Below are 70,609 nucleotides of genomic sequence, written 5' to 3'. Positions count from 1 at the left end.
TGAGGACCTGTATACTGCACGAGTCAAAAAGAGGGCGGGGAAAATATTGCATCAGCGGAATCCCGCCTGGCCGCTCTGTTTACGGTAACCTGCTCCCTTCTTAATCATGGGGGAAGTTGGGGAGCCCTTGCAGGGTAGTGCCAAGGATTTTAATATGTTTTTCACTGATAAAATCGCTCATATTCAGACGGACCTTGACTCCAATTGGACAGCAGAGTTGACTGACAATGAGTCATTGTCCACCTGTCTGGGGGGAGTTTGATCTGGTGACACCTGATGAAGTGGACAAGGCCATTGGAGCTGTAAATTCCGCCACCTGTTTACTGGATCCGTGTCTGGTAGGAAGTAGCATTAATGCCTAGCTGTGTTTTGCGCTTCCTCCTCTGCCTCCTTCTCTTCTTCAGCGGCGGTGCTCCCTCCCCCAGCAGCAGTGATGCTGTTGCTGCTGCTTCTGGCTTGCGGCTCCCGGCTGGAGGTGGGTGGGCACGGGGAGGAGAGCCGGGAGTGGCGGGGGAGACAAAGGGGCCTTGGATGCCGGGAGGTGGGAGTGGGGCAGGTTGCGAGGGGGGCAAGGCGGGGGGCTCAGCCTGCACTGGATGGAAGGGCGGGAGGTGGCAGCAGCGGCTCGGCAGGGCTTTGAGCTACCGGGCCGAGGAGTGTCGAGCACTGGGCTGTGGGGAAGGGGGTTCCCTAGGCATCCTGCAGACAATACAGCAGGGTTCCGCCTCTAATTTTTTAGAGGGAAAGAATGAGAAAGAGAGGGGGAGGGAAGAGAAAAACAGAAGTGAAAGGGAGAGAGTGAGAGAGAAATGAGAGAAAGATTGAAAGTGAGAATGAGAGAGGGAGAAGAGGGAAACAAATGAGAGAAGGAGAGAGAAGGAAAAAGAGAGGGGGAGGGAAGAGAAAAACAGAAATGAGAGGGAGAGAGGGAGAAAAGAGGGAAGAGCGAGAGAGAAGTGGAGAGAAAGAAAAAAAAGGGGAAAAGAGGGAGGGAAAGAGAGAAGTGGAGAGGAAGGAAGGAGAGAGGGAAGGAAGGAGAAATGGAGAGAACAAGGAAGGAAGGAGGAAGAATGAAATGAATGGAGGGATAGAGGAAGGAAAGATTGGGGGGGGTAATTTTTTTTAAATTTTCCTCTCAACATACATTCAAACAACAGTGCACCATCTAATTTTCCATGAATAAAATGCAATGTTTTGTTAGTAACTAATATCAATCATCAAAAAAGTTGCAATTCTTTTTCTAATCTTGTCATTTCTTTTAATTAAATTCCCTCCTTAATGTTCCTTCAAAAAGTACAATACCAATTATATTTCTAACTTATTAACCATTATGCCAAAGTGCTTCCTTCTTTCTTTATACATTTTTCTATAAACCAAGAAAACCTTGTACAGCCAATCAGATGTTAACAAAAGAATATTTTAAAAAAACATAAACATATACGAATTTTAGACTTCTTTCCCCCCTCTAAATAGTACACTTACCAGCCCATCTAACATTTAGCCAATTAATACTTATCTACATTTCTTACTTAATTATTAATCTTAAATTTCAGTCAATTTGAGAAAAGAAAAAAAGGGAAAAAATTCTAAATAACTATTTTCAATCAATTAAAAATCATTAACATCATCAATCTCCCAACAATTCTAAATTCAATTTACGCATTAATCCAAATCAGTATCACCTACTACATATCTTATTATAAGCAATACTTCTAACTTTATTAAAACAGATCAGCAATTCTTAAATTCATGTATCTAAATAGAAAAAATAATTAAAGTTAAAAAAAGAGCAAACAAAACAATATTCCAAGGTTAATCAACTCTTTTCAAACTCCAATTTCTTTAACCTGAGCGGAACTCCTCGATCCACAGCTCACATTAGAGAAACATCTTTCAGCTGTGGCGAGGGGGGGCGTTTGCCCAGGTTCGCCAGGTGAACCAGTTGCGGCCCTATTTGGACCGGGAGTCACTGCTCAATCACTCATCCACTCATCACCTTGAGGTTCGACTACTGTAACGCTCTGTACGTGGGGCTACCTTTGAAGAGTGTTTGGAAACTTCAGATCGTGCAGAATGCAGCTGCGAGAGCAATCTGCATTGGTTGCCGATCAGTTTCCGGTCACAATTCAAAGTGTTGGTTATGACCTATAAAGCCCTTCATACCACCGGACCGGAATATCTCTGGGACCGCCTTCTGCCGCATGAATCCCAGCAGCTGGTTAGGTCCCACAGAGTTGGCCTTCTCCGAGTCCCATCGACTAAACAATGTCGGCTGGCGGGACCCAGGGGAAGAGCCTTCTCTGTGGCGGCCCCGACCCTCTGGAACCAGCCCCCCCCCAGAGATTAGGATTGCCCCCACTCTCCTTGCCTTTCGTAAACTTCTTAAAACCCACCTCTGCCGTCAGGTATGGGGGGCCTGAGACATCCCCCTTTGCCTATGTAGTTTTATGGATGGTATGTTTGTGTGTATGTTTTTTAAATAATGGGGCTTTTAAAAATTTGTAATGTTAAATTGTTATTTTAGACTTTTGATATTAGATTTATTATTGTATATTGTTTTATCACTGCTGTGAGCCACCCCGAATCTGCGGAGAGGGGCGGCATACAAATCTAATTACGGTAATAATAATAATAATAATAATAATAATAATAATAATAATAATAATAATAGTATCTCGGTCACTTTGCTGGCTAAGCATCCGAAATCTCAGTACCATAAAAGGACTCCAAGTTGGGGGAGGATCTTTAATTGGAATGTTTGGGGAGGGCTGGAATTGTTTATTGGCCAAGTGTGATTGGACACACAAGGAATTTGTCTTTGGTGCATAAGCTCTCATACATATAGCATAAACTAGAATAGAATAGAATAGAATTTTATTGGCCAAGTGTGATTGGACACACAAGGAATTTGTCTTGGTGCATATGCTCTCAGCGTACCTAAAAGAATATAAGGATAAATCCTGATCATAGTCATAAAAAATACATTCATCATAAATCTTAAGGTACAACACTTAATAATAGTCATAGGCTACTAAATAAGCAACCAACATAAAACATATTAGGAAGCTAAATAAAACAGTATAAACCATAAAGCTACAAGCAACAAAGTTATAATCATGTAGGAAAGCTGAGAAGAATAATAGAAATACAGAAATTGAAAGAGATAGAACAGGCATCCGTTTTAATAGCTTCCAAAGTGAAAACTAATAAAGTGGGAGCAGACCAGATCAATAGCTGCCATCACAATAGGCTCACCCACTCGTGCTTTTTTTAAAGGTATTCCTGAAACTTGGCGACTTTATGGACTTTATCTCCCAGAATTCCCCAGCCAACATGAGGAATTCTCGGAGATGGAAGTCCACGTGTCTTAAAGTCAAGTCTGAGAAATGCTGATCTCCGGAAGGGGAGGCATACAAACAAACAAGCATCAGCTACTAGCTGGAAATTATAATAGCTTGTTTGACCACTGCGGATGACTTGGGATAGCAGCGAGACTGGACACGTGATCCTTCGCCCCTTCCAGCCAGTAAACCCTCCCCGCCGCCGCCGCCGCTCTTCTGTTGAAAGCGCAGAATTAATCAAAATAATGCAATTATGTGGTGACTTGCAAAGCGCACCATCTCTTCCGCCCCCTTCTCGACTAATCGAGATTATTATTGCAGAACTCTGACCGCCCGATTCTCACCCAGCGATCGCAAGCAGCACGTCTTCTCCGAGGCCTGTGCAGGAAGCGGAAAGGGCTGAGATTCTCCCGATGCCAGCGTCGCCCTTTCCTTGCTGAGGGGCGGCATAGCGCCGTCTCGCGGCTGGCAGCGCTTCGACGGGGCAGGGTGAAAATTTAATGTAAGGAGCCCGTCCTCGCATCCGCTTCCTGGCAGAGCCGCTGTAGCTGCACACGTCTGGCTCTGGTCTATGTAGAGCAGGGGTCCCCAAACTTTTTACATAGGGGGGGGGCAGTTCACTGTCCCTCAGACTGTTGGAGGGCCGGACTATAAAAAAAACCTATGAACAAATTCCTATGCACATTGCACATACTTTATTTAAAGTAAAAAACAAAATGGGAACAAATACAATATTTAAAATAAAGAAGTAATAAGTAATTAAGTAATTAATTAATAATTAAATAATAAAGTAATTTATACTTTTTTATTAACAAGTAAATTTAAACTTAAATCAACAGACTCCATTTCTCCTTCCTTGCTTCCCTCCTTCTTCTCCACTTCTGTCTTCCCTCTTCCTTTTCTCTCATTTGTTTCATTTTCCTCTCCCTCGTTCTTTCCCTCCATCATTTTCTCATTTTTTTTCTCTCTCTCTCTTTCCATCTCTCCCTCTTTCTTTTTCTCTCCCTCTCTATCTCTCCCTCTTTCTCTTTCTTTTTTTCTCTCTGTCCCTCTCTCTGTCTCTTTCTTTCTCTCTCTCTTCTCTCTTTCTCTCACTCACTCTCTTTTTAACTCTCCCTCTTTGAATCTCTCACTCTCTCTCTCCTCCTCTCTCTATTTCTCCCTTTCTCTCTCTCCCTTTCTCTCTCTCCTCTTCATTTCTCTCTCCCTCTCTATTTCTCCCTCTTTCTCTCTCTTATTATATCGATCGGTAAAATCTCATGTGCTGCCGCGGGCCGGTTAAAGGACCTCAGCTGGCCGCATCCGGCCCACGGGCCGTAGTTTGGGGACCGCTGATGTAGAGGAATAATTTGGCAACTTTTATCCTCTGAAGAAGTGAAAGACAAGCCAGAGTTCTTGTTAGAAAAGGTGGTTGAGAACACAGAGGACAGGCAGAAGATCAAACAGATTACCAGAGATGAAGTCTTGTTAGAGTAGAATAGAATAGAATAGAATTCTTTATTGGCCAAGTGTGAAGGAATTTTGTCTTGGGTACATATGCTCTCAGTGTACATAAAAGAAAAGATACATTTGTCAAGATAGTCTGCGTACAAAAACTATTGTGGTCTGAACTTTGATATAGACTCAAAGCTGTAAACATGCCTAGGAAGTTTTTTTTAAAAAAATTACAAAAAGAACAGGTAAACCATCTAGTCGGGAAGAGTTTTGCTCAAGTTGTTGGAGGCTTTCCTTTTGGTAATTTTAAATGAACCTCTTGTTTCAAGCTGGGTTATTCTGCAATATATATATTGTAACTTGGATATATGATTCCATGATTGATGCTATCCAGTAATTAATATTTAAAAATAATTATAATATGACTTTATCCTTATGCCATCCGTCTCTTAGTTTTGGTTTTTGTATAGTTTTTAACATTTTAATCTGCATCATTTTAATGTTTTAATATATTTTAACTATTTTTTAATTTTTTTATATTGCGTGAGCTGCTCAGAGTTATCTTATACAGAAGATAAGTAGCATAAAAATTTAAAATAAAAAATAAATACTGAAGATATTCTGGGTATAGCAAACAAGATCTGGTTTTCTCACCATAGTTTGGTGCATTCAAAAGAAACTTGAAGCTGATGAAAGAGAAAGAAATTACACCAGCCCAAGGGAGTGAGAGGGGGAGGGAATGTCTGAGAGAGAAAAAGAGAAAGGGAAAAATGAGAAAATGATGGAGGGAAAACAACAACAACACAGGAGCACATAATAGATACAAACTGAATGTAAATACTTCTGGGAATTCTTTAACGAAATCTGCGTCCTCGATATAGTCAATCTTTTGGATCCCTGTTACTTCGATGTTCAAAGGTTCTCTGCCCAGCAATGTATGTTTTGCTCTGTCTACTACAATTAGTGGCAGTTTGTGCCCCTTGTTCTTGAAGGCTATTGGCACTACCACTCTGCTGAGAATCGGAATGCCGTTCCCTTGAAAGTCCCGTACAATTGTTGGCAGTGGGTCTAGGCTGCTCTTTTCAAGTGATGGCATGTACAGTTTAATTTTATGCCAAGGTATAATGGTATATTTTGACCCCATGTCTAACTCCATCTCACAAGGGTGGCCATTTAGTTCGAGTGAGACAGAGATTTTGGTGGCCCTGTTTGGCCAGGTGTAATTTACTGTGGGGCATTGGTTACCTTGGTTTGTGTCCCCTGTGGTTCCGTCCTGTCGGCAGGAAAAATTTCTTGGCCTGTTTGGTGTTGGGTGGTTCGGCTGGTACCTGGTGGCAAAGGTTGAGCATTGGCCCTTGGGCTGTGGTGTGAAGTCGTCCCGTAGGGCGGCTCGGCAAGCTATGGCGATGTGTCCCCGTTTATTGCAGCGGCGGCAGATGGAGTCTCTGTATGGGCACCTTGCTCTTGGATGGGGCTCTCTGCAACCTTGGCACTGGATGGCTGTTCGGATGTCTTGGTTGCCGGTGGATGAAATTTGTAGGCAGGCCGAATTTGTCTGCTCTGGATCTGGAATCTCCGGGTCCAATGGTGCCGATGCCTCTGGCGTCTTGATTTTGAGGAAGTTCATTGCCGTAGAGGTTCAGTTGACCTTGCTTGTCACCTGTTTGGAGATTTCCATGACTTGGGCTTGTTTTAGGACATCCTGTAGAGTGACGTCCTCATCTGTGATCAGCTTTTCCCATACTGCTTCATTTCTCATACCCAAGATTAGGCGGTCAACTAACCTGTCTTCTGGGTTTTTATATTTGCAATTCATGAGGAGCGTTCTCAGGTGCGTGGAGAATTGGTTTATTGATTCGCCTTCAGCCTGTTTTGAGCACTCAAATTTGTGGCGGTATACAATCTGCGGCTTCGTAGGTTTGAAGTGGTTTGCCAGCTTTTCGGTGATTGTGGTCCATAGGGCTGTCCGCACCAGTACTGGATCCATGAGAGTTTTCGTTAGCTCGTACACGAGTTTGCCACAACGGTTGAGGAAGATTGCTCTCTTGACTTTGTCACTAGCATCTTTGTAGCTGGACGTCTCCAAGAAATTCTCGAATTTCTCCATATAGGTGTCCCAGGATTCTTGCTCTGGTTTGAAGAATTCTGGCCCTTGGGCTACTAATTTGGGTTCCATGACTTTGTCTTGGGTTCTTTACTTCCTCATCGCCACTTTTAAGTCGTGAGAGAACACGCAGTGGTCTGGTTAGACTCGTTTATTAGGATTCTACAGCTTGCAACAAAGAAAGCATTTTGTAAGCTCGCTGCTTACCCAATTACTTTTAACTATCTACAAATAGGTAATTTGAATAATGATTGACACCCCCCATAACCATGGATACAGAACAGTTTTAAAATATGAAACTGTAAAAAAAATTGCGCTCTTCAGAATAATTATTTCCAGAATAGGGAACTGCAGCAGTTCCAAAGCTAATTAGATAATTTGCAAATAAAGATGTTTAGTCGCTTCTAGGTCATCTAACTATTATTGTTCCAAAATAATAAGTGGATAAACTTTAGATCTTTGCATTAATAGTTGGGAGAAACCATAGAAATGCCATAATAATAATAATAATAATAATAATAATAATAATAATAATAATAATAATATTTGTATGCTGTCGCTCTCTGTGGCCATAATATAGTAAAGAGGCAATGGCCCTAAATAAATATTTCTTCCCAGAGTATTATGAAAAATTGTGATATAAATAATGCTGAGCTCAGTTCAAAATGACCATTTTTAAACCTACAATAGTTACAAAGATTAAAAAATAATGCATTATTAGTTTCAGATGTAGATAGTTCTCAGCATATAGCTGTTTGTTTTAACAAATGTTTGAAGTTAAAGCAGCACTGCCAAAAGTGACTTATAACCAGTCCTAAGACTTATGACATCACATCATCCCCATGGTGAAATGATTAAAATTTGGGTGCTTGGCAATTATGGCAGTTGCAGTATCCCAGGGTCATGTGACCCTCATTTGTGGCCTTTCCTTAAGAAACACTGACTTTGACCTAGGGAACGTAATTACCTTCTTGACTTTTTTAACTCTCTTGTGGTTACCTCCAGACTTTATTGCACCTGGATGGAAGACACCAAAACCACCAAGGTTTTATTCTAAGCTGGAAAGTCGAAAAACACCCTGCTGGTATGCAGTGGTAAACCATTTCTATATTACTGCACTGAAAGATTATTATATGAAAAAGAAGGAAATTAAATGGGCATGCCCCCATGAAGTTTCCAGAGACTAAGCTCAATGCGAAGGAGACTTTATTTTTAGAAACCATGTAAACATGAAACATTAATTGGCATGTTGTCATAAGCTTAACTCATTATACAGTGATACCTTGTCTTATGAACCCCTCGTCATACGAACTTTTTGAGATACAAACCCGGGGTTTAAGATTTCTTTGCCTCATCTTAAAAACTCTTTCCGTCTTACGAACCTGAGCCCGGGTTCGTGGGCTCTCTTCCTGCGCGTGCACTCTTACTGACAGAGGGAAGAGCGATCTTATATTGAAACGAGAGAGAACTAGGGGTGGGGATTTCCCCCCCTCCCCCTCCCACCCACTGCCCACTTGAAGTTGCTGGCCAGGATCCTGAAGTGCTGGAGGAGGGGTGACAGGCTCCATCAAGCGGGCGATGGCAGGAAGCCACCGAAAATCCCCCCCCCTAGTTCTCTTTTGTTTCGGTATAAGATCGCTCTTCCCCCTCTTTCACTTCCTCTCCCGTTGGCATCCTTCCTCCCCAGGATCCTCCTCCTACTTTGTGCCCTGGACCTTTGCGCAGTTTGTGAGTGCACAGGGCAGGGAGATACAACCACCCCTTCAGTCTTCCCGAGGCGGCTTCTTAAAGAGCCTTCCCTGCCTCCCCCTCCTGCCCACCGCCCGCTTGAAGCTGCCAGCCAGGATCCTGGATAATTGGCCAGCGGAACCTGCCTCCCGAGTCCTCTTGCCTGGTGGGAGGTGAAGCACTGGGGTAGGGGGGGGGAGTCATTCGCTTTTACATTGATTCCTATGGGAAACATTGTTTCATCTTACGAACTTTTCACATTTTCACCAACTTTTCGTAAGGAACCTCGTCCCGGAACCAATTAAGTTTGTAAGACAAGGTATCACTGTGCCTGGTCTTTCTCTAGAAGAAAATCATGCCACGTTACTTGGCAGTGCCATCCTGGGAATTTCTGGGAGACGTAGAAATCAGTGGTATTCAATAGTGTTCCCTCTAATTCTTTGGGGGGGGGGCGGGCGGAAAAGTATAGTGTCTGAGCAGCAGTCCCTTCGGGACTGGGTGGCACAGAAATAATAAATAAATAAATAAATAAATAAATAAATAAATAAATAAATAAATAAATAAATAAATAAATAAATAAACAAACAAACAAACAAACAAACAAACAAACAAACAAACAAAGAACCCACCCTGTTTTGCCTCAGAGAATTTCAAAATAAAATACTGTACTATGTGTCTATAACAGTGAGCTCATAATAGGGCAACTCTATCAATATCAAAATGCCACTTAAATAGTTGAGCTAGTTTCAAACTAGATTTTGATTTTCTTTCTCTCTTCCTTACTCCCATTCTTTTTCTTTCTCTTTTCCTTCCTCTCTTTTTTCTATCTGTTTCTCTCTCTTCCTCTCTCTCTCTCCTTCCCTCTCACTCTTTCCCTCTCGGTTTCTGGGCAGGTTTGGAAAACTCTGAGTTGATGATGATTTTTAAGTGAGCGATTGCTCATTGCTCAGCTTAGAGGGAACTATGGTATTCAATACTGACATTTGGTAAAGATGTGAATTGCCCAGCTGAAATGAACCTATTATTCACTCCCACAATAAAAAAATTAAAAAGCAGATATGAAACCAGCATGAGGTGTGCACTGAATGACTATTTAGAAGTGAGAGAGAGAAAAAAGAGAGAAATGATCCTTCTAATTTGGGGAAATATTTAATTCATTTATTTCAACATTGAAATGTCATGCTCCAGATGGCTTACAAATGTTTCTTTACAATAAAATGCAGTGTAACAAACAGGTAAAAGCAGCATTTCTTTAAAAAAAAAAATTACATCTTTTCCTTTCGCCCCTCTCTTAAACTTCAGCAGGATGAAGTTTGTCCTGTACTACAGTGCAAATTACTTCATAGTTTAGGATATGCCAAAGGAAAAGTGAAAAAGTAATGTGCAGAATACAAATATTTTCAGCAGCCATTACAAAAAATATCTGTTGAAGATTTAAAAGCCCAGATAGGATTTCACTGAAATGGGCTTGATCACGTAAGCTGCACCAAAGTTAGGTATTATTTACCCTGTACAAAAATCTAAAATTGTCCATCGGCATGCAGCCAAAGAAATGAGGAAAATTTTCATTTAACTTTGCTCTTCAGATGCTTACAGAACTGTGTATATAAAAACCTGGAAATTTTATTTTAGATCATATGATAAACCTCTGTGCGTGGCTACAGATGTTCAGTTTCTGCCTTAGCCAGGAAATATTTAACAAAGAACGTTGTGCTACATTTTTATCCAAAAGTACTTTTTTTCCCATTCAGCATGGTGGATTTAGAAGATATAGGACAGGAGAAAGCTCAATAAGAGGTACTTGAGATACATTTCTTCAATCCTTAAAAACAGAAAAAACATGAAGTTTTATTAAAGTGAAATTAAGGTGAAAAACAGCAGCATTACCTATAAAAGATAAGAATTGGACTGTGTAGAATTCATTTTCCCAATTTGAAATTCTGCTCTACTAGTTCCAAATCACAAGTTGTCACTTTAGACCCCATAAATGTATCCTCATCTTTCATTGCAGTTTATTTCAATCATGAAATTTCTTGTCTTGTTTTATTCTACCATTTTATGCATTATAATATCTTTTGCATCCCTGTATATTTTAAGTTCGGAACAAAGCAAAGCCTGTTTTTCATTTCTACTGAAATGTAATTATACAGAAATTATCTTTAGCACAGATGCAACTTCACTTTTTAGCTCATTTAAAACAGCACCAAACATTAGTACAGAATCCATTTCTGCTGTTACAATATGTTGAGTTCACAATAAGAACCATTTAGCTGTGGTGAAAGGAATTATAGGTACAACTTATGTCATTTATTTATATAACTAACATACCCTATTGTAATACATTTTAAAATTAAAACTAATAATATTAAATATGTACCCATTTACCTGCAACCCCAAACTGTGTTATCGCTATTTCTGCCTCTGTCTTTGTCTCTCTTTCCACCACTTTTCCACTATCTATCATCTACCTACCTACCCCTCTTTCACATCTCTTCTATTTAATTTTAAGAAAAGAAAGATTACTGCAGTGAAGAAATGCTTTTACACTGCTCAAAAAATAAAGGGAACATGCAAAGAACACATCCTAGATCTAAATGAATAAAATATTCTCATTGAATACTTTGTTCTGTACAAAGTTGAATGTGCTGACAACATGTGAAATTTATTATCAATCAATGTTGCTTCCTAAGTTTTACAGATTTTACTTGGAGTTAATATTGCATTGTTTAAGTGTTCCCTTTATTTTGGGGGGAAGTATATTTTAATTTGGGAATGTTTGCTTGATCTTAGCACCTTAAAATTAATGCATATTATATTAGCTAATCTGAAAAAATGATTTAATTAGTGAAAAAAATGGAAATAATTTTTTAAAAATTTGCTCAAATATTTCCACACTTACTCTCATCTTACACAGGACTTACACAGATATAGGTCCTATTTAAATTCAGTAGGATCTTTTTTCCATGTAAGTGAGGTAGTCTGAAGTTAATGTAATATTACTGAAAATAAGAAATTAAAAGTAGGATTTTTGTACTAGGGCACACTCATCTCAATATTTAATTGAAATCATTTGAAATATAATTTCCAAATAATTTGAAATATAATTTCAAGTTCCGTATAATTTGTTGGAGGTTGAAGCAGTAAAAATTTGCTATGGATATTTAAGAACTGGAACTTAGCAGAGCATTTCAGACAAAATGAACAGTTGTAGTTTCTTCCCCAGTTTAATATTCTCAACATTCTAAAGAGTCATTGTGGAAAATAAACCGTCCAGACTTCCTAATGAGAAAGACACTCATAATGAAATTAATTATGATAATAAAGAGGAAGTTGATGTTATATTAAAGCACTATTATCAAAAGGTATATTCATTTCAATATATATTCATTATATCATATATCCAAAATTTTAAGGATCAATTTTTTCTATTTGTCACAGGAAAAAAAATACATGCTCAGAAGTCAGTGTCAATGTATGATACAAAATCTTGAAAAATATTATCAGACATGGAACTTATAATTTTATGACACATAATATTATTGTTAAAATGTTTTTCTGTATGTATTCGAATAGGCTTGCTATTGATATTTTCTAATACTAATTACACAATTACACCATTTGTAAAAATCATGTACATATTGCACATACACCTTAGGAAACTATTAAGTACATTTCTACGGTAGGTAAATTTCTAGGTGGTGTTATTGATAGATATCCTATCTCTTCCATAAACCATATTCTCTGAATTCATTTTAGAAATTATTATTATTATTGTTGTTGTTGTTGTTGTTATTTATTAGATTTATATATGCTGCCCCTCTCCGAAGACTCAATTGGCATTATTTCATTTAATTGTATTACAGAAGGAAGAATTTTTAAAATAAAACTTGTAGCATCTTTGTGTGGCAAACTGTAAGTTTCATTATGATCCATTTTTCAATTAAAAGATCCTATTAATTATTTTACAATCTCTGGTCTACTTGTGGGCCTGAAAAAGAAGAAACCCCATTTAGGAATTAAATGGTTTTAAATTGAACTGGGCATGGTTTTTTAAATATATGGACAGGGTGCAAATGCTACAGTTGAATACCAATTAATTAGCCACCCTGTTTTTATTGTGAAATTGACTCTTATTTCCCATAACCTGATTTCTTACCACCGCAAGGGCCTTTTCAGCATGATTTTGATGGAACTGGACTAGTTTAGTTGGAATGGATCTCCACAATGGAGGCAGAGGAGAAATTTACTAAGCAGCACTGATGAAAAGAGACATTCCAGTTACCTTTTACTCAGCAGGAATTATTTCCCTCAGGGAGAAAAAAGCCCCCACTGTTCATTTGGAGAGTTAATTTGCCTTTCGTAAACTCCTTAACACCCACCTCTGCCTTCAGGCATGGGAGAACTGAGACATCTCCTCCTGCCTATGTAGTTTTATGTATGGTATGTTTGTGTGTATGCTTTCAAAATAATGGGGCTTTTAAACTTTTAATGTTAGATTTGTTATTTTAGACTTTTAATATTAGATTTGTTACTGCATATTGTTTTATCACTGCTGTGAGCCGCCCCGAGTCTGCGGAGAGGGGTGCCATACAAATCTAAATAATAATAATAATAATAATAATAATAATAATAATAATAATAATAATAATAATAAAGAGTGGCTGGAATAAGGGGAAAACAATATGCCAATTGTTAATGGTGCAATTAATATGGTTTCTCCATTCTGCACATTACAAAGAGGAGCCGGGGTGGCGCAGCAGGTAGAGTGCTGTACTGCAGGCCACTGAAGCTGACTGTAGATCTGAAGGTCAGCGGTTCAAATCTCATCACCGGCTCAAGGTTGACTCAGCCTTCCATCCTTCCGAGGTGGGTAAAATGAGGACCCGGATTGTGGGGGCAATAGGCTGGCTCTGTTAAAAAGTGCTATTGCTAACATGTTGTAAGCCGACCTGAGTCTAAGGAGAAGGGCGGCATAAAAATTGAATAAATAAATAAATAAATAAATAAATAAATAAATAAAAGAATTGGTAGCAACCCTGTTCTAATCCACTTGAGAATGAGCATTTCTATTGATCACTCCTAATGCATGACCTGATCCATACCTTCCAGTTGCATCATATAGATGACATCTGGAAAATTATCCTAGCAATTATAAATCATGATCCTGTGAGCTCATACCAGCTATGAGCAAGATTCGTCTTGACATCCTTCCTTGCTTACCTGTATCTCAGGTGCCTGCGACCCTTCCCTCTGAGACCCATTTCTGCTTTGGAGGCATGGCAGAAAACCCCAGGAAGCCCCTCGCTGGTGACTACGTAGGTATTCACGGTAGTTGCGTGTGAGCAGGGTATAGAGGAAAGGGTTGATGCAGCTGTTCCCGTAGGTCAAGCAGGTCACTAGATGATTGACAGAGATCTCCGTGTGGATGGGCAGGTGGGCTGCCGATGGGCAATAAAGGGGAAGGAGTTGCCAGATCCAAAAGGGCAAATAACAGGCCCAAAATGCCAAGACGATCACAAGTATGAGGAGGAAGACCCGGTTCTTAGGGGACCGTCCCAAGCCTCCACGAGTCTGCGACAGCCAGTAGCTTCTTGCCAGGCGCCAGTACAGTGACCCGATGACTATCCCAGGGGCCACTATGCTAGTTCCAAAAAGGATGCTCAGGTATACCTTGTATTGCTCCTCACTCCAGGTGGGGGAGCAGAGGCGACGCACTCCAGCTCCATTCCCCATTGTACGTTCCTCCTGGTGGATCATGACCATCATAGGGAGGGCCAGAGCAAAGGACACGAGCCAAACAGCCGTGGCCAGAGGTCGGCTGCATCGGCGCGCACGGCTGGCGGCCTGGAACGGGTGCACCACGGCAGTGTAGCGCTCACAGCTCATCAGGGTCAGCAAGAAGATGCTGGCGTGCATAGTGAGGAGGTCCAGGCTGAGCAGAATCCGGCAGCCGGCCTCCCCAAAGGGCCAGTCCTTCACCAGCCCATTGTGGACAATGAAGGGAGCCGTCAAGAGATACAGGAGGTCGGCCAACGCTAGGTTAATTAGGTGCACCCGCAGAGAAGAGGCTGAGGCTGAGGCCCGCACGACCGCCAAAGCATAGAGGTTGCCAGCCACTCCGGTAACACACATCAGGCTCAAGACAGCTCCCAGGACTGCCGCCGATTCCTCTCCTTCGGACGAGGAGCCATTGCCTAGCAGTAACCAGGAAGAAAAGTTTGTGGACGACATCATCACGAGGAAATAGTCCGAGGCAAGCTGCTGAGAAGAATGCTTTAATATTCTAGTCCTCAGGAGAGAAATCAAGGAAAGACTACCCCCAATCTCTATTTCTACTTATCGACTAAGCTAAATGCCAAAGTTAATATCATACCACCTCTTTGTCTCCCTATGTTTTGGTCTACTACTGCATCTATAAGTCTATCTGTTGTCCTTTTGATCCTTCCCATTCCTTTCTTTGCTCCATCCTGTGGCTGTGTTTAAAAGATTGGTTTGAGATTGTAAAGGGGAGAGTGACTCCCCCCCCCATCTCTCTTGTATCTGATGCATGTGGCCACTGCTTTGGATCTAGTCAATGAAGAAGCTTTTTCTTCCGATCCTCGTTCCCTTCTTTCTTTGCTTTACATTCTCAATGCCGGTGATGGCGCAAGGTCTCTCGTATGTGAAGAGGATTTGTGCGCATCGGTCTGGGTTTGCAAATTCTCTCCTCTCACATTCTTCGCACCCTGCTAATATTGGTATGTTGGGGTCGAACCTTGGTGCAGCTCCTGTCTATTCTGAGGAGCCTGTTTATTTCAACCCCGAGGTGGGATTTTTGACAGCACGTCAGCAATAGGGGCTGAGGGGCGGGTGCTGGGATGACATTCAGGGCTCTGATTGGTCTGGAGATGGTAACAGACAGAACTTTCCCCACCTCCTCCACCCCAAACAGACGTACACTCAGGGTCCAACTCCCTGCTGGCATAACTATACAACTTTCCATGGAATGATGCCAACCAGGAGAAAGAAAAAATAACCAAGAGATAGAAAGACAGAAGGGGACTGTACTGATCAATGGACAAAAGGAATTCACAAATGCAGACATAGAAAGACAGACCTTAGATGAAAAGGAGTGAAATGAAAATCAACCATGACTTTTCATCCATCCATCTGTTTCCTACACTAGAATAAAGTGTCAGACAGCACTTCACTATTCTTGCTGTTGATTTTGCTTTCATGTCTATTCCCTTTCATCGCTTTCCTGTCCTTAAGTCATTAAACACATCAGACTTAATATTCGTCAAAGTATCCTACTTTTAATCAAATTGTCTGAAACAAATCAACCATATTTAATTACAAACTGCCCAGTCCATCTAAACTTAATGTAGTGTGTAAATCCCACCACACTTGGTAACATCCACAACAGTAAAGAGTTTTTGTGATATGGTAGCAATAGTACATAATTTTTGTGATATTGGGTTGCACACTCACTGTTCAATAAGTTAAATAATGAACAGAGGATTTGTACACAGCGCTAAGCATATTGTATATTACTTTTTCTGATTGTCCTAAAATGCAACCCTCAAGGAACAAGATAATGCATTAAACATTTTTTATTACTTCAACATTTTCATTAATGGTTTGGATCAGGTTGGTGAAAGGTATTTTATCAGATTTGCACATTTACAAAATGAGGTGGCACAATTAATGTTCTCAAAGATGAGCACCTATATTTAAAGGGATTTTGATTGAAAATAGCAAATGAAATTTAATTGCAAAGGAAATTCTTCATTAGTAAAAAAGAAATAAAATACAGATATAACATATGATACATCTGACTTGGAAACTATATATATATATATATATATATATATATATATATATATATATATATATATATATATATATATATATATATATAAAAATAATTGAGAAATATAACTGTTCAAAGTTTGAATATAAGTTAACATGATAGAGTTCCAGAAAGGAAAATGGATTTTAGGCAGTATTGATCAAAGTATAGTTGTAAACTGCCATGCATGGCCCATAAAAAGAAAGAAGATATTAACTCAAAACAAATAAATAAATACTTTATATATATCGCTACATTTCCAAATTTCGGAATGAAAGTAATAAATTCTTTATTGGTTAGTGTTATGTCCTGAAGAAGTTGGGAAGTTTGCACTCCAGTCCAACAGGGAAGTAAAGTAGGAAAATTCTGATTGGCTCCCTATTTAAACCCCCTGCCTTTTGTATACTGCTGCTGGAAGTTTATTTATTTATTATTTATTATTTAGATTTGTATGCCGCCCCTCTCCGTGAACTCGAATTGAACTCCCTGTAACCTAATAAAGACCTGAAGTCACTCCACCAGTCTCCTGTCTCTTCAGTACCGAAACTCAACGAAGCGATGAAGATGGGCTACTGAAGAGTTTTTAAAACCAAGACAAAGGAATCCAGCCCAGCCGGAAGGAAGTGGGGAACACGAGGTGGCAGATTTATTTATTTGTTTGTTTGTTTGTTTGTTTATTTAGTCCAATACACAATAATACACAATGAATGTTATAGAGCAGTGTTTCCCAACCTTGGCAACTTGAAGATATTTGGACTTCAATTCCCAGAATTCCCCAGCTAGCAAATGCGATGAGGATGGGATACTGAAGAGCATTTCTTCCGAACAACCATCCCCAGCTTGAAGGCGCATGGCGCCAAATTCAAATCCGAATAAAAACTGCAACAGGAAGCCGCCATGTTGTCCTTCCACCCACCGACTCCATTCGACCCAAATGATGAAACTTGTGACAACTACATGACTAGATTCCACTACTTCCTGAGGGCCAATGATCTACAAAGCCTCTCAGACAATAGAAAGATGTATTTCTGAGCCATTGTGGGCACAAAATCTTTGATACGGCTATAGCATTAACAGAGCCATTGGCTGTAGATTTGACCACATCGTCAACACTACAAGAATTACTCAAGAAGTACTACAATCCAGCATCTTCCAAGGTGGTGAGTCGGTAGTGTTGAATATTCATTACCATGATGTAAATAGTTGAGTCATAAAGTGTTGAATGGTGATTGGTTTAAAATGCTCGGGAAATTCAAATAAGCGTCAGTTACTTTGAGCGGGAAGAAACAATGTATAAAAGCGGAAGAGCCAATACTGTTTCAATTCGCGCCTGGGTTAGAGCTCGCATAGTTGTTTCTACTATGCTGAGAATAAAAGCTATTTGAAACTGACTACAGACTCAGTATTTTTCATTGGCGACGAAGGAGGTCTTACCTACGTACTTCCAGAATGGATAACCTGCCTGTGGGAAAAGCACTCGACCATTTCAACCCCAAGAAGTCTTCCTGGGACAAATACATGGGGAAATTTGAGGTCTTCCTTGAAGCGGCAGGTATGAAAAACGCCGACAGTGGTCGGAAGAGAGCCGTCTTCTTAAACTACTGCGGCTCAGAAATCTATGATTTAGCTCAGACCTTAACCGACCCGCTACCGGCCAACTCAGTTTCATGGGACACTTTAACTGCTAAATTGTTTTTCAGGTAGGAATTCTACGAACAAGTGCAGCAAGAAGGGGAAAGCCTCAATGACTACGTAACAGCTTTAAGAAAAGCAGAAACCTATTACCAGTTCCAAGATTTAGATGATGCACTATTAGTACAGCTCGTTCGAGGGGTTTGAGACCTCAGCCTACTAAAGAAACTCCTAGCTGAAGCTGATCTGACCCTGAAAACTGTGCTAAAGGAGGCCAGGACATCCGAGACTTCTAATAAGGCTGCCAAAATGCTGCACTGGAGAAGTGCACTGACTCCTCAGAAGGTGATTTGCTTCTGCGCATGAGCAGGAAGCAAAAACACGCTGAAATCTTGCAAAGGGATCTGTGCACATGTGGGATTTCAGCGGTTTTTTTGCTTGTGTGCATGCGCAGGAGCAAAAAAATCCCTCAAATCCCACATGTGCTCATCCCGCTATGAGATTTTGCTTCTGTTCATGGACATGAAACAACCCCCCCCCCAATGAAGAAAAAATATGGTGTCCATAGGACTGCCACCAGAACGGTTGTGCGCAAATTGCGCAATCTGGCCATTGCTAACGGTGCGCAGTCCCCTATCACACTGGTAGCAACCCAGTACCAGATTTACTTAATCACTACAATCATTCACTTAACAACTGTGGCAAAAACATTCATAAAAATGGGGCAAACTCACTGAACCAATTGCCTTTCTCAGTAACCAAAATTTTTGACTCCCTTGTGATTGTAAATTGGGGGCTGCCGTACTATAATTTGGATTCCTGCACTGAGCAGAGAATGGCTCTTAAATTGTTCCTTCCATTTCTGGGACTCGGGTATGTTGTGCGGCTCTGCAGAAGCTGAAATTACATTTACTTTATGCTTATAGCAAATACATGATCTGACAAAGCAGCTCTTGTAAGGGAGAGAGAAATTTCTTGGCTGTGAGAGAAGCGCTGAGCAGATGTTAAATGTTTGTGGCAGTCTGTTTTCAGTTAGCTGTGTCTCCCAGAATTTCACGCACACATTATTCCTGTTGGGTGTTTGTACTTTACTACTAGTGTGTTTTGTTGGCGTGGGTGGGTGTGAACCTGCGATTCAGAGGAAAGCATCTAGGAACCAAATAAACAAATAAAACTTTTATTTATAACTAAAGTATATAGTTACAAGGGCATACTCCAAGCAAAAATTTGCAAAGTTGTGAGAGTAAGAACCAAACAGCAGTTAAAAACCATGCAAAGGGAACAAAATCAAATGGAATATACAGTGGTACCTCTGCCTACAAATGCCTCTACTTATGAACTTTTCTAGATAAGAACCGGGTATTCAATTTTTTTTTACCTCTTCTCAGAAACCATTTTCCACTTACAAACTGGAGCCTCCGAAACTGTAACTGGAAAAGGCAGTGAGAAGCCTCCATGGGCCCTCTCTAGGAATCTCCTAGGAGGAAAGAGGGCCAGAAAATGTGGGGAGAAACCTCTGTGGGACCTCTCTAGGAATCTCCTAGGAGGAAACAGGGCTGGAAAAGGCAGAGAGAAGCCTCCGTGGGGCCTCTCTAAGAATTTCCTGGGAGGAAACAGGGCCTCCACCCTCCCTGTGGTTTCCCCAATCATACGCATTATTTGCTTTTACATTGATTCCTATGGGAAAAATGGTTTGTTCTTACAAACCTTTCTACTTAAAAAACCTGGTCACAGAATGAATTAAGTTTGTAAGTAGAGGTACCACTGTATTGACAACTGGAGTGAAAATAATGTACAATAATGTAAAATAATGTACAATAAACCGACCTTCCACTGGGCTTTTGTTGTAAGATTTACAACCAAACAGACCAATCACTATTCTTAGGCTTCTGTTCATAGTCATTTTCATCACTTTATTGAATACACAGATTTTCAGACCCTTCTGGAAATCCCAGGGAATGGTAATTGGAATCTCATCCAATGCATTAAGCTCCTCTCTCATCGTGTATTGCTGTATCGTGAAGCTGTATAGCTAGAGGTATAACAAGCAGGAAGAGGGAGATTATGATCCCGCTATATAGAATGCTGGTGAGACCACATTTGGAATACTGTGTTCAGTTCTGGAGACCTCACCTACAAAAAGATATTGACAAAATTGAACGGGTCCAAAGACGGGCTACAAGAATGGTGGAAGGTCTTAAGCATAAAACGTATCAGGAAAGACTTAATGAACTCAATCTGTATAGTCTGGAGGACAGAAGGAAAAGGGGGGACATGATCGAAACATTTAAATATATTAAAGGGTTAAATAAGGTCCAGGAGGGAAGTGTTTTTAATAGGAAAGTGAACACAAGAACAAGGGGACACAATCTGAAGTTAGTTGGGGGAAAGATCAAAAGCAACATGAGAAAATATTATTTTACTGAAAGAGTAGTAGATCCTTGGAACAAACTTCCAGCAGACGTGGTAGATAAATCCACAGTAACTGAATTTAAACATGCCTGGGATAAACATATATCCATCCTAAGATAAAATACAGAAAATAGTATAATGGCAGACTAGGTGGACCATGAGGTCTTTTTCTGCCGTCAGACTTCTATGTTTCTATGTTTCTATGTGAAATGGCTCTTTGCTAAGGTTGCTCCTTTTTTGGTCATTTCAGGGATGACGACCCTTCTGATTTTAGATCTCCCTCCTTCTCTCTCATCTCATTCTCTTCCACCATTTCATTAATCCCTGGCTTGGATTGATAAGTGGGTCTTGATGACCTGAGCTGAGTCAATCTGGTGAGCCAGGAGGCAGAGCCTGTGAAGGGCGAATCTCTGCCAGCAAACCAGGGCTTGTCCAAAGCAAATTTATGTGGTGGCTGCTGGGTTTGTCTAACCTCGTGACCCTCCACAGCAGAAGCTTTTCTTGGAGAGGGAAAGAACTCTAAGCATTCAGCAAAGCAAGATCCCAGAAACAGAGCTTGGGCTTCAGGCAAGAAGATCTCAGCTTACAAAAGTTGAATAAGGACCATTGTATCTGAACACATGAAAAGTGTTTTTCCTCACATGCAGTCAGCTTCCTGAAAATGGGGAGATTTATTTATTTATTTTATTTTGTCAATTACATATTGGCAGTATGCATAGATATAATACTGTTTATATTCACAAGATGGGTACTAATAGGAGTGAAACATTAGGACAGGGACGGTAGGCATGCTGGTGCACCTATGCACGCTGTTGGTATGTCTCGGTATAGCTAGGCTATGAGACCTTTGACATACACTGAGCAGAGAATTTTAACAGAGTGTGGATGTGTAGTAAAGCCAAAGAATAGGACACAGACTTAGTTATGCTTAATAAGTACTATTTACATACATACAAAATAGAAACAATCCATAACAAGTACTAAGCCATCCAATATAATAAGCGCTAAGCAAATACACTCCCCCCTCAAGGCAAAGCAAAAGCGAATGAGCGTTAAAGCATCATTGAGGGGAGGAGTACTGGCGCCCTCTTATGGCGAACCAGCCCATAATATTTAAAGTGATAGTACAAGAGACTACAATAGGTAATTTACAATGGCAAACACTAACAACCATGTACCTTGTACTAACACACGCCCCTTACTGATCTCTTAGGAATCGGGTGAGGTCAAAAGTGGATAGTCTAAGGCAGTGATGGCAAATCTATGGCACGGGTGCCACAGGTGGCACATGGAGCCATATCTGCTGGCACGCTTGCCCTAGCTCAGCTCCAACGTACATATGTGTGCTGGTCAGCTGATTTTTGGCTTGCACAGAGGCTCTGGGAGGGCGTTTTTGGTTTCCAAAGAGTGCTTGGGGGGGCTGAGGAGGGCAATTTTACCCTCCCTTGGCTCCAGGGAAACCTTTGGAGACTGGGGATGGCGAAACACGGGCCTACTGGGCCCACCAGAAGTTGGGAAACAAGCCAATTCCAACTGCTACAGGGCCTCCGGGGAGCAGGGGAACCTGTTTTTGCCCTCCCCAGGATTTGAATTACGGGTGTGGGCACTTGCACATGCGTGATAGTGCACACGCATGCTCTTTCAGCACTCAAGGAAGAAAAAGTTCGCCATCACTGGTCTAAGTCAATAATGAGCTGCTTGTTACGCAGAGCTTCAGTTAGAAAAATGGGAGCTGCGTGCAGGGCTGCACATCCCACAATGCGCATCTGTGCACCCCATGCAAGATTTGGCTTTTGCGCATGCACAGCAAGCAAAATCTTGTGTGAGAATGTTCACGCGAGTGAGATTTTGGCGATTTTCACCAATTTTTTGCTTCCGCACATGCGCAAGAGCAAAAATTGGCAAAATCTCGCTTTTATACATGTCCTTACATGATATTTCACTTGTTGCACATGTGCAGAAGCCAAATATCATGCTGAGAGGCACCTGCCCATCCGCGACGGCCTCAGAGGGCGCACTGTTAGCGCCAAAGACATGCAGTCCTTCTCTGGTCTAAGGGTTAAGTCTAAGGGTTTGGTGACAAAAACTACAGTCAGGTAGTGAGTTCCAGGCATTAACTACTCAGTTGTTGAAGTTGTTGAAGAAATTGAAGTCTTTGATAAAAACCGTGGGCTTGCTATTGTCCATGAGGAGGTGCTGCGTGGAACCTAGCACTAGATACTCTGCTGTGGAAACTGGCAGTAGCTGTGGCCTAGAGGTGGAACTCTTGACTTGCAATCAGTAGGTTGTGAGTTCTATCCTAGGTAGATATAGGGTCTCCTGCTAGTCCATTCACATGTAGTCCTCAAATTGGAATCATTCATCTAGCCGCCCCGAGTCTATGGAGAGGGGTGGCATACAAATCAAATAAATAAATAAGTAAGTAAGTATGTAAGTAATAAGTAAGTAATAAGTAATAAGTAAGTAAATAAGTAAGTAAATAAGTAAGTAAATAATAAGTAAATAATAAGTAAGTAAATAATAAATAATAAATAATAAATAATAAATAATAAATAATAAATAATAAATAATAAATAATAAATAATAAATAATAAATAATAAATAATAAATAATAAATAATAAATAATAAATAATAAATAATAAATAATAAATAATAAATAATAAATAATAAATAATAAATAATAAATAATAAATAATAAATAATAAATAATAAATAATAAATAATAAATAATAAATAATAAATAATAAATAATAAATTAGATAGATAGACAGACAGACAGACAGACAGACAGACAGACAAATAAATAAATAAATAAAACAAAGAGCATTTTATTGGTGAATTCTCCTAGCTAATCCTTAACAACATCTTATTGATACAACCTAGATGGGATCACATACCAGCCACGGATATTGCCCTACATCATCCTGGCGATGTGAACTGGATGAGATTGTGTAGGTATTCAAGCGTGCTTGCGGTGGGCAGTTTTTGCTGCACATGACCTCTATGTGACCTCTATCTCTACACTGGGGTGTTTATTTTATTTTATTTTATATTTATTTATTTAATTTATTTATTTAATTTATTTATTTAATTTATTTGTTTTGTCCAATACACAATAATACACAATGGGGGTTAGAGAAGATACAATCAGGTAGAATGTATTAAAGGGGGAATAGAGGAGAAAATAAAGGAGTGAAATATAACTATGAGAGAATAGCAGAAAAATAGCTGGGCACAGAGGGTGAGGTCATTGGAGGTGATTCACACAGTGCAAAAATGGCTTTGTGATCAGAACAAGGAGTGGTACCGGTACCAACAGAGCATACACGCCCTTGTGTTTTGCTGGAGGAAGGCCATATAACGGGATGGACATTATGTGGAAAAATAGGGAGTGTAGAAGAAACATCATTCTTTCTTGTGTGTAAGTTTCATTGTGTTCAGTAAATAATTGTTGAAGAAAAAAAATGGGGTGCATTACTTTCTGGACAACCCAAATTGAAGACTACCTGTAACCCTGAACATTTTTTCTGGGCACGACAGACCTCAGTCTGGAAGAGGTGATTTCTTTCCTTTCCCCTGTAGAAAGCTGACAGAGGAGACAAAACGGCTGGTGAAGAAACTATATACAAAAACATCTTGCCAGCCTCTCCCCCCCTCCCACGCAAGGCTTGGCCTCTCACACTCACCTGTGGACATGAGAGTGTTCTTCGTTTACGCACAGAGTTAGTTTTGCCACCCTTGTGTGAGAAGCAGTTTGAGGTGAGGCATGTAGGTCTGGAAAGAGGCTTTTGATTCTACTTTGGGGGAAAGAGGACAAAACAGTGCTTGAAAATCTTGATTCTTGCTATCCCAGAACCCAGACTTACTTCTAACAGTCAATTTCCAGAAAGATCATGCATAGTTAACTCAGAAGTGAGAAAGTAAATCCTCTTAAATTTACCACGCCTCCTCAATAAGGGGCTTTAGGATTTAAATCTAAAGTTCATGTCACTTAGGAACAGTGGATTAATTAAATCATAAATTATGTAATAAATGTGCAACCCCAATCTTATTTGTATTTTTAATTGTGATCTTAGGTCCTTCTTGTTTATTGTCTTTTCCACTATAAGAAATAAGAGCTGTCTAGTATTTTTATTTCAATTATAGCAGTTACATTATTATTATTATTTCTGTAAATATAGCAATAATATGGCCAAACATTGAAAGGAATCTGAAAGATTGAACTTTTAATGTTTTTTTTAATCAGAAAAGGTGCTACCGTTAAATTGTATTATTATTTTTTTGCTACTATAACCCAATGTGTCTCTCTCTGTATATAACATGTGTTCAGCAGACGTCATCTATATAAAAAAGAAAAGTTTTACGTTTTATATTTATTAAGAATGTTCATATAATAGGGAGGGGGGAAGGAGGGAGGGAGGGAGGAGTAAAAAGCAAAAGAAAACTAAAACTAAATGATCTCAGATTTTTTTTCAACAGTTATTGCCTTCCTCCTTCTTAAATATTTTGCGAATCCGTTCTCCATCCTTTTAATCAACATCTTTCTTAATGTTTAAATGCACCATTCATTCATTCATTTTTAGCAAAAAGTCCATATAAGGGATCCATTTTTTTTAATTACTCAGTTTTTCCATTTCTTGAAATTCTAACATTTTTCATAATCTATTTCTCCATCATGGGAATTTCATTATTTTTTCCATCGTTGAGCATACAATATAATTTTCTAATTTAAAAAAAGAAGGAAGTTAGGGAAGTTTAGAAGGAAAGAAGTTTAAATGTACAAAGAATACATACAATATTATTATTATTATTATTATTATTATTATTATTATTATTATTATTTAGATTTGTATGCCGCCCCTCTCCGAAGACTCGAAGCGGCTCACAATAACAAAACACAGTACAAATACAATGATTAAAAACAATTTAAAACCCTTAATATAAAAACAATCATACATCCCAGACAAGCCATACATAAAACGGAAACTGCCCTGGGGAATCAATTTCCCCATCCCTAATGGCAGAGGTGGGTTTTAAGGAGTTTGCGAAAGGCAAGGAGGGTGGGGGCAATCCTAATCTCCAGGGGGAGTTGATTCCAGAGGGTCGGGGCTGCCACAGAGAAGGCTCTTCCCCTGGGTCCCGACAGACGACATTGTTTCATCGACGGGACCCATAGAAGGCCAACTCTGTGGGACCTAACCGGTCACTGGGATTCATGCGGAAGGCGGTCCCGGATATATTGTTGTAAAAGCTATTGATCAGTATTAAGATCCAAATACTGTAAATGTAAATATCAACAGTAATAGCAGATACCATACACATCATAACATAACATGGGACATGCAGTGACAGTGCAAAGACTTTATGTTAGATGAAACCCAAAGGGCTGATGGTTATTTATTTTATTTTTTATTTATTCTTTGTCCAATATACAATACATATGGAATGAAATAGACATTAAGTAGTATATATAGGGATAGTAAGTAAAAAAGAAGAGGAGTGGATGAGAGGGAGAGAATATATAGGATATATGAGAAAAGGAAAGGTAATTGGACAGGGGACGTTAGGCACATCAGTGTACTTATGTACGCCCCTTACTGGCCTCTTAGGAACCTGGAGAGGTCAATCGTGGAGAGTCTAAGGGAGAAATGTTGGGGGTTGGGAGTAGACACTATAGAGTCCGGTAATGAGTTCCACGCGTCGACGACTCGATTGTTAAAGTCATATTTTATGCAGTCAAGTTTGGAGCGGTTAATATTAAGTTTGAATCTGTTGCATGTTCTTGTGTTGTTGCGGTTGAAGGTGAAGTAGTCGTTGACTGGAAGGACATTGCAGCATATGATCTTGTGGGCAATACTTAAATCGTGTTTTAGGCGCTGCAATTCTAAGCTTTCAAGACCTAGGATAGTCTGTTTTCGTAAGTTATTCTGTTTCGAGTGGAGGAGTGAAGGGCTCTTCTGGTGAAATATCTTTGGACGTTTTCGATAGTGTTGATGTCTGAAATGTGGTGTGGGTTCCAGACAGATGAGCTGTATTCGAGGATGGGTCTGGCATAAGTTTTGTAGGCTCTAGTCAGTAGTGTGAGATTGCCAGAGCAGAAACTACGTAGGATCAGGTTAACAACTCTGGAAGCCTTTTTGGCGATATAATTGCAGTGGGCTTTAGCACTTAGGTCATTTGATATTAGTATTCCAAGGTTTTTTACTTTTACTTTTACTTATTTAGTTTCGTCTTATCCGGTTTTCCCAATTAATGCTCTCTTTCCCAAGCTATCAACTGCCAGAAAGAGGAATATCGAGATAAGATTATTACCATATTTCTTTTTCCCCTGGTAGTGTTTTGTTTCTGTTTTGCTTTTATGATGTCTTTCCTTTCGGCCTTCCACCACCATCACTGTCCCTGACAGTTTTCTCCCTCATATAACAGTCTTGACATTAAATGTTTCCCCTTTTTCTAATTATTCTGCATTGTGATCCAAGCAGGTGACTTAGCCCTTCATGTAGCTGGTCAAACAGCTGATAATGTGCAAGAAGATTGTTGAACAAAGGAAGTTGGAAAAGAGATGGCAATAGTGGTTAAACCTTTGCATTGACTCAACAATTATTTCTCATTCTAGCCTCCCATTTCTCTTTCTGGAAGCAGAGGGCCTGCGTTTAATGGCAATTGCGACGAGCAATTACTTTATAATTGCCTTTATAATGCAGGACCTTTGTCCAGGGTGCTAAGGTGAAGGAAGAAGGCCAACAAGGATGTTGCTTTCTTTTGTGCTAACAAATTCTCTTCTGTGGCTAGTATCTCCATGGTGCTTTGAATGCTCAGTGGCTATTGAAGATGAGGGCATCTGAAATAAGAGCAAGTAGCAATATCCCAGCGAGAAATATGTGCTAATGAGGAAGCTTCTTCTGGAAGTTTCAATCTGAGAGACTACAAAATATCAGCAGAGAATTAGTGAGAAACAGGGGAGAGTGGAAATGAAAGCAACAGTAATTGGCCAGTATTGCAGAAAATAATTACCTGTAGATTTAAGCTATGCCTCCAAAAAGAGTTTGCAAGCCTTGTGGGGACGAAGATGCATGAAATAATAATAATTAAGAGGGGTGGATATAAAAGCATAGAACAAGCAACAGGCAGACGTGATTTACAGCTGCTAACTTTTTTCCACCCGGTACCTGGAAAACCACTTTCAGTCAGCACCTTGAAGGAAGAAATTAACAAAGTTATGTTTTCATCGCCACTTATTTTTGCCAGAAAAGAAGAGAAGCCGGCATCATTAGGAGTGCAGTGAGGGAACGGAATCAAAAGTGATTTTATACCACAATTCTACATGGGCCTGGGTAAAAGCAAGCCCATTAAATTGAAGGAGGCTTGTGTGGATAGAGGACCTTAGTTCTGTAAATGTTTTAGATAAGATCTGGAAGGGGAAGAAGAATATCAAGATTTCTCTCTAAGTCATCACCTCGAGAAGCTGAGATGGGGATGGAGATTCCTGTGACCCTACCAGAAGCTCTAAGCTATCTTAGCAAAGTCCTTGTCTCTTGAGTTACAAAAGCTTTTAAGATATCATATTGCAATAGTAATTATTGAAGTTAAATTAGGACTACCTTTCCGGCATTACAGCCAGCACCACCTACTGAGTAAAAGGTCCTATTATTCCCCCCTGTTCAGCTAACAACCAAATCACACGGTAAAGTTTGTCAGTTTTTTTAAAGGAGCATTGGTGTGCTTCAGAGGGGGAAGAAAGGAGTGGGATTCATAAGCTTCATTATCCCTTTATTCTGTGCTTGGTACCAGTTTCAGGCAAGGAGTAGACAACATTGTGGGAAAGGACTGGTAGGAGCAGCACACGATAAGGAAAAATGAATGGAATGGAAAAACGAGCAGACACAAAAACGACAGGCTGAAGATCAGCATATATTGGTGCCTTTCCTGGGAATCTGCCTTCTTATCTTAACTCTTCAAAGAACAGGTAGGTGGGATTGAAAGTATGCTTTCTTTTACATCTAGACAACCTTTTAAAAATGTAACATACCAGCAAAAAAAAAAATAAAAATGGAAGACTCATTACTTCCATAGCATTTGATCCTATCACCCATCTGATCAAAACATCAGTAGATTTCTTTTGTATGTCTAATATCTTTTTCCATGCCATTCATAAAAAGCTTGTTGTTTGTAAATTTACTTTCAATACAGTCTATCTACAGAAGCAGAAATTGCTATTGACATTGTTTATATTAATTTCTGACTTCATTTCTCAGAAGCATTTTAATGTTTCCAGTGTTAGAAATATTTATGTCACTCTGAACTGTTAGTCAAGTTTATGTATTTTCTCCTTTAATTTAAATCTTTAGCTCCCTCTAGTATCCAATTTTTAAAATCTTATTTTTTTAAAAAAAAATTAAAACAAAAGTATTTTCCCAAAGGAAGGATTCCCCCCCCCCCAATTGGATTCTAAATTTATCTAGACTTTTGTAACATTCTAAAATTAAAGTTTTGATCCATCTTTTGATGGTTATTTAATTTTTTTAAAAAAAACAAGGTTGTAATTTTTAAACTTGCAATAAAATTTTATTTCATTCAAGATTGAACACAAAATGACCCAGTGCTTTCAAACATGTTCATCTAAAGATTTGTAATGGCTAAAAAGTAGTTAACAAGCTACTGTATTTCCAAAAATGATTAGAAAAGGAAGTATGCAAAGTTAGTGTCTTTTCAAAGGTACTAACTGCATTTTGCGCAAGATAGCTATTCTCTCAATTTACACAGAAGACTTTTGACTGAGTCTTCTTTCAAGGAGCAAATATATGGAGCACTTGTTGGCGAACTCTAGTACTCTAGAGGGCTGTGAAAATATTTACTGACACCACACATCCTGGACATAAACTGTTTCAACTCCTACCCTCAAAATGTCACTACAGGGCACTGCACACCAAGACAACTAGACAACAGTTTTTCCCCAAAAGCCATCACTCTGCTAACCAAATAATTCCCTCAACACTTTCAAAGTATTTACTAAGTCTACACAACGATTACTCACTAGTTTTTTTCATCATTCCTATCACCCATTTCCTCCCACTTATGACTATACGACTATAACTTGTTGCTTATATCCTTAAGATTTTTATTAATATTGTTTCTTTATTTCTTATCTGACTCCTATGACAATCATTAAGTAATTGTACCTCATGATCCTTGACAAATGTATATTTTCTTTTATGTACACTGAGAGCATATGCACCAAAACAAAATTCCTTGTGTATTCAATCACACTTGGCCAATAAAGAATTCTATTCTATTCTGTTCTATTCCATTCCATTCCATTCCATTCTATTCTCTCCTTTGTCCAGAAAAGTTCGAAGAGACAGTCTACTCATCGGCTCTTGGTTCTTCTCTGTGGTTGTCAGCTCAGCTTTTTTTCTTGGAATTGTCTTCAATTCCTCATTCTTTTTCCGGAAGTCTCCATATTTTAAAGAGACTATTGTAACAAATCACTGGCTCCTGATGGCGAACTCTTAAAGAGTTTTTAGCTCAAGTGTGAAATTGCTCACCACCTAACAAGAGATTATCACCCACTGTACGAATCAGGCTTAGTGCAGGAAATGAGAAGGGTTACTGATGTGACGCCAATTTTTAAAAAGGGATCCAGGCAGGGGGCGGACTACTAGCCAGAACGCTAAATTAGGCTCGCCACCGTGGCTCGTGTGTACTTGCGGGGCCAATGTGATTTTGCTTTTGCACCTGTGGAAGTAGCAAAATGGCGCACGGCGCTGCAGTTGCACCCATGTTTCGGTGAGGGTTTTTTGCTTCTGTGCATGCCAAAACACGGGCACACCTGCGGCTCCATGCACGATTTTGCTATCTCCACAGGTGCAGAAGCAAAATTGCACTGGCCGCGCAAGCACTCATGAGCCACGGTGAGGAGGCCAATTTAGCACTCTGGCTAGTAGCCCACTGCTGGATCCAGGGCTGATCACAGAAACAACAGGTCTGTCACCTTGGTGTATAATTGGCCATGACGTCTTTGCATTGCAGCTGGAATTGAATCTCACTCCTGCGGAGACAGAGAATGCTTCACCACCACAACTACCCAATTTTGGCACCTCCACCTCCACCGCAGCCCCTGGCTCCTGCTGAAGGCGGGGGCGACCTGTGCACCTTTGTGTCAGCAGCAACATCCCATGTGATACGTGCTCTGCAGAAGCCATGCAAGAGCCGACCTGCTAAGCGGAAAGTGAACCTACGGCGGTTCCTCCAAAACCAGATATGCAGGTACTGTTGGAATGGTTTCAACCTCACTACTACCCCTGGAGTAACCACACCTGTTCTAAGCCACCATCCTAAAAATGAACATGGACCTTCTATTTATTAGTTATTGGATTAATATACTGTCCCTCTCCGAGGACTCGGGGTGGTTTATCTATCTATCTATCTATCTATCTATCTATCTATCTATCTATCTATCTATCTATCTTTCTTTCTTTCTTTCTTTCTATCTTTCTTTCTTTCTATCTATCTATCTATCATCTATCTATCTATCTTTCTATCTATCTATCTATCTTTCTTTCTTTCTATCTATCTATCATATATCTATCTATCTATCTTTCTTTCTATCTATCTATCTATCTATCTTTCTATCTATCATCTATCTATCTATCTATCTATCTATCTATCTATCATCTATCTATCTATCTATCATCTATCTATCTATCTATCATCTATCTATCTATCATCTATCTATCTATCATCTATCTATCTATCATCTATCTATCTATCTATCTATCTATCTATCATCTATCTATCTTTCTATTATGTATCTATCTATCTATCTATCTATCATGTATCTATCTATCTATCTATCTTTCTATCTATCTATCTATCTATCTATCCATCTATCATCTATCTATCTATCTATCTATCTATCGGATGTATATGCTGCCCCTCTTCAAGGACTCAGGATGGCTTGTCTATCTGTCTGTCTGTCTGTCTGTCTGTCTGTCTGTCTGTCTGTCAATCATCTATCTATCTATCTATCTATCTATCTATCTATCTATCTATCTATCTATCTATCTATCTATCTGATGTATATGCTGCCCCTCACCAAGGACTCAGAATGGCTTATTTATTTATTTACAGTATTTTTCAGAGTATAAGACGCACCAGAATATAAGACGCGCCTTAGTTTCTGGGGAGGAAAATAGGGAAAAGAAACTACTTACCAGATATTCATCTGGCTAGCATCCTCAGTCTGGTCAGCTTCAGCACATAATTTTATCCCCTGGTTAGGGCTTTAAGAAAAATTATTCTGAGAGAGTAGCAATGAAAGAGCTTGCATGCCAGGAAGAACTGGGAACATCATTAGCACCTGGAAAGAAACAGTCTGAGCAAGTAGAGCAATGGAAAAAACCCTGCAAAGACTTAGGGCTTGGAAAACATTCTTCACAGAGAGAAACAATGAAAGAGCCTGCAAGGGAAGAGCTGGGAAGATTGTTATCAGCTAGTTAGGGCTGGAAAAAAAGGGCTGCATAAAGAGTATAAGACACACCCAAATTATCAGCCTCTTTTAGGGAGGAAAAAGGTGTGTCTTATTCGCCAAAAAATAAGGTACAGTGGTACCTCATCATACGAACTTAATTGGTTCCAGCAGGAGGTTCGTAAGGTGAAAAGTTCGTAAGATGAAACAATGTTTCCCATAGGAATCAATGTAAAAGCAAATAATGGGTGCAAATCCTTCAGGAAAATCCCAAACTTTAGAAGGGAGGTGAACAGAGGGCAGGGAGGAGCAGCTAAAGGGGGCGGGTGGAAGAAGCAAGGCTAGGCTAAAGGGTGAGTGGGAAGGAAGAAAGGCAAGGGGGCGCCCCTCCCTTTTCCTTCTTAAAAAGACACCCTTTCAGTGCCTTTGCAAGCATGTTGTTCTCTGCAAAATCTTTCCTCCCCCAAACTGCCCCTCCCTTTTCTTTCTTAAAAAGACACCCTTTCAATGCCTTTGCAAGCATGTTGTTCTCTGCAAAATCTTTCCTCCCCCAAACTGCCCCTCCCTTTTCTTTCTTAAAAAGACACCCTTTCAGTGCCTTTGCAAGCACGTTGTTCTCTGCAAAATCTTTCCTCCCCCAAACTGCCCCTCCCTTTTCTTTCTTAAAAAGACACCCTTTCAGTGCCTTTGCAAGCATGCAAAATCTTTACTCCTCCAAGCTGCCCCTCCCTTTTCTTTCTTCAAAAAAGGGGGGGAAAAGAAACCCCTTCATCCCAGCAGCAGCTGCTTGGGTTCGTAAGGTGAAAATAGTTCGGAAGAAGAGGCAAAAAAATCTTAAAAAGTATCTTCAAAAGTTCGTTAGAAGAGGCGTTCGTAAGATGAGGTACCACTGTGTTTATTTATTGGATTTATATGCCTACAACATATCAGCTTCCCCCGGAGATTCATACTGACCCTACCCTCCTCGCCTTTCATAAGAGTCTGAAGACTCATCTATGTCGCCAGGCTTGCGGTAATTAGACACTGCCCCCTGGAAGATGAATGTATGGTGACTTTGTTGACTGAATGGATAGGAGTGCATTTTAATTGGTTTTCAGATTTTTAACTTAGTTAATTGGATTTTGATGCACATTGTTTTTTTATATGTTATAAGTCGCCCCGAGTCCTCGGAGAGGGGCGGCATATTAATCCAACAAGCAAACAAACAAACAAACAAATATAGAAACAATATGAAATATCCGAAATCCAATTAAATTTAAAAGTAGCTTATCTAACAAAACCCAAGTTCCTTAAAAATTAATCATTCCCATTCAAACAAGCAAATATACATTTCATTTATCGCCCAGGGGGCTGAGATCTAATGGCCACAAGCCTGGCAACATAAATAAGTCAAGGAGTGTGGGAGCGGTGCGAATCTCCGGGGGGAGCTGATTCCAGAGGGTCGGAGCCCCCACAGAGAAGGCTCTTCCCCTAGGCCCCGCCAAGCGACATTGTCTAGGGACCTGGAGAAGGCCAACTCTGTGGGACCTGACCAGTCGCTGGGACTCCTGCGGCTTGTCAAGTAATCTGGTCCTATACCATGTAGGGCTTTATAGGTCATAATCAACACTTTGAATTGTGTCCGGAAACCAATCGGCAGCCAATGCAGTCCGCAGAGTGCTGGAGAGATATGGGCATACCTAGGAAGGCCCATGGCTGCATTTTGCACAATCTGTAGTTTCTGAACATTCTAGGTAGCCCCATGTAGAGAGCATTGCAATAGTCGAACCTCCAGCTGATAAGGGCATGAGTGACTGTGAGTAGAGACTCCCTGTCTAGGTAGGGCCTCAACTGGTACACCAGGCAAACCTGCGCAATCACCCACCCTCCAGGTCTGTGTTTTTCCCAGCTTGTTGCCGGAAGGATGTCCCCTGTTTATTCATTTATTTATTAGAGTTGAAAGGGACCTTGCAGGTCATCAAGCCCAACCCCCTGCTCAAGCAGGAAACCCTACACCTCCCCAGCCAGGTGGCAGTCCAGTCTGTGTGATTTAAGGACGTAACATTACAGCATTTCTCAGCCAATGCATTCAGATTGGTTGGGTCCTTAACGCCAAGAATTCCTAACCAAATAGACCTCTGGAAGTTCCAGCCATCCATTTAGCCTCAACACCTCTGGGAGGCTTCAGGTTGGAAAGGAGGCAGCAGCAGCAGTAGCAATTGTCTTTATTCCAGGTTTTGTTTTTTTTAATTGGGTTTTGGAGGGGAGGCCCACAAGGACCTTTTTTTTTTTTTTTTTTTGCTTTGCAGCAAATTTTATTTTTTAAAAAATGCAGTAAAGGTAAATTCTTATCTCGACACAAAGAAAAAAAGAGGGTGAATGGTCCTGTATTTGTTCTTATCTTATTAAAAATGGCCATGAATTGCAGGAATGAAAGTGGGTGTGTGAGAAGATATATGAATTTGAATGGTTTAATCTTAGCTTTGGGAACAGCAGTAAAATGGGGCTTGAGAATGTCACATAATCGGCACTTGATCACTCTTACTTTTACAAGTACAGTGGTACTTCTACCTAAGAACGCTTCTACTTACGAACTTTTCTAGATAACCGGGTGTTCAAGATTTTTTTGCCTCTTCTCAAGAACAATTTTCCACTTACAAACCCAAGTCTCTGAAACTGTAACTGGAAAAGGCAGGGAGAAGCCTCCACGGGGCCTCTCTAGGAATCTCCTGGAAGGAAACAAGGCCAGAAAAGGCAGGGAGAAGCCTCCATGGGGCCTCTCTAGGAATCTCCTGGGAGGAAACGGACCTCCAGCATGGTTTCCCCAATCACACGCATTACTTGCTTTTACATTGATTCCTATGGGAAAAATTGCTTCTTCTTACAATACAGTGATCCCTCGAGTTTCGCGATCTCGATCTTCGCGAAACGCTATATTGCGATTTTTAAAAAAATATTAATTAAAAAAAACCCCACTTCCGCGTTTGGCTTTGGGAGTCAGCTGGGAAGCGGCGCGGCTGTTTTAAAAGGTCGCAGCCGGCCTGGGGGGCTTCCCAGCACCCCCCTGAACCCCCAACCCGGGTTTGGGGGGGTGCTGGGAAGCCCCCCAGGCCGGCTGCGACCTTTTAAAACAGCCGCGCCGCTTCCCAGCTGAGTCCTGAAGCCAAACGCCAAAGGCGAACTTCCGCGTTTGGCTTCAGGACTCAGCTAGGAAGCGGCGCGGCTGTTTTAAAAGGTCGCAGCCAGCCTGGGGGGCTTCCCAGCACCCCCCCGAACCCGGGTGGCCGGGCGAGCAGCGAGCAAACGGCGGGTGGCCGGGCGAAGGGCGGGCGAAGGGCGGGCGAGCGGGTGCTGCAATCTGTCAGCTTCCACAATTTCGTCGCTCCCCACCTCCACCATCTGCGCATGCGTGGCCATAAAAAAAGGGTGCGCATGCGCAGATGGTGTTTTTACTTCCGCAACCCTACATCGCGAAAAATCGATTATCGCGAGGGGTCTTGGAACGGAACCCTTGCGATAATCGAGGGATCACTGTAAATAAAATAAATAAATAAATAAATGTCAGGAATGGTTTTCAATCTTGTGGGATGCTTCACTGCTTCTCCTCCCCTCTCCTTTCTGTCCATCTCCAGAAGCTTTTCTGACATTGAAGCTGCTACTCATAGTCTGGCTTCCTCCATCCTTTCCCAGGAAGCTCTGGAACTGCCTATGGTACCCCGGCAAAGGACCCCCGTGAAGTCCCCCTCATCCCAGCCAGTCCAGGCACCTCCTGTCTCCTTTTCAGGCATAGCAGAAGCTTTTGCAGCTCCGGACCCAAGCCCTGGTTGGTGCCTCTCTGTTGAATCTCTCGTGTCAGAGCCTGATGAATTTTTCGAACCCATTGCCCAGGAGAACTTCCTTGGCCTTGATGCGTTTGGATCAAACCAGTTGGAATATAATACATGCCCCGATTCACAGTCCCGTGTACTTTTTACAGCTTCTGGAAACCTCCTGGAGCCCTCGCCAGTCTACTCTCCCGTGTCTCATCTCTGCTGTCACTCCAAAGGCAACGTCAGCTTCTGCCTATAATATCCACACAACCTTCTGAGATATGGACAAAGATAGGATGGTTTTCATATGTACCACTCTTTGCTGAGGAGGAGGAGAAGGAAAGGGAGGAAACAGCAGGAAAGGGAAGGGAAGGGAGGGAGGGAGGGAGGAGGAAGGGAGGAAGGAAGGAAGGAAGGACAGGACACTCTTCTTTTCTTGTCAAAAAGTTTTTTTGTTTTTTTATCAACCCACACAAATGTTCATATACCTTCAGATATTACAGTATAGCAAATAAATACATACCATATTTTTCAAAGTATAAGACACACCGGAGTATAAGACACATTGTAAGTTTGGGGGAGGAAAATAGGAGAAAGAATCTGTTTAGCAGATATTCATCTGGCTAGCATCCTTAGTCTGGTCTGCTTCAGCACATCATTTTATCCCCTGGTTAAGGGCTTTAAAAAACCTTTATTTGGAGAGAGTAACAATGAAAAAGCTTGCAAGCCAGTAAGAGCTGGGGAACATCATTAGCACCTAGAAAGAAACATTCGGAGCAAGTAGAGCAATGGAAAAAATCCTGCAAAGACTTAGGGCTTGGAAAACATTATTTGCAGAGTAATAATAAAAGAGCTTGCAAGCCAGTAAGAACTGGGAACATCGTTAGTACCTGGTTAGGGGCTGGAAAGAAACTTATTTGGAGCACGTTAGAACAATGAAAAAACCCTGCAAAGACGTAGGGCTTGGAAAACATTTTTTGCAGAATAACAATGAAGGAGCCAGTGCAAGGTAAGAGCTGGGAAAGAGCGAGTTAAGGCTGAAAAAAAGCTACATTCAGAGTATAAGACACGCCCAAATTATAACCTCTTTTAGGGAGGAAAATGGTGTGTCATATTATGAAAAATATGGTAATTCTACGCATTAGTCAATCATTAAATTCTTCATACATACGACAAATTTTTTTTCTAGGTATATTTTTCTGAAATTATATGCTTCTTTTAAAAGTGTGTGTGTGTGTGTATGTGTGTGTTTTTCTCATTTTGTCATCTGGGCTATCTGCCAATTAGTTTCAAAACGAAGTTTGTTTCCGATGAACCACTATTAACTTAATTTACCAAGATAATTATTCTTTCTCTTGCTTTTTAATTTTAAGCCATATTGCTGCTTAACCTTTCTTAATCTTAATCATTTTAAAGAGACATTTTCAAATGTACTCTCACTTTGGTGAAGAGACAACAGTAACATATTTCCTGAAGAATTTTGGAACATGCTTTGGTATTAAATATCTGCTGTGCTAGTCTTCTGTAGTGAGTAGAAGGAAAAGCCTTGAGGAAGAGGAAGAAAAAACCCAAAAATATATTCAGATTAAAAAAAGATCTGAGTCCTGGTCCAAACTGTTGTGAGAAGTACACTCCAAAGGACAATGCCAGAAATCACTATAACCTGCCAAAAGACTTAAGCCAGCTTTTCCCCTTTAAGAAAATCAAGAAGTATCTGTTGAAAGGAAAACTCAGAGCAGCTGCAAACACCTGTTACAAAAGTAATAAAAGCTAACCACAGAAACACTTAAGTAGAGCCATTAAGATAAGGGGAATCAAAAATAAACTCATCAAAGCAAAACCAGAATTCCCTTTTTCCTTCTCCCTAACAGGATTAACCCCCCAACCCCCCCCCCAGGATAGGAAAGACAAAGATCCTTGGACAGGATTAATCCATTAAGGCAGGATCCAGGGCAATTGTTTTAACTAGAGGCACACAAATAACCCCATTAAATTGTAGGGGCTTCAAAGGAAAATCTAAAATATGGGTTTGCCTCCCCCCAATCTGCTTGCAAACTAGGAATGCTGGAGCTGTGTTACTTTTTGCTTCTTATCTTCCTACATTAAAAGAATCTCACTTTCTGGTAGCTGGCTGCTGCATCCATTTCTTCTTGGTGTCCGTGGTGTGTCCCAGCTGGAAACAAACCAGGAAACTTTTTCCAACACTAGTTTGAGAGCATCTCAGATAAGAGTTCGCATAAAAGTAAGGAGCAGCCCATTCTGACTTCCAAGATTCTGTAAAATTGCTCTGTAATAAAAGTAGATGGCATTGGTTCCCTAGCTTGGCCTACCAAAACCTCAGAGGGAAAAGAGAAAGCAACTTCGGATCTCTAAGCTCATTTTTTGTAGTCCTTACTTTTTTCCTAGTTGAGAGGAATTGATGGATGTTTGGATTAGGTAGGTAGGTAGGTGTGTGTGTGTGTGTGTGTGTGTGTGAGAGAGAGAGAGAGAGAGAGAGAGAGAGAGAGAGAGAGAGAGAGAGAGAGAGAGAGAGAGAGAGAGAGAGAGAGAGAGATGTCAGTATTAAATATTTGTTTCTTCCTGCCACCTAGTGGTCTGATTCTTTTCAAGCAAGGATCACATAGGATGAGATCAGAGGTAAAAGCCACCTTCTGTCTTCCCTTTGTCATTTGCAAGAAGATTTTAGTTGTTTATAGAGGTGAATGGTGTCCAGTGTTCCCTCTAATTTTTTTTGGGAGTGGGCGGAAAAGTATAGTGTCTGAGCGGCAGTCCCTTCGGGACTGGGCGGCACAGAAATAATAAATAAATAATCAAACAAACAAACAAATAAAAACCCACCCTGTTTTGCCTCAGAGAATTTCAAAATAAAATACTGTACTGTGTGTCTATAACAGTGAGCTCATAATAGGGCAACTCTATCAATATCAAAATGCCACTTAAATAGTTGAGCTAGTTTCAAACTAGATTTTGATTTTCTTTCTCTCTTCCTTACTCCTATTCTTTTTCTTTCTCTTTTCCTTCCTCTCTCTTTTCTATCTGTTTCTCTCTCTTCCTCTCTCTCTCCTTCCCTCTCACTCTTTCCCTCTCGGCTTCTGGGCAGGTTTGGAAAACTCTGAGTTGATGATGATTTTTAAGTGAGCGATTGCTCACTGCTCAGCTTAGAGGGAACTATGATGGTGTCTATTCATTTATGTGAGCAATTAAAAGGGTGTGAACATTAAAGTCAGCTGATGTCCTTGCTTATTCAGATAGTCCAAAATTTCTGTTGCCAAGCAAGAATGGCTCACCTAAGCTGCTGAGTGAGCTCTGCCCCATTTTGTGATCTTTCTTGTCACTGTTGTTAAGTGAATCATCGAAGTTCTTCAGGCAGTAATATGGTTGTTAAGTGAATCTGGCTTCTCCATTGACTTTGTTTGTCAGAAGGCTGAAGGAGATGTTCACATGATCAGAAGTCATCACCTCGAGGTTCGACTACTGCAATGCTCACTACATGGGGCTAGAGAGAGTTTTCAGATTGTGCAGAATGCAGCTGTGAGAGCAATCGTGGGCTTTCCCAAATATGCCCATGTTACACCAACACTCCGCAGTCTGCATTGATGGCCGATCAGTTTCCGGTCACAATTCAAAGTGTTGGTTATGACCTATAAAGCCCTTCATGGCACCGGACAAGAATATCTCCGGGACCACCTTCTGCCGCACGAATCCTCAAAAGCCAACAAAGAAATCTCTCTTCTACATCTGGGTTCCACACTGGACAAGGAGAACGTAAATCAGCCCCTCCTGACACGCTCAACTCTTTCCCTTCCTGTCAACCATACAAATAAACATGTCTGAAAGTTAAGCTATGAAGTCACTCCACAGAATTTGTATACATTTCTGGAATGATATTAAAGTTCTTTTGATCCTTCATTGCGAGTTGCTTTTAGAAGGGTGGGCAGTTAAAAATAAATGGTATATTTGTGGATGTCAGGAAGAGAAAATGGTAATACTGTAACCCCAAACTTCTGTTGTTAAATGAGACATTTGTTAAGTGTGTTTTGCCCCATTTTACGACCTTTCTTGCCACAGTTGTTAAGTGAATGACTACTGATGTTCATTTACTAACATGGTTGTTAAGTAAATGTGGTTTCCCATTAACTTTTGCTTGTTAGAAGTTCACAAAGGTGATCGTGTCACTTGTGGACGTTGCAACCGTCATAAAGATGAGTCAGTTTATTTATTCATTTATTATTTATTAATTGGACTTCTATGCCGCCCCTCTCTGAGGACTCAGGGCAGCTTACAACATATAATAAAACAATATGAAACATCTTAATCCAATTGATCAATTTAAATTTTAAGAAACCCCAAAACCATAAAAATACTCTTTCATTCAATCAACTTTCTCTCAACACATTAATTGGCCAGGGGGCAAGAATCTAATGGCCCAAGCCTGGTGGTATAAATGAGTTTTAAGATCCTTACAGAAGGCAAGGAGGGTGGGGGCAGTACGAATCTCCGGGGGGAGCTGATTCCAGAGGGCTGGGGCCACCACAGAGAAGGCTCTTCCCCTATGCCCCGCCAAACAACATTGTCTAGTTGACGGGACCTGGAGAAGGCCGACCCTGTGGGACCGGAGTGACCGGTCGCTGGGATTCATGCAGCAAAAGGCGGTCTCACAGGTAGTCTGACCCAATGCCACGTACATCATAACCAACACTTTGAATTGAGTCCGGAAACCAATTGGCAGCCAATGCATACCATGGAGTGTTGGAGAGATATGCATTGTCTGGACAAGCCCATGATGGCTCACGCAGCTGTGTTCTGCACAATGTGTAGTTTCCGAACACTCTTCAAAGATAGCCCCATGCAGAAAGCATTGCAGTAGTCGAACCTCGAGGTGATAAGGGCATGAGTGACCGTGAGTTGCCAAATATCTGAATTTTGATCGCAATGACCATGGGGCTGTTGTATCAGTTGTGTGGAAAGTGATCATATGTCACTCTTTTCAGTGGTGTTGAAACTTCAAATGGTCATTAAACTGTTGTAAATCAAGGACTTAACTGTATTACAAAGGATATTAAAACTGATTTGGTAATTACAGTGATCCCTCGATTATCGCGAGGGTTACGTTCCAAGACCTCTCGCGATAATCGATTTTCCGCGGTATAGTGGTGCGGAAGTAAAAACACCATCTGCGCATGCGCGCCCTTTTTTTCAATGGCCGCGCATGCGCAGATGGTGGAGCCAGTGGCTGGGGAGGTGGATTCGCCGCCCCCACCAGCCCGATCTCCCTCCGGTGGCTGGGGAGGTGGATTCTCCGCCCCCACCAGCACTTCCTGCTCTGGGTCAGAGCCGCGGAAACCTTCGGCTCGCCTTCGTTTGTATTGCAGCGAAGGAGGCGAAGCAAGGCTCCAAGCTCGCCTGCCGCCGCCGCCGCTATGCCTCTGCCGCCTCAGCCACCCCCTCTGCTCTGCAGGGACCTCGCATGCCACGATCTCCCTCTCTCGCCCTCCCCGCGCTTCTCCTCGGCGGTGGCCAAGCGGCAGGCTTAATGGGAGACCAAAGGCGAAAAAAGAAAAGAAAAAAAAATCCCCAAAAGAGGCAGGCACAAAGCGGGGGCACAAGGGGAGCTGCCCGGCAGAGGTTGCTTTTTTTCTTCTCGTGGGCAAGTGGAGGGGGGGAGAGAGAAGGAAAGAGAGAGAAGGAAAGAAAGAGAAAGAGACAGAGAAGTGACTCTTGGTGATGCGGTATGACGTCATCGGGTGGGAAAAACCGTGGTATAGCAAAAAACCCGTGGAGTATTTTTTAATTAATATTTTCTGAAAAACCGTGGTGTAGCGTTTCGAGAAGATCGAGATCGCGAAAATCGAGGGATCACTGTAAAAGTATGGATTGCTTCTTTGACTCTGCTGACCACAGATTAATTAAATTCCTCCTGTTTCTATACGTTTTACTTACACGTTTGACTATACCTTCTTCACATATCCAAGAATTGAAATTAGCATATGTAACCTGGTTATCTAACCAGGTTCCACTTACCTTTCGCTACAGGTGCACATCGCAACCGCACATGCATTCAGGCTTGCTGCACAATTTTATTTCTGTGCATGCACAGAGAGCCAAAAAATGTTTTGTTTTGTTTTTTTAAAAATGCCTTTTTTTTTTACCTTCTCCTTTGGACAATATAACTAATTAAGAATTTCAATATCCTACATGAGTTGATTATAGCACCAATTTTCCTTTCTTTTTTTGGACTGATTTTGGATTGATCCAGAAGTACTTATTAGTGCCTTTTTTTCTTTTTGATTCTTTTTTCCCCCACTGCTTTAACTCTTTTTCTTATTTTTCATTATTTTCCATTATTATTGATATTAATATGATTATTCTATTTTTCCATTTTTTTTACTTTCCCTTTTCCCCTCCAACATTTTTCTTTCTTCCCCTTTTAAATATATCTTGATACTGTTATAGATTTTGAGTTTGATATTTCATTGAATTTTTGAATTAGTGTTAGCACCCTTTATGATCCTACCTTGTTAAGTTGAATTCTTATCACAATTTGATTAGTACTGTACATTGCTATTGAAGTTAATATATTTGAAATCAACATACTTATAGTCTGGATTCATAGGAGAAATTTTGGAAAAGTTAATTATTGATTTACTGGTGAAATAAGTGAAAAAATTAATTTGAGCGAAATGAATGAATGAATGAATGAATGAATGTCCTCTGGTTGCTGCAGATTGCAAAAAAAAAAAAAACCTCTGCACATGCACAAAGGCTTCTGCATAGAGGGTCAGTTCCATGTAGTGATGTACAGTGATCCCCCGGGTATTGCGATCCCGATCATTGCGAAATGGCTATATGGCGATTTTTCAACCTGGAAGTAAAAACACCATCTGCGCATGCACGCCCTTTTTTCTATGGCCACGCATGTGTAGATGGCGCCAGGCAGATCAGCTGCTGGGCGGCTTCCCTGGGTCTTCCCCCTCTTGCTGGCAGGAGGGCGAGCGGCGGGCATCAGCGAGGAGTTTGCGTGGGCGGCAGGGAAACCCCAGCGCCGCTTCCCAGCTGAGTCCTGAAGCCAAATGCGGAAGTTCGCTTCAGGACTCAGCTGGGAAGCGGCGCGAGCGAACGGCGAGGGCGGGCGAAGGGCGGGCGAACGGCAGCGAGGAGTTTGCGTGGGCGGTGGGGAAACCCCAGCGCCGCTTCCCAGCTGAGTCCCGAAGCCAAACGCAGAAGTTCGCTTCAGGACTCAGCTGGGAAGCGGCGCGAACGAACGGCGTGGGCGGGCGAAGGGCGGGCGAGCGGCGGGCGCGCGGGCAGGCAGGCGGTGGACAAGCGGCGGGCGGACAAGACAAGCGGCGGGCGCGGCAACAGCGAGGAGTTTGCGTGGGCGGCGGGGAAACCCCAATCTTCGGCTCCTCGCTGCTGCGGCGGAAGTAAAAACACCATCTGCACATGCGCAGATGGTGTTTTTACTTCCGCAGCGCTACTTCGTGAAAAACCGATCATTGCGAGGGGTCCTGGAACGGAACCCTCGCAATAATCGGGGGACCACTGTACATGGTTCCCTTCTGTTGCAATGTGAACCAGTAGGGAAGGTTAGTAGAATCCACCTCTGCACTGTAGTTGCCATGAAGATGAATCAATTGCCAAACCTCTGGAATGTGCTCATGTGACCTTGAAAAGTGTGCCAATGTGAAAAATGGTCAATTTTTTTCAGTGATGTAACTTCGAATGGTCACTAAATGAACTGCTGTAACTCAAAGACTATCTGTATTAGTGGCTATTGTAGGAATGGATAGGTCAGGGATCGGACCCAACCGGCCACTGCTTATGTTCTTAGGATAATTACAGAAGGTGATGGATATTCACTCCAAGACATTGACAATCAAACGTTAACTTTCATTTACTTGCAACTTTATCAAACCCACTCAAATGAAAGGCAATCGTGAATGTATGTAATATAAGCCATTAAGTTTCATTTCCCAGGAGAAACATAAAATTAAATCATAATCACTGGATGATGGAGCGATTTTAAAAGATAGGATTAAAATACACATCAGTGAAACACTTCCTATTTGTCAGAGGTAAAACCAAATTGAAGTGACTTTTATCCTTGTGTTGACAAGAATCAGAGAAATCGTTTTTAAAATACTATCAGTGGTTAGAAATGTAGCAGTTGTGCTTAATTGCTGGATAAAACTTCTTGAAAAAATGGGAGTCCTGTGTAAGTTGGAAGAGGAACAGAAAAATACCATCACACTCCAATTGCAGTTGCATTTCTACTACTCTATTATTACCTTCTAGCATCAGAGATTGGATATGGGCCACTATAATTACTACCACTTCTGAAAAGTGATAGTCAAGTACTTTGAATTAAATACACGGATGGGGTGTTTATTAAGCACGAGGAGAGTTTTATGCCATTGGAATTTTATTGGAATCAATTTACATTTATCCAGGGTCCATGCACAATATATTCTTTGTGCCATTCTTTATTCCACCAAATTTGGGTTTTGAAGTTAGGATCTTTTAAAATTAAACCGCAGCAGGGAGAACGAGGATGTAGCCAAGGGAGATACTTAAAGATCTTTTGAAGCTGCCACCAGCCCCTCCTTGTTAGAAACGCCACCCCTGCAATGCTGACAGGGGGTCCTGAGGAAGGGGACACGGAGGGGGACCGATCCACCCTGTCGAGGGAAGGAAGCCACGAGGCCTCTTTCTCGAAAGAAGGAAAGTAGAAGTCCTAAACTGGGGGAGTTCTACCAGCAAAGGCCCCTCGCTCCGACTCCCGAGTGAGCGGATGAATGTGTTACTTGGGTTCATTCAAGCGGCCTTGGTAGCCGAACGCCCTTTGGGGGACGGAGCCTTTTCTCCCCACGCCGCCCCGGAGTCCCCCAAGAGCGGCCTGGCCCCCTTCGCCCGCCCCGCACTCCAAAGACAAGCGTTTAATTTAGGCGAAAAGGTCAAAGATTTCCACGGGGAAGCGGCGCCAGGCTGGAAGGCTCCCGGCTTCTGCTCGCTTTCCTGCCGCCCGCCGCCTCTGCCCGGCCGAGCGCCGCTCCCCGCCACAAAGCCGGGTCCCCCCGCGCCCTTTCCACCGGGGCACCGAGCGCCCCGCCGCCCCGCCACCCCTCTGGGGGCACTTTTGGGGGACCCAAGAAACACAAAGTGGCCGCAGCCACAGCCGCCTCTGGCTGGCGGAGAGCGACGCCCGCGAAGGCACCAATCAGAGCGCAGCTCCGCCCCTATAAATACCAGGCGGCTCCTCGGCCTCACTTCAGAATTTACTTTTCGCCTCCCGGAGATCCGGTGCCAGCCAGCCAGACCGCCCGCCAAGCGCCGCTGCCCTCCCTGTCCGACCGCCAGCCAGCCAGACCGCCGAGCCAAGCGATCATGTCCGAGACGGCGCCCGAAGCCCCCACGGCCGCTGCGCCCCCAGCCAAGGCGCCGGCCAAGAAAGCCAAGAAGCCCGCGGCCGCCAAGCCGCGCAAGGCGTCCGGGCCCAGCGTCACCGAGCTGCTGACCAAGGCGGTGGCCGCCTCCAAGGAGCGCAACGGCGTGTCCCTGGCGGCGCTCAAGAAGGCGCTGGCGGCCGCCGGCTACGACGTGGAGAAGAACAACAGCCGCATCAAGCTAGGGCTCAAGAGCCTGGTGGGCAAAGGCATCCTGGTGCAGACCAAGGGCACGGGCGCCTCGGGCTCCTTCAAGCTCAACAAGAAGCAGCAGCAGCAGCACCAGGACACCAGAGACAAGGGCGCCAAGAAGAAGCCCGCCCTCAAGGCCAAGAAGCCCGCAGCCAAGAAATCTGCCGCCGCCAAGAAGCCCAAAAAACCCGCGCCCAAGAAGAGCCCCAAAAAGGCCGTCAAGAAACCCGCAGCGGGAGCCAAGAAGGCCGCCAAGAGCCCCAAGAAGGCCAAGCCCGCCAAGCTGATCAAGGCAGCTAAGAGTCCCGCCAAGGCAAAGACGAAAGCAGCTAAACCCAAGACTCCCAAGGCGAAGGTGGCCAAGCCCAAGAGGGGGGCGGCCAAGAAGAAGTGAAGCGACTTCGGTGAACTCCGATCCCCAAAGGCTCTTTTAAGAGCCACCCACTTTTTCCTTGAAAAGAGCTGACCTCATTTTGAGACACTATATTTTAGACTCCAAGCCTTGCCAACTTTTTCTAATGTTTGGACTTTTATTTTCTGAGAGTTGGAAGTCCATACCTCCCCTGCACATCCATTGTAAAATTTCCACATTTAAATTCTGCACATCCCCTGCACATTTCAAGGTAGTTAATTCCAGGCGAGAAAACTACTGCTTATGACGAGATGATTGTAACCCCAGAGGAAAGCGGCTGTTGAATACGGGAGCGCATCAGAACGCTGGACAGAGTCGTTCATATTCGACCCGCTGGTTTTGTGAATTCCCTCCCTCCCTCTTCTCCCCCCCCCCCCACCACGGTGCAGCCTACCCACCCAGCGGCTTAGAGCGGGTGGCGGCGGGACAAAGCCCTCATACAGTAATGGCGCGGACTTTGTTGTTTTTTTACCAGCCGATCTTATAAACCAGGGAAGCTACAGGGACTTACAAATGGGTGGCGCCAAATACTCAAAAAAAAAAAAAAAAAAAAAGGATAACAACCAGGCTCTTTTTAGTGAAAGCGTTAGTGGCTCTTAAAAGAGCCTTTGGGTATAAGCGAGCGAAGTCTCCTCATCAGAGTGAGACGAAGGATTTTTTTTTTAAGCTCTCTCACCGCGGATACGGCGAGCCAACTGGATGTCTTTGGGCATGATGGTGACTCGCTTGGCGTGGATGGCGCAGAGGTTGGTGTCTTCAAACAGCCCCACCAAGTAAGCCTCGCTGGCCTCCTGAAGAGCCATCACAGCCGAGCTCTGGAAACGCAGGTCGGTCTTGAAGTCCTGGGCGATTTCACGCACCAAACGCTGGAAGGGGAGTTTGCGGATCAACAGCTCGGTGGACTTTTGGTAGCGCCGGATCTCTCGGAGAGCCACAGTGCCCGGACGGTAGCGGTGAGGTTTTTTCACGCCTCCGGTGGCCGGTGCGCTCTTGCGGGCTGCTTTAGTAGCAAGCTGCTTTCTTGGTGCTTTACCACCGGTGGACTTCCGAGCCGTCTGCTTGGTTCTGGCCATCTTGCAAAACAAGGAAACTTCGCTCTCTGAAAGTTCAGATGAATGAATTTGGCGGTCAAACTGGTGGGTGTTTTATAGGCAGCGTCCCGTCTTTCTATTGGCTGAGAGTAGCTCGCTGTTTGCCGTGATTGGACAATAATAGCGTAACTCTGATTGGTCTCTTATCCTCCTGCCGCAGCCAATCGCTATTCTGTTATTTTAATTGACTTGAGGTATCCTGTCTCCCCATCATCGCCACGAGTCTGTGGAGAGGGGCAGCATACAAATCTAAATATTATTATTATTATTATTATTATTATTATTATTATTATTATTATTATTATTATTATTATTAACAACAACAGTAATAATAATAATAATCACCCCCGTTTATCAAATACAGGACTAAGAGATGATTTCATCCATCCATTTTATTGGGAATAATAAAATCTTGTAATCTGTCCAGGATTTAACAAAAAAATGAAAAGTCCTGTGTAAGAGAGTAACTCAGTATGTTATGCAAAGGTTTATTTATTCACATTTCTCTCTGCTACGACGGCAATCTAGTGCCATTTTTCTTAGAATATAACTTTTATTTCCCCCCTTTGGATTGCATTCAAAAATATGGGGAGTAGGTCAAACTAAATGTATATTAATTGCAACATTGTCTCCAAATCATGGTGTTTGATTTCCTAATCACAATTGATTTCCTAATCATAAACTGGGATACTATTTAGTAATAGTCTTTTCTTCATACTCATCAAGTGTCAACAAAAGATGCTCTTAAATAACTCTATGGATAATTTTGCCCCAAATTGGAAATAGGGATGTTTAAAAGTTTACAAATTACAAAATATTTCATGCATAAACACATGCACGATTTCCCTATTCTAGTTCTTTCCAGATATAATGGATTTCAATTTCACTTCCAATTCTGGTAGATTTGGTGATGGACATTGGGGGGGGGAATGAAGAGACAAATTTTGCCTTTTCTGCTTATGTGGAAGAATAATGAGCAATTTGGTCAATTTAAATATTATTTTATTTATTTATTTTTATTATTTAGATTTGTATGCCGCCCCTCTCCGCAGACTCGGGGCGGCTCACAGCAAGATACAACAATTCATAGCAAATCCAAATATAATTTAAAATATTTAAAAAAGAACCCCATTTTACTAACAAACACACACACAAACATACCATGCATAAATTGTACATGCCCGGGGGAGGGAGGTGTTTCAGTTCCCCCATGCCTGACGACAAAGGTGGGTTTTAAGGAGTTTACGGAAGGCAGGAAGAGTAGGGACAGTTCTAATCTCTGGGGGGAGTTGGTTCCAGAGAGTCGGGGCCGCCACAGAGAAGGCTCTTCCCCTGGGGCCCGCCAACCGACATTGTTTAGTTGACGGGACCCGGAGAAGGCCCACTCTGTGGGGCCTAATCGGTCGCTGGGATTCGTGCGGCAGAAGGCGGTCTCAGAGATATTCTGGTCCAGTGCCATGAGTGGCTCTTTAGAAAGCAAGAGGATATTGCAAGTGAATGTTTAAACGATGCACTAAAAGAATTAATATTAAATCCTTGCTAGAAAAACAGTCTTAAGGAATTCAGATAAAAATAGAATACTTTTATGCCCACAAAGCACTGTCCCATAACTCCTATCTAGGATATGCTATTATTAGAGGTGAATCTAGTCCTGGAGTGAAGCATGAGCCCTATACCAGTAGGAAGATTAAACAAGTTTTGATATTCTCAAAAACTCATCAAAATGGGATAATAAAAGCTGTAACAAAAACTCAGGCCTATGCTGTAATTCTCGGAGGAAGAGAATGATTCCTTACTTCATTCTGGAACACAGAACTGGCACCCATTTGTAAACTTGGTCCACCAACACATATTTTAAAAGACCAGGACTACTTTCCCCTCCCCCCACCTCATCAATCTCCCAGTGAAGACAAACTACAAACTCTTCAATCCACATAAATTAACAATACTCAAGACATTAATTGCATTGTTGCTGTCCAGCTTTAAGAGACAGTGCAGTGCTGAAGCATCTTCCAAATTAGACCCACTGCATTAGGGCTGCACTTTTTATTACAAATCCCCAGTGAATTCAGGGGGCTTTGTTAGAAACATGCTTTTTCAAAATATACCTTCATTTATTTGACATCATGTCTTGTTTCTTACACTTTTTGTTTTTAGAATCCAAATGCTGCAAAATGCTCGTTTTCATGTTAGCAATGTTAAAAAAAACCTAATTTGAATACAGGGGTTGAAAGGCAGAAATCATAGCTCTACCTCAAGAAGCTACATTTCCTGGGGTGTCATTTCTCACAATCCCTATTGAAACTAAAAATAGCAGCAACCAATTTCAGGAAATCTTGGATTTTTTTTTAAAAAAAGCTACAGGAATTGTTCCTAAAATCTTAACAAGCTGTTCTCATAAACACACACATTCACAACACTCTATATAAGATTTGAACGTTTATATCAAAATTCTGGCTACCAAATCAGCAAGCAACTCAGCAAATTTTCTGAAAGATTTGGTGGTCCTGAAAAGGACCTTTGGGGGTTTTTTATTCGGTTGATTCAAGCTTTTCAGCCTCCGAAGCCATACAGAGTACGACCTTGGCGTTTCAAGGCATAAACAACGTCCATTGCAGTCACGGTCTTCCGTTTTGCATGCTCGGTGTAGGTGACGGCATCACGAATAACGTTTTCCAGAAAAACCTTCAGCACGCCCCGGGTTTCTTCATAAATCAAGCCCGAAATACGCTTGACTCCCCCGCGGCGGGCCAAGCGACGAATAGCAGGCTTGGTGATGCCTTGGATGTTATCTCGGAGAACTTTCCGATGCCTCTTAGCGCCTCCTTTTCCGAGCCCTTTGCCGCCTTTCCCACGCCCAGACATGATTGCCTTCAGCTACCAGCGCCTTTGCTTGCAGGAAGAGAAATGCGGCTAACGGACGAATCTCTCAGCTTATATTGCGTAGAGACCGACCAGAATGAAAACTGCAGAGACTGATCAGAATGAAAACAGCGGGGGGGGGGGTAGTTTCCCCAAACGAACTGTATTGTTCCTCTCTCCAATGAATAACCAATACGGAATTAAGAAATAATAATAATCTCATAATTTTTCCTATTAAACATGTATTGTTACAAAATTTAAAACCGAGTAAAGGGATAACTGGTCCGTCCCCCCAATCTACTGGGAATGGCGTTTTAAAACCTTTATTGAAATATTTTTGCTGATTGCTTCAGAAAGATATTTATTTTCCAGCTCTTTTGTGAGCCAGTTCACAAAATGTAAAGGTGAAAAAAGCAAAGAAGGCAAATTATTTATGATTTCATTTTTGCAACTAAGTTGCCTTTTGTGCAATTTAGTAGAGGTTTTCTCCTTCATTCCACTCATTTTCTGGGCAGATATGATTGAAAGAGAACAAGAAACATAGTATTGTTGATAATCCTCTTTTGCAACTTTCACCCCACAAAAGTAACATCCATTTTTAGAATATTGAATGGATTTTCCCCCCTCTTTTAAAAATCTTCCATGGTTCACTCAGAGTGGATCCAAAGGCCGGCTTTTTGCATTCCTTCAAATATTTTGGATTTCATCCTTCACGAGTTCCAATGAAAGGACTCTCTACTAAATGTGGAAGAATAATATGCATGGGTTTTTAATTGTTTTTTAAATCATTCTCTTAATTTATTATTATTATTATTATTATTATTATTATTATTATTATTATTATTATTATTATTATTATTATTATTTCTATGCCGTCCCTCTCCAAAGATTGAACCAATAAATAAATAAATAAATAATAGGCAAAGCTTCAATTACACTGTTGTGACTGTTATTGTGGTTCTTTGGATCATACCTAGCAAATACCACTGTTCTATACCCAAAGGAAGGGACAGGGAGGGTTTTAATTTAAGGAGCATCAGGTTCTCTATTATCTGTGCTAATCAACTGTTTCTTGTTCTCATAATTATTTATCTATTCCTTAAGAAACTCAGGGTTACTGCTTTGAGAAATTTGTCTGACACCTATATGCTAATATTGAAGTAAATTTTGTTTAATGGAAAGGGGAAATATATACTGTATACATATACTGCTCAAAAAAATAAGGGGAACACTCAAAGAACACATCCTAGATCTGAATGAATGAAATATTCTCATTGAATACTTTGTTCTGTACAAAGTTGAATGTGCACAACAGCATGTGAAGTTGATTGTTAATCAGTGTTGCTTCCTGGGGGCAGTTTGATTTCACAGAAGTTTGATATACTCGGAGTTATATTCTGTTGTTTTAAGTGTTCCCTTTATTTTTTTGAGCAGTGTATATATATTGGCAGGATGGATGTGGTTTGCCATCTTCTGAGACTTTTTTTTTCAACTCCACAATCTAGCTTTTTTTTTCTTTTACAATTCTGGTGCTTATTCAGTTCTAATTCTAAGAAAGCCTGGCTCTGCTGGACTCCTGAATGTGAGACTGTAGGAAGCAATATTCTTCTAGGTTCAGTTCCAAGTGGGGGAAAAGACACTGGATTCATGGAGATCGCTTGGAAAGGAGGTTTAATGGTGGACAGGATCACATTGCCCAGGAGCACATGGAATGAGCTTCTGTACAGAAAAGGTGGATCACATGTTTCCAGATCTTGGATCCAGAGGAAAAAAGGGATCCTTGCTAAGGGTCCCTGTGTTTTTATAACTTCTGTTGGGTTTCCTTTTCCTATATAAGAAATGCCCTCTGGTTGGTTGTCAGATTTTCCCTGGTGCCATGCAGAAGCTTTGTTTTTGAATTCAAATTCGGCTGACCCTTTGGTAGGTGATGGAGGAATGAAACGGCTTTGGGCAATGCCTAATATGGGTGTTGTTTGTTATGTAGGATAGATCGGTCCAGCTATTAACAAAGGTGAACTGTGCCATTCCTGAATAGCACATTGACGAAGGTGGGGGCTACTAAGAATGAGTCTTTTTCCTTGCCTAAGAGTATGTTTCAGGAGATATTCTATATAATGTTCTGCCTTTTAAAATACTTTCTATTGAAGGAAAAATCCATTGTGTATAAAATAATTTAAGTTTTATTTTAAGAATATCAGTACAGTATTTGCTGTCTGTAGTTTCTGTCTTTAACAAGATTAGGATTTCCTATTTTTCCTTATCTTGTGACTGTCATTTTGGGATCTGTTTTTAACAAGATAAATGTTTGCTGATTAACAAGATAAATGTTTGCTGTTTAACAAGATAAATGTTTGCTGTTTACCCAATAAACTATTCATCTCCTGGAGAGGGAGGCAGGATGTGGACCATATTTGGGCAAGGAATTCTGTGTGATAAGTTGAGAAATTCTATGTACCTTTGTGATTTGTAAAAACTATATAACCTGCTCTTTAGCTTCTGTACAAGTGTCTCTTCCCTTGTGAAGAGTACCCGCTTTGCAAACCATTTTTGGTATACCCAGAAAGAATAAACATTTCTGTTCTCTTTGTCCAAACGTCTTGTGTGAACTTTATCACAGCGCACACTATGATATTTCATTATTCTGGGGGGGTGGGGGTGGGGGTGCTAACTTTCTATAAGACCAAGTGTATGCATATAAACTCTCCTTATTTATCTTTTGGGGTGATAATTTCTGGAAAAAAATTATTGGCATTCCAAGATTCTTTAAAAACACAAACCAGAATTCAGTGGGAGTAATTTACACTGCTTCATTAGCTGGTTATTTAAAACTTTTTGCACAATTTACATTATTAATTTAATTTATTTCATTAATCAAAAATGACTAGCACATGATTCTGGGTTTGCTAGGCTAAAATGTGTGTGTGTGTGCACGCGAATTTTGCCGTCCTCCCTATCAACGACTACTTAAGCATCAACCACAACAACAAAAGAGCAAACAACAGATTCAAACTTAGTATTAACCACTCCAAACTTGACTGTAAAAAATAAGATTTTAGTAATCGAGTTGTTGAGGCATGGAACTCATTACCTGACTCTATAGTGTCATCCCCTAACCCCCAACATTTTACCCTTAGACTTTCCACTGTTGACCTCTCCCGATTCCTAAGAGGTCAGTAAGGGGCAAACATAAGAGCACTAGAGTGCCTTCCGTCCCCTGTCCTACTGTCTCTCCTATATCTCTTTATAAAACCTTCTTCTATTCCTATACCTTTTCTTCTATTCTTTCATTGATTTATTGTATTCCTGTATCTTTCTTCTAGTCTTTCACTGACTTAACTTACTAGTTTATCCTCTGTACCCTTCATCATGTTTTGGACAAAATAAAATATATATAAAAATACTGTTAGCCTAGAGGTAGGATATTCAACATAGATGTGTTAATTATGGAAAGTAGCTCAATTAACTAAAAGCATATTGTACCAGCTCATATAACAATGTATAGTTAATCAAATCCTGAGTTGAAGTTAATGTTGTCCATTTATAAAACCTTTCTGCCACTCTAGACAGCAGGTTTTTCCATCAAGCTTAATCTTGGAATTCATGGTCAAGAACTGGGGGAAAGAACAATAGAAAGCGCAGCCCTTGGGTTGCCTCACCACTTGGCCAATCCGTGCCATGAATTCAAACATTCAAATGCTGCATCGCGATTGGCAGAAATACCCACGTGTTCCTAAATAGATGCTTCCATTTTGCTGCTCTTAGCAATGTAAAGGGGAGCGGGAGACAATACATACCGTCCAGATCGGTGTTTCCCAACCTTGGCAAATTGAAGATATCTGGACTTCAACTCCCAGAATTCCCCAGCCAGCGTTCGCTGGCTGGGGAGTTCTGGGAGTTGAAGTCCAGATATTTTCAAGTTGCCAAGGTTGGGAAACACTGGCCTAGATTATAAAATGTGAGAACAATTACATTTTTGTGGCAGAAATAAGGGGGCGAGGGGGGGAAGCTATTGAAAAGATGGCATGAAATGCGGAATCAGCCTGCGGTGGGGGAATCGAACCATTATCGTTTCTCTTTAGAATTGGGGGTGGGGCAGCAGGGAGGTCTCGATAAACGCTTTTATTAGTATCACGGAAACAGGTATTTTTAAAAGAATACAGTACTTCGTTTTCTCCAAAGCGCTAAATGAATGGACCGAACCTTTTACATTTTAACAGTTTCAGGTCAAACAGTTTAACAGTTCACTTTCTTTTCAAATAATTTGTATCTATTGCTAAGATTACAATGTTCCTCCGAAGTTTCCTGACGCAACACCAGACCAGATTTAATTTTTTTTGCCACCATAGACTAAAATTCTTTATTGGCCAAGTGTGACACACAAGGAATTTGTCTTTGCTCCAGATACTCTCCGTGTACATAAAAGGAAAAGATACATTTGTCAAGAATCATGAGGTACAACGCTTAAGGATTGTCATAGGGGTCAAATAATGAAGAAACAATATTAATAATATCGTTATAGGGCTATAGGGCTCTTCTACAGTGTTTCTTCCGCATACAATTTACACCAAACAAAGCGAACGCGCTCAACGTTTACCCTTGGGTATCCATAAGTGAACGCAGCTCTTTTTATGAATGGGTGGGTGGCCCTGAAAAGGGCCTTTTTTAGATCAAAGAAAAATGAAATGTATAGACGCTTATCCGCCGAAACCGTACAGAGTACGACCTTGGCGTTTCAAAGCATAAACCACATCCATCGCAGTTACCGTCTTTCGCTTCGCGTGCTCGGTGTAGGTGACGGCATCACGAATAACGTTCTCCAAAAAGACCTTCAGCACGCCGCGAGTCTCTTCGTAAATCAAGCCCGAAATACGCTTCACTCCTCCACGGCGAGCCAGACGGCGGATAGCAGGCTTGGTGATACCTTGGATGTTATCGCGGAGGACTTTCCGGTGGCGCTTGGCGCCTCCTTTCCCGAGCCCTTTGCCGCCTTTCCCTCGACCAGACATGACAACAGCAAAACAGTAGTAATTCCTCAACGAAAAGTAGAACGATATGGAAGTCGAACGCAAGGGCAGCGCTTATATAGCACTTTACCCGACCTGAGTGAGAACTTGAAGAGAGGGGCGTGTATCACTTTCGGCCCCTCCTTCTTAAGAATCCAAAGAGGCGGGCTTTTCCATCAATAAATCAACCAGGAATTCGAATGTGACCAATCACGTTCTTCATTTATAAAGGATAAAATATTTCTGCCAGCATGGTTTTAAAATCTTCCTTGGTAAACAGCTTTGTTACAATTCACAACTCCATATTTCCCGAAGTGCATTCAGTCTCAAAAACGGTTTTGTAACTCACCAAAAAAAAAATCCTACACCAGCTTGCATATGAAGTTACAGTGTTTTTGTGAGTATAAAAAGAAAAGTTGCGACTTTGTAGCATCTTTTAGTACATTGTATTTCTTTTGGCTTTCGGTATTCGGCTACATTTTATTTCGGTTTGATGGCCAACGGTGCCAAAAGTATCCTCAGTAAAAATAATAATCCATTTTTATTTTATGAAACAGTTCCTCGGAAATTTTTACTATGCGTTTTATTCTTCCTTAGACTATACAATGTCTCAAATAGTTTCATGCTTGGATAACATTGTCTCTTATGATCTTTACCGAAAACTGGGCTACACGATCGTATCAGAAAACACTGATCGCTTTCATATCTTAGTTGACAAAATATGAAGGGGGGGGGCAGCTTTGCAATTATATAATCCCAATACCAGTGCCTACATTTAGGCCTGATTAGTTAGAAATGAAGGCACCACTCAATCCCTATGCAGCCCGGGTTATTTTTTTTAATGAGTCATAAGCTTTTTCAATCAATCGGCAATTTTTAAGGAATTGCAAAGGTTGCAATAGTTGTGCACATCTGCATTCATTCTAGTCCTTCTCTGGACTCTTTCTCTCCTCCATGCTCCCCAACTGTCATGATATATATTTTTAAAAGATGGTGCATAAAAGGGAGGGATATCCGGGCAACAGTGGTCCCGGCAAGAACGAAGAAGAACGCTCTCCCTCTGGGTTTTGCGGGAGAATATGGATTCAGCACGCCGCTCGCGGAGAGCTTGATTCGAGACTTTTGGAAGGCGCTACGACCTTCCCAGAAGTCCTTTGTGGAAGGATTCCAAAGCAGGCAACTCCAGACGTATACAAGTGTCACCACCACCACTACCCCCAATTAAAAAGAGGGTTGACTTACGCACGGGGAGTGCTTGGGACTTCGAATGTGGTCAGCTCTTTTCAAGGAGAAAGTGGGTGGCTCTTAAAAGAGCCTTTGGGATCGAAAGTCACGGAAGCAGCTTCACTTCTTCTTGGCCGCCCCCTTCTTGGGTTTGGCCATCTTCGCCTTGGGAGTCTTGGGCTTGGCGGCTTTTGCCTTCGCCTTCACTGCCTTGGCTTTGGCGGGACTTTTAACCGCCCTTTTGGGTTTGGCGGGCTTGGCCTTCTTTGGGCTCTTGGCGGCCTTCTTGGCTCCCGCGGCGGGTTTCTTGACGGCCTTCTTGGGGCTCTTCTTGGGCGCGGGTTTCTTGGGCTTCTTGGCGGCGGCGGCGGCCTTCTTGGCTGCGGGCTTCTTGGCCTTGAGGGCGGGCTTCTTCTTGGCGCCCTTGTCTCTGGTGTCCTGGTGCTGCTGCTGCTGCTTCTTGTTGAGCTTGAAGGAGCCCGAGGCGCCCGTGCCCTTGGTCTGCACCAGGATGCCTTTGCCCACCAGGCTCTTGAGCCCTAGCTTGATGCGGCTGTTGTTCTTCTCCACGTCGTAGCCGGCGGCCGCCAGCGCCTTCTTGAGCGCCGCCAGGGACACGCCGTTGCGCTCCTTGGAAGCGGCCACCGCCTTGGTCAGCAGCTCGGTGACGCTGGGCCCGGACGCTTTGCGCGGCTTGGCGGCCGCGGGCTTCTTGGCTTTCTTGGCCGGCGCCTTGGCTGGGGGCGCAGCGGCCGCGGGGGCTTCGGGCGCCGTCTCGGACATGGTCGCTCCTCGACTCGGCTTCCTCGGCTCGGCTGTCTGGCGATCGGTCGGTCTGGCTGTCTGGCACCGAGTCTCCGGGAGGCGAAAAGTAAATTCTGAAGTGAGGCTGAGGAACCGCCTGGTATTTATAGGGGCGGAGCTGTGCCCTGATTGGTGCGTTCGCGGGCGCCGCTCTTCGCCAGCCAGAGGCGCCTGTGGCTGTGGCCACTTTGTGTTTCTTGGGTCCCCCAAAAGCGCCCCCGTAGGGGCAGCGGGGCGGCGGGGCGCTCGGTGCCCCGGTGGAAAGGGCGCGGGGAGACCCGGGCTTGGGGTGGGTGGCGGCGCCCGGCGGAACAGTGGCGACAGGCGGCAGGAAAGCGGGCAGAAGCCGGGAGCCTTCCAGCCTGGCGCCGCTTCCCCGTGGAAATCTTTGACCTTTTCGCCTAAATTAAACGCTTGTCTTTGGAGTGCGGGGCGGGCGAAGGGGGCCAGGCCGCTCTCGGGGGACTCCGGGGCGGCGTGGGGAGAAAAGGCTCCGTCCCATAAAGGGGGTTCGGCTACCAAGGCCGCTTGAATGAACCCAAGTAACACATTCATCCGCTCACTCGGGAGTCGGAGCGAGGGACATTTGGTGGTAGAACTCCCCCAATTCAGGACTTCTACTTTCCTTCTTTCGAGAAAGAGGCCTCGTGGCTTCCTTCCCTCGACAGGGTGGATCGGTCCCCCTCGTGTCCCCTTCCTCAGGACCCCCTGTAAGACGCCGTCAGCATTGCAAGGGTGGCGTTTCTAACAAGGAGGGGCTGGTGGCAGCTTCAAAAGATCTTTAAGTATCTCCCTTTCTTACAGGCTCGTTCTCCCTGCTGCGGTTTAATTTTAAAAGATCCTAACTTCAATGGCCAAATTTGGTGGAATAAAGAATGGCATGAAGAATATATTGTGGATGGACTCGGGATAAATGTAAATTGATTCCTACAAAATTCCAATGGCATAAAAAATATCCTACACCCCATCCGTGTATTTAATTCAAAGTACTTGACTATCACTTTTCAGAAGTGGTAATTATAGTGGCCCATATCCAATCTCTGATACTAGAAGGTAATAATAGAGTAGTAGAAATGCAACTGCAATTGGAGTGTGATGGTATTTTTCTGTGCCTCTTCCAACTTACACAGGACTCCCATTTTTTCAAGAAGTTTTATCTAGCAATTAAGCACAACTGCTACATTTCTAACCACTGAAAGTATATTAAAAATGATTTCTCTGTTCCTTGTCAACACAAGGATAAAAGTCACGTCAATTTGGTTTTTTACCTCTGACAAATAAGTGTTTCACTGATGTGTATTTTAATCCTATCTTTTAAAATCCCTCCATCGTACAGTGATTATGATTTAATTTTATGTTTCTCCTTGGAAATGAAACTTAATGGCTTATATTACATGATTGCCTTTCAATTGAGTGGGTTAGATAAAGTTGCAAGTAAATGAAAGTTAACTTTGACTGTCAATGTCTTTTGGAGTAAATATCCATCACCTTCTGTAATTATCCTAAGAACATAAACAGTGGCCGATCCCTGACCTATCCAGTCCTACAATAGCCACTGATACAGATAGTCTTTGAGTTACAACAGTTCATTTAGTGACAATTCAAAGTTGCATCACTGAAAAAATGGACCATTTTTTCACACTGGCACACTTTTTGTGGTTACATGAGCAAATTTCAGAGGCTTGGCAATTGATTCATCTTCATGGCAACTACAGTGCAGAGGTGGATTCTACTTACCTTCCCTACTGGTTCACATTGTGACAGAAGCCTTTGTCCATGCGCAGGGGTGGATTTTGTTTTCCTATCCACAGCAACCAGAGGCCTGGTTTGGAAGTGTGGACTGTCAGTCATCACTGCAGGTTTGGTGAGCAGCAGCAAATTTCCGCCACCAGTTCTAAAGAAGCAGCCCAAACCGGCAGCAACCCACCAGCCCTTCATGGCATCGAGCCAGAATATCTGCGAGACCGCCTCCTGCCGCATGAATCCCAGCAACCGGTTAGGTCCCACAGAGTTGCCCTTCTCCGGGTCCCGTTGATTAAACAATGTCTGGCGGGACCCAGGGGAAGAGCCTTCTCTGTGACGGCCCCGACCCTCTGAAACCAACTCCCCCCAGAGATTAGAACTGCCCCCACCCTCCTTGTCTTTCGTAAACTTCTTAAAACCCACCTCTGCCACCAGGCATGGGGGAATTGAGACATTTCCCCCGGATCTATACAGTTTATGCATGGTATGTTTGTGTGTATGTTTTGCTTTTTAATAAGGGTTTTTTAAGTGACTTTTAATTATTAGATTTGTTTTACATTGTTTTAATTATTGTTGTGAGACGCCTTGAGTCTACAGAGAGGGGCAGCATACAAATCTAATAAATAAATATTATTATTATTATTATTATTATTATTATTATTATTATTATTATTATTATTACAGTGTCCTGGGATCATATGCAGCAGTGGGCTCCTACTGGTATGCCTAATTGGATGCAGCTCTGTGGCTCTGGGGTGCAAGGTGTATTCAAGTGACATTTTGCTTCCTGCACCTGTGCAGGTAGCAAAGTCTCTCGCAGGGATGCATATGCATGTCTGCTTCGGCAAGGTTTTTTGCTTCTGTGGTGCAGTGGTTAGAGGGCAGTACTGCAAGCTACTTCTGCTGATCACCGGATGCCAGGAGTTTGGCAGATCGAATCTCAGTAGGCTCCGTGTTGACTCATATTTCCATCCTTCCAAGGTGGGTAAAATGAGGACCCAGACTGTTGGGGCCATAGGCTGACTCCCTGTAAACTGCCTACAGAGGGCTATAAAAGCACTGTGAAGCGGTAAATAAGCAGTAATGGGCAGCCAAAATTTTTACTGCCACACTGTGAGTGTAGCTTATTTTGTGGGTGTGGCTTAATGGTCATGTTACTGGGTAGGAGTGGCTTGCTGACCATGTGACCAGGTGGGAGTGGCTTGAATGATCATCATAATTAAGTCCTCGACTTACAACCTCCCCAGTGTCGCTCTCTGGCATGACAATTTGCTTCACGTTTCCCGCACTCTCCTCCCTGGGTCACTCTCTGCCTCGGGCTGGGTGCCAATCGGCTGTTGAGAAAAGAGGGGGGAGGACATGGGCCCCCTGCAACTCCTGCCGGTGCTGGTCTCCCTGCCGCTTTCCGAGGAAGAGGAGGAGGAGGAGAGGGGGGATGGTCAGCTCATTTATGTTGTGAGCCGCCTCAAGTCCTCGCAGAGGGGCGGCATACAAATCCAATAAATAAATAAATAAATAAATTTCCAATGGTGGAACTGCGTCCCACCCCATCCTGCCTGCTGTCAACCCCTATATATAAGTCTAGATGCTATTGCTATTCAGTGCAAAAAGACCGCACCGAAACTGGGGGCGGCGGGTGTGTGTGGAAGAGGTCCCTGGGAGAACTGGGGGGAGCCACGGCCACCGCCCGTGGAAGGGACCTGGCTGGGAAGCTCCCGAAGGTGATCTTTGCGTGGGCCCCCAGGAGAGCAAGCAGCAGGCGTGGGCTGGGGTCTTTCCTCTGGGGGCAAAGGTGGTGGTCGCGGGGTGCCTTTGCTGCAGGCAGGTGTCTAGGCACCGCAGCTCCCCCCAGTTCTCCTGCGGACCTCTTCCACACACACCCGCCACCTCCAGCCTCCGTGCCGCCGCCCAGCGGTCATCTTGTAAAGAAGCGAGAAGAGGAGGAGCTGGATACACAAACAGCCCGTGCGTTTCCCTCCCTTCCCTTCGAGTCATTGCAGCCAGACAGTAACTGTCCACCCAATCCACCCACAAGGCTCCCTCTGGGCAGCCTGCACTGTCTCTCTCCCACCCATCCTCCCCCTCCTCTACCCACCCCCAAACGATCTGAATGCCGGTGGTAATGAGGCAAAAGGGGTGAGTTTTCTGCTTGCACGCATTATTGGCTTTTCCATTGATTCCTATGGGAAACTTAGTTTCATCTTACAAACTTTTTACCTTACGAACCTCGTCCCAGAACCAATTAAGTTCGTAAGACGACATATCACTGTACAGTGGTACCTCGTGATACGAAACCCTCGTGATACAAATCCCTCGTGATACGAACCTGGGGTTCGGAAATTTTTTGCCTCTTCTTACGAACTTTTTTCAGCTTACAAACCCACCGCAGATCACAAAATGGCGCTCCGCTGGGCACCGCCGCCCGGCTGTCACCTTTTAAACCAGCCAGGGGGCTTCTCGGCGTTCTCCCGAACCCGAACTTCTCGGGTTCGGGAGGCCACCGAGAAGCGCCGCCGTCCGGCTGTCACCTTCGGAAACAGCCGGGGGGCTTCTTGGCATTCTCGCAAATGCCGAACCCAGAAGTTTGGGTTCAGGTTCCGGAGGCCGCCGAGAAGCGCCCAGCTGTTTCAAAAGGTTACAGCTATGCGGTGGCGCCCGGCAGAGCGCCATTTTTGCGATCGGCAGCGGCGGTTTTGGCTGATCTGGAGGCTGGAAAGGAGGTGGGGAATCCCAATAGGGAATTCCATGGGCGGAGTTTTGACGTCACGAAGATGTCCTTCCTGGTCAGCCGAAACGTGGCCTCCAGGAAGGACGTCTTTGTGACGTCAAAGCTGTTCCCATGGAATTCCCTATTGGGATTCCCCACCTCCTTTCCAGCCTCTAGATTGGCTGAAAATGCCATGGCCGATCGCAAAAACGGCATTCTACCAGGTGGTGGCGGCCGGCTGTAACCTTTTGAAACAGCCAGGCGCTTCTCGGCGGCCTCCGGAACCCGAACCCGAACTTCTGAGTTCGTCGTTTAGGAGAAAACCGAGAAGTTCCCCGGCTGTTTTAAAAGGTGACAGCCGGGCGGCGGCGCCCAACGGAGCACCATTTTGAGATTTTTCCCCCTTTGCACGCATTAATCACTTTTACATTGTTTCCTATGGGAAACAATGTTTCATCTTACAAACCTTTCGCCTTACGAACCTACTTCTGGAACCAATTAAGTTGGTAAGATGAGGTATTACTGTATTACAAAAAGCTGGGGAGGAGTCAAGCAGGGTGAGTGAGAGAGGGAGAGGCATTATTGCAAAACCAAGTGTCCACCCAATTGTGAGATCAGATCTCGCCCCCACAAGTTAACGTGAAGGGGTAGGACTAAAGGCTTGGTGTGGGCAGTAATAGAGCACTCGGAGGAAGTGACAGTAAGCCAATCCTTACTAACCTAAGCGTTCTGAACACCCCCCACACCTCGGACAGCAGGCGAGGAAATGACGGGCCACTAGGGTGGCCATTCAGACTGTTGAATTACGGAGACATCCGCCCCAGTGTCCAGAATTCCTGAAAAAGAACGTCCATTCAACTGAAAAGTTAAAATAGGGCGGGCATTTGAAATGCAAGTGTCAACAGTAAGGCAGTCCATTTGAGCAGCACCAATGCAAGTGATTCTATGGAAGTCCTGAGGTTCCCTTTCTAAAGGGACTGGGATTGCTTGTGCAACAAGTTCACCCTTTTCCCCCATTAAAGGCGTGTCCATAAGACCAATAAGGGCAACAGAGGCAAAGTCTGCGGCGTCTCTCAAAAAGGGAGAGGCTATGACTCCACGGGTAATAAGTTCCTTCCTGGGGTATACAATCAATGGCAAAGCGGGGGGCAGACCAGATGGGTCATCCTCAACCGCTTCCGGAAAATAAAAACCAGGCTCTGGTTCAAGAGGTAAAAAATAAGTAAGGTCATCATAGACACAGTTTCAGAAGCATAGAGACCAAAAGAAAGAAGCATACGCCCAAAATCAAAAATTTCAGCCTTTGGTGCGGGGCTAGCTGAATGCCCCCACTCTAGTTTCCCTGGTCCTGGGGATGAGGTTGAGGCTGTACTTTACATTGATTTGCCCAATGATACCCTTTCTTGCATTTGGGGCAAAGAGTGCGTGGTTTGGCTGTGCTAGGGTTAAAGCATTGCTTTTGGGCAGCCCCCCCCCTCCTGGGGCCCTGCACTGGTTTTTGAAATGATCAAATTTACCGCAATTATAGCAGTTGCCAGATCGTGGATTGGGGTTAAACCTTTGCAATGCCATGGCTAGAGATTCCATATTACAGTGTTTCCTCGCTTTTCGCGGGGGATGCGTTCTGAGACCGCCCGCAAAAGTCAAATTTCCGCGAAGTAGAGATGCGGAGGTAAATACACTATTTTTGGCTATGAACAGTATCACAAGCCTTCCCTTAACACTTTAAATCCCTAAATTGCAATTTTCCATTCCCTTAGCAACCATTCAGATTATTACTCACCATGTTTATTTATTAAAGTTTATTAAAAAAAATATTTATTAAAGGCAGACGAAAGTTTGGCGATGACATATGATGTCATCGGGTGGGAAAAACCGTGGCATAGGGAAAAAACCCGCAAAGTATTTTTTAATTAATATTTTTGAAAAACCGTGGTATAGACTTTCCGCGAAGTTTGAACCCGCGAAAATTGAGGAAACACTGTATATATATTAGTGCCAACAATGCAGCAGGCATGGAGATAATCAGCCAATCCTGCCTCCGGGCACGACAAAAGAGGTTGAAGAACCCACTTACAGTCCTCGTTTGCATTCTCATAGGCTAGTTTTTTAACTAATTCCTCCTGTGCTATAGGGTTGGTGATTTCCCTTTCTATTGCTTTCTTAAGATCATCCAAAAAATCAGAATAGGGCTGATTTGGTGCTTGATGAATTTTTGCAAAGGAACTTCTGGCAGCTTGGGAAACATCATCCACTCTCTTAAGAGCATCCAATGCTGCACGGCCACTATGGCCATAGGCAGAAGAGGGCAAATTAATCTGAGACACTGAGCTAGAGAAAGCATTCAATCCCATAACTTCATCAAGGGTAATGGTCCCCCCGTTGGGTAAGGACAGCTTTTTCACACTTCCTTTTCCACTCAGACTCCCAGCGTTCAGTGCCTAAGAACCTATGATTACAACACCAAAGTACTCAAAATTTCTGCTACAGGTTCTCCAGAACTGCTCAGAATCTGTTGAATCTCCTCTGGTCCTCCTCATGCTTTATGTATGTTAAGTGGTAACTCTACCTTATGAACGTTTCTAGATAAGAACCCGGTGTTCAAGATTTGTTTGCCTCTTCTCAAGAACCATTTTCTACTTAGAAACCTGACTCTCTGAAACTGTAACTGGAAATGGCAGGGAGAAGCCTCCGTGGGGCCTCTAGGAATCTCCTGGGAGGAAACAGGGCCAGAAAAGCCAGGGAGAAGCCTCCATGGGGCCTCTCTAGAAGGAAACAGGACCTCCACCCTCCCTGTGGTTTCCCCAATTGCACACATTATTTGCTTTTACATTGATTCCAAACTTTTCTACTTAAGAACCTGGTTACGGAATGAATTAAGTTCATAAGTAGAGGTACCACTGTATATGTATACACATGTTCATAAATTTCATTGTTCATGTAAATGACTAGCCACTGATGATGTTACCTACGTAGTCTGGATAATGAAACATCTGCAAGCTCAGAGTGAACTGAGAACCCTAATTTCAACCCCGAGATACAAATACAAATTGCTGCGAGAGCAATCATGAGCTTCCCTAAATATGCCCATGCCACACCAACACTCCACAGTCTGCATTGGTTGCCGATCAGTTTCCGGTCACAATTCAAAGTGTTGGTTATGACCTATAAAGCCCTTCATGGCACCGGACCAGAATATCTCAGGGACCGCCTTCTGCCGCACGAATCCCAGCGACCAGTTAGGTCCCACAGAGTTGGCCTTCTCCGAGTCCCGTCAACTAAATAATGGCGTTTGGCGGGACCCAGGGGAAGAGCCTTCTCTGTGGCGGCCCCAGCCCTCTGGAACCAGCTCCCCCCAGAGATTAGAATTGCTCCCACCCTCCTCGCCTTTTGTAAGCTCCTTAAAACCTACCTCTGTCGTCAGGCATGGGGGAACTGAGATATTCCTTCCCCCTAGGCCTTACAATTTATGCATGGTATGTTTGCGTCTATGTTTGGTTTTATAATAAGGTCTTTTTTCTTATTTTAGTATTGGATTGTTACATGTTGTTTTTATCATTGTTGTTAGCCACCCCGAGTCTACGGAGAGGGGCGGCATACAAATCCAATTAAAATAATAATAATAATAATAATTCTCCTGTACTGGTTATGCCATAGTTAGTTCTCAACTCGCCACAATTGAGCTCATTTTTTTTTTTTTGCTAAGCAAGACAGTTATTAAGTGAGTTGGCACCATTTTGTAATCTTTCTTGCCACGTTTGTTAAATGAATCACTGCAGTTAGGTAGTGGCATTATGTAGTAGCACTGTTGTTGTAGTGGCTTCTCCATTGAGTTTACTTGTTAGAAAGTCACAAAAGGTGATCACATGACCCCAGGACACTGCAACCATCACAAATACATATTAATTGCCAAGCATCCCAATTGTGTGAAAAATGATCATGTCACTTTTTTCAGTGCCACAACTGCAAACAATCACTAAACAAAAAGTCATAAATTGAGGACTACCTGTATTATTTTGCCAATTTGGAGGATATGGTAAAATTAAAAATGCTTTAGCTCAATGTTTCTCAACTTGGGGGTCAGGACCCCTTTGGGGATCGAAAAACTGTTTCACAGGGGTCGCCTACGGCCAAGGGAAAACACAAATTTCCCATGGTGTTAGGAACTAAAGCTTCTATTCTGGCGCCTTGGAACATATTTTTACAATCTGACCAATCAGGCATTTACAGTGGGGGTGTCCTCTGACCTTCCTGCCAATCAGCTTAAAGCTCTGTTGTGAGAATTGATGCTAGACTTATGGTTGGGGTCACCACAACATGACGAACTGTATCAAGAGGTTGCCACATTAGAAAGATTGAGAACCAAGCTAGACCTTGTCTCCAGTTTGGATTGTTTCAAAGCCAACAATGTGTCAATTTGATGAGTTAAGCTAGAGATATTGATAGCCACTTCCTTCATTTCCAAAACCTTTTCTAAACATATGACAATCATTAAATGTTGCACCTCATGCTTCTTGACAAATGTATCTTTTTCTTTTATGTACACTGGGAGCATGTGGACAAAAGACAAACTCCTCATGTGTCAATCACACTTGGCCAATAAAGAATTCTATTCTATAAAGAATTCTATATAAGTTTAAATCATCTGCATGGTTATCTAAGAGACAACAATAACAGATACTGTTTACATATAATATTCATGTGAAAAGTGATGGATAGAAACATAGAAACATTATTATATTTTAAGCTGCCTTCTGAGAAAACTGAACAGAAGTAGCTATTCAAATAGTCAGCAATCTCCTTATCCCCACAGCTAGAAATAGGTCAGTTTCAGCCAGGGGTGGGCTACTGCCCGGACAGGGGGGAACACAGTAAGGTAGCAAAAATGGAGATCCACCCAAGAGCACCCAATTTGTACTGAAAGATGTTGAAAGAAAATGCAGGCTCTGGGAGGGCACATTTGGCTTCCAGAGAGCTTCCGGGGAGATGGGGGAGGGCATTTTTACCCTCCAGGGAAGCCTTTGGAACCTGGGGAGGGTGAAACACGAGCCTACTGGGCCCACCAGAAGTTGGGAAACATGCCCATGTCCAGCGGAGCACCAGCATGTACGGCATCCAGCAACACGTCCAGCTGCCGCTGTCAGGGCCTCCACCCTGGAGCTCCCACTCGCAGCCGACTGCCCTGCTGCTGCCCTGCAGCTACTGCCCAATGCCGCTGTTGCCAGCGTGGTGTACGAGAAAGAGAAATAGCGAGAGAAAGAAAGCAAGAGAGAGAGAAAGAGAAAGAAAGAGAGGAAGAGAGAGAGGAAGAGAATGAAAAAGAAAGCAGGAGAAAGCAAGAGAGAGAAAGAAAGCAAGAGAGAGAAGAGAGGAAGGAAGGAGAGAAATGAGAGAAAAAAGGGGAGAAAAAAAGAGAAATGAGAAAATGATTGAGGCAGAGAATGAGAGGAAAGAGAAAGAAACAAAAGAGAGAGAAGTGACTCTTGATTTAAAGCATATAAAAACCACCCAAAGAATAAGAGAGAAAACCCCCAGCCGTCACGTGTTTTTGGAGATGGTTCAAGTGTGTGTACACACACACACACACAAGGGGGGATGAGACAGGGATGGAAAAAGAGGAGTCTTGGAGTGTCATTTTGTTTGGTGGTGTGCCCCAGGATTTTGTAAATGTAAAAAATGTGCTGCGGCTCAAAAAAGATTGAAAATCACTGGTTTATATGGAATCCGCATATTGGTGCTAACAATCTGGCTCATTTTACTAAGCTCAGGAGGATAGAAATATACTTAGACAATGGACATTTATTTATTTATGTCAAGTGTGTATTGGTAGTACACAAAGATATAACAATTTTTATATAAGATATTGGTACTAATATAGAAATATTAGGTTGGACGGTAGGCACACTGGTGCACTTATGCATACCCCTTACTGACCTCTTAGGAATCATCACTATCAAGCTGAGTATTATATATTCAAACTATCAAGCTGAGTATATTGTAGTCTTTTCACATTATTATACAGATCTTTTCAGGAGGGGTTTTTGCGGATGGTGGTAGAATCGGCATTCCTTGTCCTCTGCTGCCACCTTGTGGCAAATGTCTCGCATAAATCTTAAGATTTGAATTTGCCGCGCTAAGCAGCAGACTCTTTATGGCGCGTAATTAATCTTTAACCGTTTCTTTTCTTTTGTTCCCCCCCCCCCCCGATGAACGAGGGAAAAGATGTCGAAAAGCTTCCATTTCACCCGTTTCCCGCAATATCTAGCCTTTCCAGAAAGAAAAACATGCGACAAGCCTTGAAAATATAAATTTTACAAATTTATACAAATCTAATAAATAAATAAATAAATAAATATACTTTTGTAAAAAATGCTTAACTATCCTGGCTTCACAAACCTTAAAAAGCAATTTAATTTACTCAGTTATTATTTACTAATACTGTCGATCGGGATTTTAAGTTTACAGTACTTACGTTAAGGTCCGCCCCCTCCCAAAATGAAAACAGCTCTTTTAAATGAGTGGGTGGGTGGCCCTGAAAAGGGCCTTTGGGTTGCTTTTGTCAGCAGGGGAAAATGTAGCCTTTTAGCCTCCAAAACCGTACAAGGTGCGACCTTGGCGTTTCAGAGCATAAACGACGTCCATAGCAGTCACCGTTTTCCTTTTGGCGTGTTCAGTGTAGGTCACCGCATCCCGGATAACGTTCTCCAAAAAGACCTTTAAGACACCTCGAGTCTCTTCGTAGATGAGCCCGGAGATACGCTTTACTCCCCCGCGACGAGCCAAGCGGCGAATGGCGGGCTTTGTGATGCCCTGGATGTTGTCGCGAAGGACCTTGCGGTGCCTCTTAGCGCCTCCCTTCCCTAAGCCTTTCCCTCCTTTTCCACGACCGGACATCCTGACAAGTAACTCACCAAGCCGAGAACAACTGAAAGCCACTGCGCCAGCAGGACTTTATATAGTCCCGAGACGGACCAGAGTGGAAACTCTGACGGAAACAGTCTAGCCCCATTCCGACCTGCCCTGTCTTCTGTTGCCAACCGGTAAAAAAGCTCTGGTCGTCTTCTCCAATCATGCAAAGGATGACAAAACTGTCCTATCAGATCTCATTGGAACGTGTCAAATTACAGCTCAGAGAAAATATATTCCATCTATACATCTCCTTACTACGTTCCATGACTCCAAAAGCTGCTTTCTACGATAAATAAAGAGTGGATAGAAGACTAGATAGAATTTTACCCAAATGACAAATGGATTAAACACCTATGTTTATAGGTGTTTACAGGTGTTTAAGCAAAATAGCTGCGTTGACCTTTTATTTAAGGTGTCACAATATTACTTGAGATTTTTCTTCATGTATACTAGGAATAGAAGAAAGGTATAGGAGATATAGGAGAGCAATAGATATAGGAGAGCAATAGATCTGAATGAATGAAATATTCTTATTGAATACTTTGTTCTGTACAAAGTTGAATGTGCACAACAAGCATGTGAAATTGATTGTCAATCAATGTTGCTTCCTAAGTGGAGTTTGATTTCACAGAAGTTTTGATTTACTTGGAATTACATTCTGTTGTTTAAGTGTTACCTTTATTTTTTTGAGCAGTGTACAGTATTATAAATCAGACAGTCTTTTATGAAACATACAGTATTTGTGCCTCACATCTTAGCTTCATTAGAACTCACATGAAACTTATTTGAAACATTTCATTATTCTGCTATCTTTGTCTTGGATGCTAGAACTAATTAATGCAAAAAGTTGACAAGGTTTACTGGACACCAGAGTCAATTCTACTAGCGGTAGGTGTAATGCTCCCTAGAAAAACATTTGAGGCAGATGCTACGGAGAGGGGCAGCATACAATTCTAATTAATAATAATAATAATAATAATAATAATTATTATTATTATTATTATTATTATTATTATTATTATTATTATTATTATTGCATTATAATTATAATTATAATCATTGCTTTGCTTTCTCCAAATGCACTGTTGATTTGTGAAACATTTAAGCTCATTTCTGTCCTGAAAGCTTCCTTGCAAACAAGGCACAGTACTATTAAGTGTGTTGTCGTCCCATTTTAGGCATGAAAGACAGCTGGGTGACTATGGGCCAGCCTACCTCAAAGGGTTGTCATTATGGGGATAGTAGGAAGGAGTATTATGTATGCAAGATCCAATCTGGGTGGGTCACCAGGACCAGGGATTTAATATAAAATGGAATAAAATAGAAGAACCTAAAGCACACATTGTGGTTAGAGAAGTTTCCTGAGTAACTGAGGCTCCAGCATGATGAATCTGAAAGCTTAGAAGGCTAAAATCTCCAGTCCTGGTGACTGACCCACATTGGCTCTTCCATACATAATAACCTTTCCTATTATCCCCATAACAACAACAAAGGATTCCTGCACTCAGTTTCAGATGCTGTTTGAAAATTGCAAAATCAATTATTGTATTTTTCAGACTATAAGACATACTGATGTTTAAGACGCACCAAGGTTTCGAAGGTAAGTAAGGAAAACAGTTTTTATCCTCGGCCCCCAGGACCACTCTGCAGACCTCCCAAACCCTCTGCGCACCCAGTTTTTCCCCAAAACAGATGAAAAAATGGGCCTGTTTTTGTGAATAAAGAGGATGTGCAGAGAGTTCCGGAGGTTTACAGGGTGCTTCTGGGGAAGGGGGAAATGCCATTGTTTTTGGGGAAACCAGCTCATTTTTACCCATTTTTAGGCAAAATGGAGGTGTTTTTGTCTTCCCCTAACCCCCAGAAGCACTTCACAAGCTTCCCAAACCCTCTGTGCACTCCGTTTTTTTGCAAAACAGGCACATATCCCATCAATTTTTGCAAAAAAAAAAACAGGTGCGCAGAAGGTTTGGGAGGCCTACAGAGTGCTTTTAGAGTCTGGGGGGAAGGCAAAAATGCCTCTGATTTTGCAAAAATTGACATTTTTCCTTTCCTTCAGCTTTCAGAAGCACTCTGCAGGCTTCCCAAACTTTCTGCGTACCCTGTTTTTGCATAAAATGGGTCCATTTTTTGCAAAGAATGGAACATTCTTTCTTTCCTTGTCTTTCGCAAGTTACTTAAGACCCACCTGTATCGCCAGGCATGGGGGAACTGAGACACCTCCCCCAGGCTTTTACATTTTATGTATGGTATGTGTGTGTTGTATGGTTTTTAAATGATGGGGGTTTTTAAGCTGTTTTTTAATATTAGATTTGTTCCCATTGTAACATTGTTATTATTGTTGTTGTGAGCTGCTCCGAGTCTTCGGAGAGGGGCGGCATACAAATCTAATAAATAATAATAATAATAATAATAATAATAATAATAATAATAATAAACAGATGGAAATGGGGATTTTGTGGCATCCATCCCCCGCCATGCCCA

At 42.4% G+C, this 70,609-nt stretch overlaps 8 protein-coding genes across 9 annotated transcripts in view; 1 reads left to right on the top strand and 7 right to left on the bottom strand.

Annotated features, from left to right (window-relative positions):
- TBRG1 (transforming growth factor beta regulator 1) overlaps positions 1–3,743 on the bottom strand; it is a 9,049-nt gene extending 5,306 nt beyond the window's left edge. Inside the window, exon 1 of one of the 2 annotated variants that reach the window (XM_070727565.1) lies at positions 3,686–3,743. The gene's annotated coding sequence lies outside the window, so the exon portion shown is untranslated. Of the gene's footprint in view, positions 1–3,617; positions 3,660–3,685 lie in introns of those variants that run through there. The other variant, XM_070727566.1, reaches the window with a different exon arrangement.
- An 8,840-nt stretch (positions 3,744–12,583) lies between these two features.
- On the bottom strand, positions 12,584–14,841 carry LOC139154132 (urotensin-2 receptor-like). The gene is made up of 2 exons (XM_070728563.1): positions 13,828–14,841; positions 12,584–12,595 (listed from the first exon to the last, which is right to left on the bottom strand). Exons 1-2 carry the CDS (start codon positions 14,839–14,841, stop codon positions 12,584–12,586), a joined length of 1,026 nt encoding a protein of 341 aa, XP_070584664.1.
- A 30,213-nt stretch (positions 14,842–45,054) lies between these two features.
- Positions 45,055–46,443, top strand: LOC139175658 (histone H1-like). Its single transcript, XM_070766841.1, has one exon. It carries the CDS (start codon positions 45,123–45,125, stop codon positions 45,765–45,767), a length of 645 nt encoding a protein of 214 aa, XP_070622942.1. The 5' UTR covers positions 45,055–45,122; the 3' UTR covers positions 45,768–46,443.
- LOC139175659 (histone H3) lies at positions 46,404–46,882 on the bottom strand. Its single transcript, XM_070766842.1, has one exon. The coding sequence runs from the start codon at positions 46,856–46,858 to the stop codon at positions 46,448–46,450; it is 411 nt and encodes a 136-aa protein (XP_070622943.1). The 5' UTR covers positions 46,859–46,882; the 3' UTR covers positions 46,404–46,447.
- Positions 46,883–49,275: 2,393 nt separating this feature from the next.
- Positions 49,276–49,768, bottom strand: LOC139175662 (histone H4). The gene has a single exon (XM_070766844.1). It carries the CDS (start codon positions 49,739–49,741, stop codon positions 49,430–49,432), a length of 312 nt encoding a protein of 103 aa, XP_070622945.1. The 5' UTR covers positions 49,742–49,768; the 3' UTR covers positions 49,276–49,429.
- Positions 49,769–54,061: 4,293 nt separating this feature from the next.
- LOC139175660 (histone H4) lies at positions 54,062–54,744 on the bottom strand. Its single transcript, XM_070766843.1, has one exon. The coding sequence runs from the start codon at positions 54,742–54,744 to the stop codon at positions 54,433–54,435; it is 312 nt and encodes a 103-aa protein (XP_070622944.1). The 3' UTR covers positions 54,062–54,432.
- LOC139175657 (histone H1-like) lies at positions 54,062–56,844 on the bottom strand. Its single transcript, XM_070766840.1, has one exon. The coding sequence runs from the start codon at positions 56,746–56,748 to the stop codon at positions 56,086–56,088; it is 663 nt and encodes a 220-aa protein (XP_070622941.1). The 5' UTR covers positions 56,749–56,844; the 3' UTR covers positions 54,062–56,085.
- A 10,901-nt stretch (positions 56,845–67,745) lies between these two features.
- On the bottom strand, positions 67,746–68,123 carry LOC139153354 (histone H4). The gene has a single exon (XM_070727151.1). It carries the CDS (start codon positions 68,111–68,113, stop codon positions 67,802–67,804), a length of 312 nt encoding a protein of 103 aa, XP_070583252.1. The 5' UTR covers positions 68,114–68,123; the 3' UTR covers positions 67,746–67,801.
- Positions 68,124–70,609: the final 2,486 nt, after the last annotated feature.

This window comes from Erythrolamprus reginae, chromosome Z, assembly GCF_031021105.1.
Source record: "Erythrolamprus reginae isolate rEryReg1 chromosome Z, rEryReg1.hap1, whole genome shotgun sequence".
In the NCBI taxonomy this organism is placed as follows: domain Eukaryota; kingdom Metazoa; phylum Chordata; class Lepidosauria; order Squamata; family Dipsadidae; genus Erythrolamprus; species Erythrolamprus reginae.
The sequence above is the reverse complement of the archived record's forward strand: the minus strand, read 5'-3'. Positions and strand labels throughout refer to the sequence as shown.

What these genes read in the sequence shown, in the direction of transcription:
- LOC139175660 (XM_070766843.1), bottom strand. Translation starts at nt 54,744, where the DNA reads ATGTCTGGTCGAGGGAAAGGCGGCAAAGGGCTCGGGAAAGGAGGCGCC.
- LOC139175658 (XM_070766841.1), top strand. Translation starts at nt 45,123, where the DNA reads ATGTCCGAGACGGCGCCCGAAGCCCCCACGGCCGCTGCGCCCCCAGCC.
- LOC139154132 (XM_070728563.1), bottom strand. Translation starts at nt 14,841, where the DNA reads ATGATGTCGTCCACAAACTTTTCTTCCTGGTTACTGCTAGGCAATGGC.
- LOC139153354 (XM_070727151.1), bottom strand. Translation starts at nt 68,113, where the DNA reads ATGTCCGGTCGTGGAAAAGGAGGGAAAGGCTTAGGGAAGGGAGGCGCT.
- LOC139175657 (XM_070766840.1), bottom strand. Translation starts at nt 56,748, where the DNA reads ATGTCCGAGACGGCGCCCGAAGCCCCCGCGGCCGCTGCGCCCCCAGCC.
- LOC139175662 (XM_070766844.1), bottom strand. Translation starts at nt 49,741, where the DNA reads ATGTCTGGGCGTGGGAAAGGCGGCAAAGGGCTCGGAAAAGGAGGCGCT.
- LOC139175659 (XM_070766842.1), bottom strand. Translation starts at nt 46,858, where the DNA reads ATGGCCAGAACCAAGCAGACGGCTCGGAAGTCCACCGGTGGTAAAGCA.